Source organism: Sapajus apella, unplaced genomic scaffold (assembly GCF_009761245.1).
Source record: "Sapajus apella isolate SASKATOON/1434 unplaced genomic scaffold, GSC_monkey_1.0 scaffold35, whole genome shotgun sequence".
In the NCBI taxonomy this organism is placed as follows: Eukaryota; Metazoa; Chordata; class Mammalia; order Primates; family Cebidae; genus Sapajus; species Sapajus apella.
Window position 1 is genome coordinate 7,669,936 of NW_022436975.1, and position 72,089 is coordinate 7,742,024.

The 72,089-nt window shown below is 40.9% G+C and overlaps 2 long non-coding RNA genes across 2 annotated transcripts in view; one reads left to right on the forward strand and one right to left on the reverse strand.

Moving 5' to 3' along the window:
* LOC116563476 overlaps positions 1 to 5,918 on the forward strand; it is a 14,339-nt gene extending 8,421 nt beyond the window's left edge. The window contains exon 2 of the long non-coding RNA XR_004274415.1: positions 723 to 5,918. This is a non-coding gene — a long non-coding RNA (uncharacterized LOC116563476). The remainder of the gene's footprint in view (positions 1 to 722) is intronic.
* A 16,172-nt stretch (positions 5,919 to 22,090) lies between these two features.
* On the reverse strand, positions 22,091 to 34,893 carry LOC116563381. The gene is made up of 3 exons (XR_004274376.1): positions 34,808 to 34,893; positions 33,657 to 33,659; positions 22,091 to 22,101 (listed from the first exon to the last, which is right to left on the reverse strand). It is a non-coding gene; the product is annotated as an uncharacterized LOC116563381 (long non-coding RNA).
* Positions 34,894 to 72,089: the final 37,196 nt, after the last annotated feature.

A 72,089-nucleotide genomic window follows, 5' to 3' on the forward strand; every position in this document is an offset into this window, starting at 1 on the left:
TCATTTAAGTATTACAAATGTTACCAGATAGAGATGTGGTTAAGCTAATTTAATTTACGCATTCTAGTGGCATTCTAGTATAGAGCTGCATCAGATCAACACTTTTAATTATTTCAGATTAATTCATTTATCAACAAGTTCTAAAACACTACTACATGTGTTGAAAATATAGTTTGGGTTTCTATGACTGTAATCAAAATTTCTATTTTGATCACACGCCAGTAAAACGCATCTTAACACCAGCATTGCAAGCTATTGTGATTCTGGAAAATGAGCACTTTGTGTGTTGAGCACTGCTGTATTCACTTAGCAATTAACCTTTGACCTGTCGTTTTCTGCTGACCCCCTGGTGATGTTTTTCACTCTATTCAAATTGGGAGCAATAACGCACCTTCACATAACCAAAAGAGGCCTGTCAGCTAGTGAAAGAATTGTCATTTTCTATCATTCTTTTAAAAAATTAAAATATTCAACCTCCCTTATTAACCTTTCCACTGCATTGTACATAAAAGAGGAAATGGATTTCTGAAGTATGTTTTGAAAGCCTGGGGCGAAACATTTTCTGCGGTCTGAATCAGAGGTTTGGGACTCTGTGGAAAGACGTAAATCCCTCCTGCTGCAGGAGGAGGGAAGGCGGCAGTGAGCTGTCACTCAGAAATACAGTCTCCGCTGTCACAAAGCTGCATGTTGCTGATGGTATCGATTCCCTTCTTTTTCTACAGAAACATCTTGGAGCTTGTCAAGCTTTACTGGAGGTGATTTGCAGTTAACTAATTCAACAGACCTTTAATCTTGCAAATTCTTGACTTGTAATATTGTAACCAAGCTCCTGCAAGGGAACATTAATCAGTGAGTGGAAAAGGAGCACTTCCATTCAGCCTCAGCCGTAGTTCCACCACGTGCCCAGGCCTGAAGAAAGACCTCTGTGAAGCGGAGCCTAGTGAATTCCTGCTACCTGCTTCTCTTGCTAATGCTATGAATATTCATCTGCTTCCTTTGTTTTTTCCAGTAAGCGCTGTTTTGAAAAAAAAAAGAAAAAAAAATTCCTGGGGCTTGCATAGCTCAGAGAATGGGATACTCCGCCTTGGAGACTTGCTTTAAATGGATTCAAACCCACATGTTTGGAAATGAAAATAATGTCACTGTTACCTGTGGAATAACTGATCTGAGTACAGTTGCTGCTTTTATTTCATTTCTTGAGACTACCATTTTCAGCATTGTAATAACCAATTTATAAAAATTGAGTTTTTATTTAATTTCAGGGGTAAAATCTGCATGGGTGTAGCTACTGAATAATTTGATTCCTGCCTTCCTAGGTGGTGACATCAGCAGTTCCAAACCGAGATCCTTTTCTGTGTGGAATCGGCTATCCTGTTGCTTCTCAGCCCTGCAAAACCTTGGTTACGAGCTCAAAGATCACAAATCCGTTGTTCTTAATGACTAAATTTTCACTTAGAGGGAAACAGGTGGTCTCTTAATTTAAGACAGGGTTCTTTCTCCCTTGTTTCTGGTTTTTTTTTTTTTCCTTCAAAGCACGATTTGAGTTGCAAATTAAGAATGAAGCTAGCAGGTCATAATTTCAGAGTATGTGAGAGAATGAGGCCTCCAGATGTTCTTGTAAAGTTTTCTGTCTAATCTTTTGGTATAACAATTTCAGGAGTTAGCCCTAGATGAAAGAGTAGAAGTCATCAGATTTTTCAACAAGCAGTCTAGAGGAAGATTGAGAAGAGGCAAGGATTTTCTTGGGTTTCGTAGATGTTTCTCCTCCCTAGGCTCTCCCCTTGGCGGTCATCACCACGATGTCTAATAGCAAGCACTACTGAATGATCTTCCCAGTTATCCGCACTAGTATCACAGCAAGTCTGTTTTTAGAACTAGTTCTTGGCACAAGCGCCGAAATAAAATTGGGGGGAAAAGCGGTCTACCACCATGTGACTTATTTTCAATTTCCAGGCAGTGAAAAGTAACAAGTTAAAGAAAATGTTCATTTTCTGAACCCCAGAGTCCAGGTAGGTACAAAGATACTGTAATATACAATGAGGCGGCCAATCGTGGGGATGTAGGAGCTATAGACAGCCCTCTTGAGCAAGGTTTATGGGTAAGAGTTACTCTACCGTGATTGGGTGTCGGGTCAGAGGGTTTCTGTTAAAGTAGAGGACCAAGTATAGTGATGAAGAGAAAACCTGCCAGTGGTTCATCCAGAGTATTTGCCTTTTCACAGAGCAGAGAAGTTCAAGATTGTCACTGCCAGTCCATGACTGTAACAACAGACATATCCCCTTTGGAAAGGCCAGGGCCTGACCCAAGTGGGAAGATGGAGATGTCGGTGGTGTCATGTCTAAGACTGACGCTCTCATTAAGGGAACTCATTCCCTCCCGATAGTTCTCCTTGACCATTGGCCCCTCTGGGCTCTGCAGGAGAGCTTCTGATGGGTTTTAAGATAAGGTTTTTTAAGGTATTGTTAAGTCACTCTTGTTTGTAGAGCATGAACCATTTAACCATCCCTCCTTTTAAGAGCAACGAGATTCAGGGTTACCATGGCCTTACTCATGTTCCCACTGTAAATATATCATGATGTCACAAGAGCCTCTGTGTCCAAATGTACTAAACTGGGTTTACAAGCATTCAAATCTTTCACTCATATTGTTAATCTCAATTGTGCCAGTCACCTAGTCTATCTGTTCCCAAACTGGAAAAGAATAATTTTTATGAAAATAATTTTCAGAATAATGGGAGTGGAAAGAAATAGTTAAGCAATTTTTCAACACAGACAAAACCACTGGACCATTGATACCCCTCAAGCTCTGATTTTTCATCCTAAGTTTCTTTTCTTTTGGGGGCTTTCAACACCTGAATTTTCCAGATGATTGCTGAACCATCTTCACTAAACCAAAGTAGACGAGTTGTTGATTAAAAAAAACAAAGACTGTCTGCATGACTGTAAATATTGTGATGAAAAGTGGCGAAGTAGGTCACTCACGTGGTAAACTTGGTCTTCATGATATCAAACATATGGATATTTGGAAAAGTCAAGATGTTTGAAGCATACAGTTTTCTCTCTGGGTGTCTGGTGTCATTCTAGATAGACAGACTGCTCAGGTGTTGTAAGTAATGGAATTGAACTTTCTCGCGCAGTAAGCAATTGCTGGTCATATTCTGCTGCTAAAAGTCTCTTTGTTGTGCAAAGAGAAATAATGCAGAGCAAATGTTATTTAATTTTTATTTGCTTTCGGCAAACACATAAATGGAAGAGGTCAGGCGGGCTGTCCTGGGCGTTCTGGGCCTGGCTGAGGCGCGCCTCTTTCACTCTGCCCCTGCCAGGGAAGAAACTTTCTATTCGGTCTTTGCCATCTTTTATAAATTTTATCATTGCTCTTCTGCTGTTCCTACCATCTTAGTTATTCACAAAGTCTACTTGATAAAATGGCTCGAAGGAAATAGAAGTTTGTTAAGTTTTTGTTCTTCAAATAGAAGTTTTAATTTTAAGCATTCCTTATGATATATTTTAAGCCTAAAAACAGTTCAAATTGCTTGACAAAATTATTTCATGGTGAATTTTATGGTGTTAATAGAAGTAAAAGCTATTTTTCCTAAACAAAATACCGTACATAGTTTTTTGGGTTTTGTTTGTTGATGTCATGCCAATTTTCAAGCACCAACTGGTTACCACAAATATGGGAATATTTAGTGATTTCTTTGTAGTCATCATTAAAATTCCTGGGGAAAAAGAAAAAATTTACATCAAAGGAAAATTCACCTCCCAGAAGTTTGAAACGTTCATCCTGACTCTTCCATTCCCAATTATTTGTGGACATTTCTTCATTGTGACAGTAAGAAGTCGATCTTGTTTCTCCTGATTTGACACTGGGTTGGTGAGCATTGTCTCAAATTTTGTGCTAACCTCGTTTACGATCCTGAAGCTTAGCGGAAAAACAGGTAAACTATTCAGACCCATTTTCTTTAAGAGCACTTTTGCTGCAGAACTTGATACAAATGACTGACCATGCGTAGGCACACAGAGAATGGAAAGGTATTCAGCTATGCAAAGATAGTGAAGGGATTTCCAGAGAAAGCCTAACGTTTTGAAGATTTGTAGGTAGGGTTTTGATTGTGTCAATTCTACACTCAGTGCCAAGTTAGAATGACTTTATGGGGAAGGCAATAAAATTCCTCGTTGGGGCCTTTCTTCCCTCACAGGCAGAATGTTTTCATGAAAGCAAATGGATCCTCCACTATGTGTAGCAAAAAATTCATCCCCCCCATGCCCCACAGCATCATCACTGTCAGTCCCATCGCAGATGTGTGTACCAGCCCAATTCAGTTCTGCTTTTCTTTTTACCTGAGATCTTTACTTCACCAAATCCCATTTGAAATCTTTTTACCTTCATGTTACCCACAGGATGCTTAGTTGAATCAGCAACAATGAGGTGACAATCAACTGGCCTCCACAAAAGTATGAGTCATTTTATTCCTGATCTTTGGTAGTGTGATAATCAATGGAATTTACGGTGTCGTAGAAAACCAAAAATCCCTGTGTTGAATATAGTGACTGTCTTAAATATACTTAAATATCTTATTCTACAAAACGATATCCTTTTACACTATGGGATGGATTCCTTTCTGGATGCAGGGATGGGAGGGCTCTGGGTCAGTGATTGGAACAAAGGAACTGGGAATCTCTGCATGCCTGATCTCCAATCCCTGGTCCATCTCTCCAGCCTTGAAAACTCACCCTCAGCCTCATTTTTCCCGTATGCAAAAGAGAGATATTTATTTACCTACCTCATAGGGGTGTTGTAGAGATTAGCAAGTGCTTGTAGGTTAGAAAGCGCTGTCATTCCTGAGAACTGGCATTAACAGAGGAGAGCTGTGCACAGTGCGGGGTAACTGGAGTCTGAGGAACACAATAGCAATAACTCACCAAGCAGAGAATACAATGGTTCTTCACCACTATGTAAAAGTAACGCTTTTCCTTCAAAGGTCTATGTACTAGACCTTTAATCATTAATCTTCAATGATTAACTTTTTAATGAGACAACTCCCTTTTGTCCAGACATTGAGAGGCTTCATGTAAATTGACCATTTTCCTCTTAACCAAACTGAATTTTACTAAATGTTTATTAAAATGCATCCAGAAAACTTGTCTCCTTCTGATGCCTGGGGGATTTGCATGCCTGATCCCAAGCTGTTTTTTTCAGAATGCGTGCATAATGCCCCAGTTCTGTACTCATGATCACCAGGTGGCGTTCTGATATCCACTACCGGGGGAAGATTTTTAACAGCTATCAGTGAGATTAGAGTTGGAGTCATTTCCATTGAGTTTCCTCTTCACCCCCAAGATGACACAGCTTTACAACCCAATAAAAGAACGTAAAGCCTTATTTCCACCTGGAACTCCTGAATTGATTCATTTTCATGTTATAACCACATTTCAAATATTTTGGAGAAGCTTTTACACAGGGCCTCAGATATATATTGATATAAACGTGCTTACTTGTGCTTAGATGGAAATTCTACTGAAGCATAAAGGAGACAGTGAAAAAACGTCAGAGAATATTCCTGCATAACTTCCCCAAAAGTGACAAGTTTTCTTGTACTTAAAAGTTTAATCCTGATAAGAACTAATGCTGAATAACATGATTTTGGTTTATAAATATTTGTAATTTTTGAGACATAGAGGCAATATTGCGATATAGGAATACACCCATAAAACTAGACTAGCAAAGCAGATGTTTTATGATGTGGCTTATGAGGCAAAGTTGTACATCAATATTATCATTGTGCCCTTACTTAATGATTAGAGTCCATTGTGGAAAAAAATTGCATAGTCTTAGAAATGTAAAATGGGTTTCGGAAAGTTTACCTTGAGAAGTAGATTTGAAATCATCTTGTGCTTATAGCTGAAGATTCACACTCAGCATAATCTCTTCTGGATTCTAAAATATAATTGGCAGTGATATTTCAAATCCTTCACATTTTTAGATGGTTAATTAAACGTATCTAATGCATGGTATTAAACTTTCTGAAGCATGAATTTAACCTAGGCAATTATCTGATTTATTTTTTTTAAAGTTTGTGCTGCCATACCAGATTGAAGTATTGTTTTTATAAACTAATAACATGAGAATAGTGAGTCAAAAAATAATTGGGATTGTCCTTTTGCCCCCTCCCAGTTCCTAGTCTCAGAAATCTCCCAACCGGAAGTACAGCAGAATATCCTTCTTGCTATGAAGGGAAATACTGTGTTTTTATTTGTTTTGCACAAGAAAACTGGTGTTGCCTATTTGGACTAGACACAGGGGCCTGGAGGAAGGGAGTGGCAGCTTTGCAGGTGGGGTGACCAGGATGGGAGGAGGAGAGTTGGGTGAATATATGGGAAGATTTTACCGCAGAGACAAAACAGAATTGCAGCGTGTTAAAGCCGGACAATGCTTTGAAATGATAGAGGCTAGACTCTTCACCAGACAGATGAAAAGACAAGTGGAGACAACATGCAACTGAGATATAAGCTACATATCTCATCACTGGGGGAAAGGAGACTTCAGCCTCTTTTCAAGGCTTTCTAGACCACACGGAACTCCCCAGAGCCCTCCTTGAAAATAAGAAACTCTTTTAGAAAAACCAAAAGTTTTCAGCAAAGATTCATGTGGTTATGCTGCTGAGGACCAGTCATTCTGTAAACATCACATATGTGATGCTTTCTAAATGTATTAATTGTTGTCAACATTCATAGCTACTTCCCATTAACATTTTAGTCCATGAACTAGTGATAGAAACAATGGAAATTTTCTTTTGATCAAAAGAAGTGTCTCCCAATTAATTTATGTCTGTTAGTACTCCTGACATATTATTGTCATCACAAGATTTCTTTTATATCTAGATGCTATCAGATAAGAAAAGAATGAATCCTTTGGTCGATTTCTTATTGAAGATTCCATCTAAAGCCTTTCTTTAGTAATGAGGGCAGAAAGAGACCATAGCCATTCTTGGATGAGAACCTTGCCTCTACTAAATAGTTTCTGCTTTTCCTCTCAGTGGCCAGACAGCTCAATAGCCTAGGGACAGATTCGATGAAGGATATGCAAATTATGTTTTTCCCATTCTCAGAACAAGACAGCAACCAATGAGCCAGAGGTTCCTTTCCTCTTTAAAACCAAATAGTACACTGAATTTAGGGCTATGACAAAAATGTTGTTAAAGCAAGAGCAAAATCATCCTTCCTGTGGATTCTTTTCTAGGTGGTTACTAAATTCTTTTTGCAGTTTGGATGAGTTTCTAGTAATGATAATTAATGCCATTTTACATGATAGCTTCAATGCAGATATGGTGTGAGCATGAGTTACAAATGAGATGATGAGGGTTACAAACTTCATCTGTACTGACATTCTACCAAGCTGACTGGAAACAAATACCACCACCACCAACATTCTGATTTAATTAATAACACCTAGTAGAAAAATAGAAGCATCTTGCTTAGCATGAAACCATTGCACAATATAAACGTGCTCCCAAATGGCAAGGATTTTTCCTACCAACATTTGTTCTTCATTCTCCAGTTATTTTAAGTAAGTTTCACATCTAACTACCTCAACTACTGTTGTTTTATTTAGAAACATGAAACCATGCACTTTGTAATCAACAGGTTCTTTCATTTAAAATTTCAAAAGGATACTTGGTGCAAAGCAATTTTCTGAAATTTGTACATGATATACGCCACCCAACCTCAGGAGGTTGTCCTTAATTTTGTTTGTTTGTTTCTAAGGTTGGTTTTGGGTAAAATCCTCATTTCCACTCAACACCAAGATAAGCTGCTCTGAATTTGCTTAATTTGCCTTAAACATTTTGTGCTCCTTTCCCTGTTCAATTTTTGTTTTGTTTTGTTTTCTTTTAAATCTATCTCTGAAAAAAATGGAACAGGTGGCAGGTGAACAGCAAATGGAAGAGAATGGACCAATAATTTCTCAGTCCCCTGTTGTCAACTATCTGCATGACATTCTGATTGTGCAAAAATGCCATTCTTGTGCTTCCCTCTCCATTACAGAAATAGGGTCCACGAGACCCCACGTGTGTGCGTAGGGAACGGTGTAGACATTTCCCCAGTATGAGCACAGTGCCTGGACCCAAATGCTCATCTTGGCAGTTCTTGTGCTTTTACTTTGTAAACATTGTACAAATGTATTTGGAGTTTTATTTGAAATGGAGACTTAAACTAGTTATTAAATTTATTTCCTTCCTGTAAATATATATATTCAAATTCCATGTATCCAAACATCCCTTTAGCGTTCAGATTGTAAATGTGTCTTTATTCGCGGGAGGCCACTGTCAGCAGCAGTGACCCCCAGTGCCCTAGTTTGAAGCACAGTGCGTGGAGTATTTGATGTACTACAGTACCATAGTTATTTTGGTCTGTTAAGTAAGTTGCAATTTGTGATGAAATGAAGTGGAAAGTAGTACTTCATAATGAACCATTTTCCTTGGTTACATGATTTTTCTTGTAAAACTTAAAGAAAAAAAGGAAAACTTGAAATTTTATATATTTGGATTTTGTAGGTTTTTTTTTTTTATTTTATTGCAACACAAGGTACCAAAATCATTAAATAAAGTACACTGTGGTCATTTTAACAGCAGTCTGTGTTCCTGATTCTGTCTAAGTCTAGGAAGAGGGCAGGACACCATGGGTGTCAGATGGGAAGGGAACGGAGGAGGCCATGTACACAGGCGCATTCCCAAGGCAACACGATGTAAGTCTGAAATAAGCAAAGCTGAGTTCTGTCAAATTTTAAATACATTAAAAATTAAGTTACATCTCTTTTTAGTATATGTTTTATTTACTTATTTTATTTCTGAGAAGTCCTAAAGGGTATTCCTCTGGAACTACTATAAAAGTAAAGAGATTTTCAGATCACAAAGAGGCTTAAAATCCAAATAAATTGTTCAATCATTAATAAACAGAAAAATTGTAATGGACAAAAATACTTTTTTTTGAGACAGGGCCTTGCTCTGTCACCCAGTCTGGAGTACAGTGGCACCACCAAAACTCACTAAAGACACAACTACTGGGCTCAAGTGATTCTCCCACTTCAGCCTCCCAAGCAGCTGGAACTACAGGTGCACGCCACCACAACTAGCTAGCTTTTTATTTTTGTGGGGACAGGGACTTGCTATGTTGCCAGGGCTGATCTCAAACTCCTGGCCTCAAGAGATCCTCCCACCCTGTCCTTCAAATGTGCTGGGATTACAGGTGTGCGCCACTGTGCCTGGCCCAAAGGTACTTTTTAAAAGAGTGTGTGTCTAAATGTTTGTTTTTTCTAAAAAGCAGTGCTATATTTTATGTAATTGTTTTCATAAAATATCCTATTTCCATTTTAAAGAATTTTTCTATTTTCTGTACCGTTGGTAAGAGTTCTACTGGTTTACAAAAGCCTTCTTTTATAAAATGACGAGTAGTAACTGTACCGTAACAGCTGACTCTATATGTAGACGTCTCTACATATAGATAACGACTATTAATAAAAACAAATAAGGAAATAATCAGAAGAAACAAAGAAATGAAAAAAAAAAAAAGGTCAAACATTCACTGGCACTTTTTTAAAGTCAATTATTAGGGCCTGATTTTTATAATGGTAACACATGTTAAATGCACAAACACTAGAAACTCACCATTGGAACATACTGCTTTCTAGTCTTTTTTACAAGCATTTCTATTTTTTACTCTTAATTTAGTTAACATTAAAAAAAATCACAACTATGTGCCATGCAGGTATTAGTATTAAAAATATGACTAAAACACATTTTCTTCTTAAAGTAGAAAGCATATTTGGTGATGCAAAGGTGGAGACGTGCACAGGCTTTGATGAGCGCATCTGACAGAGTCTGCAAAGGGTTGGGGTGGAAGAGGGAGCCACACTGAGAAGGGAGCCTGGGTCCCGAACCAGTGGATGGAGCAGAGTCCCTGCCCCGCCCTCGCTGAATTAAAACAGACATGAGCAAAATATAACCTTCTACTAGGTAGACTCACTGACATTTGGGGTTGTTTGTTATAGAAGTTAGGCTTTTACAACTTTTACAGGAACATTCCATGGACCAGAGAACTATAAGGAACTCAAGTTGGAATATGATTAGCTCAATTCTCTCTACCTGAAGTCCAAAAACAAAATGGCTATGCATTTTCCATGTTCTCTACAATAAGTAGATATTGTTATTATAATCTGAAAATAAACAAAATTCATATTTAAGGGGAATTTTTAAAAAAGAAAAGCACACTAAAATCCTGAATTTGAAAACTTAATTTAGTACAGAATGTAATTTGCCCCTAATTAATCTAGAAACATGATACAATTCCAAACAAATCTACAAAGGTATTTTATAAAGCTTTGCAAAATGATTACAAACTTTATATAGGGCCAGGCACAGTAGACCATGCCTGTAATTCCAGCACTTCGAAAGGCCAAGGAGGGAGAATCTCTTGAGGACAGAAGTTCAAAACCAGCCTGGGCATCATAACGAGACCCTGTCACTACAAAATTTAAAAAAAAAAATTTTTTTTTTAATTAGCTGGGCATGGTGGCACACCCTCTAGTCCCAGGTACTCAGAAGGCTGAGGTGAGAGGCTCACTGAGGCTCAGAAGGTCAAGGCTACAGTGATCTGTTATAGTGTCACTGCATTCCAGCCTAGCCAACAAAGAGAGAGACCATTTGCCTTCCCAACTATTATAAGTAAGAGTGACCACAAGAGTGTGCTACCAGCACAGGAATGTATAAATCAATAAGCCCCTTCCCCACAAAAGAAGTCCAGAAATAGAGTCTACACATATTAATAAGTGAATTTAGTATATAATTTAAAATCATTGAGAAAATAATGGCCTCTTCAACAGAGGGTCTTGGGATAACAGACTCACCACTACCAACATCTCCTTACCCAAAAACAAGATCCTATGGGCCAGGTGCTGTGGGTCACGCCTATAGTCTAAGCTAGTCAGGAGAAGACTCGGGCAGAAGGACCCCCTAAGCACAGGAGTTAAAGGCCAGCCTCAGCAACAGAGTGAGACCCAATCTCTAAAAACAAACAAAAAGAAACAAGATCCTATGGATTAAAGATATAATTGTAAAAAAAAATACAACTACAAAGACAGTATATTAATATCACCTCAAGGTGAGAAATATTTTCTAAGTTTTATTTCACATTTAAGACAGAGAAAAATTATAATCAAGAAGAAACACAAAGTTCCAAAAAGCAACTGATGAAAATATTGAACCTCACTAGATTGAAAAAAATCTCCTAAAATGTAAATACAAAGCTGCTCATAACAGGGAAACCTGGAAATAACTAAAAAACAAACAATATGCAATTAAATAGAATACGTCTTTGCAATGAAACACCCTGTAACAATTAATCACCTTACTATTAACAAATACTATGGTGACTTTATCACATTAAATCAAAATATTAATTATTAATACTTCATTTTGAAAGTAAAGAACAAAGAAATAAGCATTTTGGTAAACCATAAACATAAAAACAGTAATATAATAATTAAGATCCCAAGCAAAATAGGCAACGAATATGGAAAGTGAAGAGAATTGGCTCTAGTGAATGCGCACCTACCTGAGAATATTCTTTTCTGATGCACCAGTCAACCAGTGAGTAAGAAATTGGCAGGTGTGGTAGGTGTGAATTGAATTTATCTGACAGGTTTTTGAAAAACGGGTAACCACCTAAGGGAAGAAGTGAAAATTCCTCTCACAGATTTGTACCTAGAAATCACATTTATAAAGCACAATTGGGTCTGGAGAGACTTGAGGAAATGGCTGAGTTTTTCAGACAATCAAAGTGAGTATTCAAAAGGGGAGAAGATGGGAAATGACCACCTTGAATCAATGTGCAGAAAACCGGGACTGCTGAAGCAGTCTTGCAAAGAAAACACTTGTGATTATGCAGGAGTGTCAAAGGCATACGAGCACTGACTGCGTGGAACAGGATCTCAGTTGAATTAACAGGGAATCCAAAGCCATCAATTACCTAAGCAGCTTAATTGAATCGGGGCTGTCTTTAAAATCCTTCTACGCATTTCCCCCGCTGTGTTCTCCACATATAACCAAACCCAAATGCCTTGTCCCACTCTGACCATTCACATAATAACTGCTTTTGCTGTATTTCTACCTCATAGACAAAATAACAGCCATAAACTTGGGCCCTCTTCCTAAAAATCAAAATCCATCTGTAGGTACAACCATTTTTGCCATATTTAATGTATTTTAGATTAAATCCCTAGATATTTGGGAATTTCATCAATAATACATCATGTGTCAGTGGGAATCCAAAATAATTTCCTGAGGAAAACTTTTACCCTGCAAGTCAGAGTAAAGAGGGAGAGACATTACATTCAGACACAAGTTTTTGAATCCATAAAAAGATATCAACCTTAACTCAAGTGCAATGAGTGGCTGAAGAATATGAATCTCACTAAAACACGTGGATGGATATTCTGAGCTGTGCTCCAAATTTTGTCATAGACTATAACCTTATATTTTCTATCACACAGTTACTATCTCAAGTTGTCATAATTCACATTAAGGATTCTCTACGTGGCATGTGGTCCACGTGTCTCTGTAACAGAAATCGCAAATGTCATACCTGCAGGAGCCAGGCAGGTAACGTAATTGAGGAAAGACGGGCAAACTGGAGAGCACGGTCAGGTCGACGCTGTGGCACTAGATCTTCTCACTGTTCAAGAGAAGCAAAAAATAAAAATGGACTTCTAAGTATAAAAACTCCTAATGTTTCATGTTTTCCAGTAATTCAAATAATTACTTTTTTAAAAAAAATTTACATATTAAAAACAATGTCTACTGAACAGATATGGATCTATGGACAATGCTTACTATCTTTCTAGGTCTAGATTTTATTTTTTATTTTTGTTAAAACCAGATAGCTTGACAACCTGGATCCCATCATCTTCCCCAAAACAATTGCTTTGGGTGCTATGCCACTGGCTTATATTAAAAGACTTTTTACAAACATGAGGTCCTGTGTGTTAAATTTGTCCTGTGGATAAATTTGTTAAATTTGTCCTTATTCGCTGTAGTCACGTACTGCCCTCTGTGAAAACCCACAGAAGAAACGTCTTTCAGGTGTCAGTACCAAGGGTAGTCATAACCCTCCAAAGCATTTCTATCTCATGAATACAGTGAATCGAGTATTTCCTCTTTGCATTAACTCATGAAAATCTCAGAGTGGCTGACCTCTAGAAAAATGTAAACGCACATGTGTGTGTGTGTGCGTGTGTGCATGCTCCTGCACCCATGTGTCCCACAGACTTGGGTTTTTTTAAGCCTTATATTTTTGTTCCCCACTGCCAACTCCACTCTCAAAATTGCTTGTTTTATGGTATGCCAGTATCTTTGAAATTTGCCTCAAACTGGTTTGACAACTTTATGTATCAGTAACAGATAAAATAGCTAAATATTAAAAACACTGTTTATTTTAAAAATTGGAAGCATACAAATAAGCAAATTTAAAAAACTAAATAAATTAATAGTGTTCATCATCAACTCTGAACCATCTCCCTAACTCCACACAGATAACTTTAGTTGCTTACCAGACTTCAGTACCCAAACATGCCATAGGCGCCTGAAATTCAACATTAAGAAATTGACACAAGAGCAGAAAATCAAACACCGCATGTTCTCACTCATAGGCGGGTATTGAACAATGAAAACACGTGGACACAGGGAGGGGAGCACTACACACTGGGGTCTGTTTGGGGGAAATAGGGGAGGGACAGCGGGGGGTGGGGAGTTGGGGAGAGATAGCAAGGGGAGAAATGCCAGATATAGGTGAAGGGGAGGAAGGCAGCAAATCACACCGCCATGTGTGTACCTATGCAACAATCTTGCATGTTCTTCACATGTACCCCCAAACCTAAAATGCAATAAAATAAATAAATAAATAAAAAGAAATTCAACACAAAGAAATACACCCACTATCATTCCATTTCTCTTTACTCATTACACATCACGGTAAACGGCACATCCAGCTGATGATCCCAGTGCTGTCTTCAACTACTCCCACCCCTTCCTCTCCAATAGCCCATCTGCCACAAAGTCCTGTGGATTATGGCATCGAAACGCCTTAAGTCTTATCCCAGCTTCTCTACTTCACACCTTTATCATTTCTCACCTGAAACCACTAGATTGGCTCTCATTTCTCACTCGGAAAGTACTAACTTGACTTTTTTTGGGTTCTCTGTCCCAACTATTTCCCTCAAGCCTCAGCTCCTGAACAGTTTTTATTTGTTTTGAGAAAGGTTCTTGTTCTGTCACCCAAGCTAGAGACAGTGGTACAATCACAGCCCATTGTAACTTCCTAGGTTCCAGCAATCCTCCCACCTTGGTCTCCCAAAGTGCTGGGATTACAGGTGTGAGCCACTGCACCTGGCGCCTGGGCACTTTTTAAATATTTTGCAGAGATCTTTTAAAAACATGTAACTGAAATGCCTGGGCCTCACCTGTGATGGCCAGTATTGAGTGTCAACTTGATTGGATTGAAGGATGCAAAGTATTGTTCCTGGGTGTGTCTGAGAGGCTGTTGCCAAAGGAGATGAACATTTGAGTCCGTGATGTGACTGGGGCTTTCTCCCAGCTTTGTCATCCCAGGCTGTATTGTTTCTGTGTATGGTGCATCCCAGTCCTGTTTTCAGGTCCACATAGAAATACTGTGAGCTGCCTAAAATCCTTTTAAACTAGTTAGAGTGAGTAAAATTAAGAACCCTGACTAGTGTATGATATTTACCAGCAAGAGACAGCAAACATACTAATTATGAAACATTTGAATAATTTCTATTCATAAATGAACACATCAAGGACAGCTCACTTTCTCAATGATATTCAAGACTATTTTACAGATTCAAGACAGTGCAATAAGAAAAGAAAAAGAAATGAGATGTATTATATTATAAATCCATTAATATATTTGAAACTATCATTATTGCCGTATGACAAATTTCACCTAGACAATATTAAGAAAGCCAACTGGGCCAGGCGCAGTGGCTCACGCCTGTAATCCCAGAAATTTGGGCAGCCAAGGCAGGCAGATCACCTGAGGTGGGGAGTCTGAGACTAGCCTGACCAACATGGAGAAACCCTGTCTCTACTAAAAATACAAAATTAGCCAGGTGTGGTGGTGTATGCCTGTAATCCCAGCTACTCAGGAGGCTGAGGCAGGAGAATCACTTGAACCCAGGAGGCAGAGGTTGTGGTGAGCCGAGATTGTGCCATTGTACTCCAGCTTGGACAACAAGAGCGAAACTCCATCTCAAAAAAAAAAAGTCAACTGAAAAGCTGTTAGAATTAGTGTCTGGGTGCAGTAGTGGCTCACACTCTGGGAGGCCAAGGTGGGTAGAGAGTTTGAGCTCAGGAGTTCAAGCCCAGCCTGAGCAACATGACAAAACCCCATCTCTACAAAAAAATACAGATGTTAGCTGGGCATGGTGGCACATGCCTGTGGTCCCGACTATTCAGGAGGCTGAGGCGGAAGGAATGCTTCAGCCTGGGAGGCGGAGGTTGCAGTGAGCCAAGACTGCTTCACTGCACTCCAGTCTGGGTGACAAAGTGAGACTCCACCTGAAAAAAAGAAAAAGAAAAAGCTATTAAAATTAGTAAGAGACTTTAGTAAGGTGACAGGTACAAGACGAACACTTTGCCCCTGTGCATCAGGAGAAAAATACTTTTAAACATGACAGAAATTTTAAAATTCTTATTCAAGTAACAATAAAAACATTTATTATATAGTAATAAACAAGAAAGCAAAAGCTTTTCAAAAAGAACGTTTTTAAAACAACTTGAATAAATGTAATTACATGTGAATTTTTAAAGTATTATATCTCTCCAGACTAACCTATTCATTTAATTCAATCACAGTAAAAACCTAAATCTGCTTTGTGGGCAGCTGCTGTTTGGTTTGGCTTTGTTTTGTTTGAAACAGTCTTGCTTTGTTGCCCAGGCTGGAGTTCAGTGGTGTAATCTCTGCTCACTGCAACCTCTGCCTCCCGAGTTAAGTGATTTTCCTGCCTCGGCCTCCCGAGTAGCTGGGATTACAGGTGCCCACCACCATGCCAGGCTAATTTTTGTATTTTTAGTAGAAATAGGGTTTCATCATGTTGGCCAGGCTGGTCTCAAGCTCCTGACCTCAGGCGATCCACCAGCTCGGCCTCCAAAATTGTTGGGATTACATCTACCATGCCCAGCCTCTTTTTTTTTTTTTAATGACCAGAAATTCTTTGTTATTTCTCTCATCAAGAGGCAGCAGCCCATGTTCTCTATATTTGGATCTCAGAAGTAATGCTGCATGACTTGCAGGCTAAGTCAGAAAAATCCAGTCATGTTCCTACCAGTTCTGGGGGACGTCCACTCTGGGGGAGGGCAGATGCCATTACAGAAGTCTGACTATCCTGAGGGGGCAGCATCTGGCTCGATGGTTGACAGTTCCAGCTAAACTCCCAGCCAGAATCAACTGCTAGCCATATCAATGAAGAACAGTTCATATCCACTCCACTCAAACCTTTGGAGAACTACATTCCCACCGACATTCAAGTGCAAATGCATTAGAAACCCCAGATGTGGACTCCCAGCAAAGCCCTTATAAATTCTCTATCCACAAAAACGTGCACAATCCAAAACAGCTGATTATTATTTTATATCATTAAATTTCAGGGTGTTTTATTATGCAGCAAAGGTAACCAGAAGAACAATTTGTTACAAACCAGTGGTAACTGACAGTTTGATATAAATTCATATAGAAGAAGAGAAACACAAGAATAGCTGTAAAACGTTTAGGAAGAAAAATAAAAATAAAGCACAAGTTGTCCTAAAATCATTTCAATACAACTTAAATAGTGTGTTATTAAGACAAAATCACAAAACAAATGGACAGGTGGCAAAATGGAGTTTAAAACCATATTTATGTATGGATGGAAACTTAGGAAAAGGTGAACATGGATTTCAAATTAGAAAAGTGAGGATTTGACTAATGCATTTGCCAGTAACTGATCAATTTAGGGAAAAAATAAAATTGTATCCCTACCTCATATGTTACTTAAAGATAATTTCCAGGTAGAGTATTAAATGTCAAAGAAGATACTAGATCAAAGACCTAAATATAAGATTTAAAATTATGAAATTATTAAATGAATCCACAAGGGTAAATCTTTATGACCTTGGATTTGGTAATGGAGTCTTAGCTATAACTCCAAAAGAATGAGCAACGAAAGAAAAAATAAGCTACACACCATAAAAATTTGTGTGTTAAAGGACATTAAAAAAAGTGAAGGGAAAATCTCCAGGACAAGATAAAATATTTACAAACCATATATTTGATAAGGTTCTAATATCCAGAATATATAAATAAATCATATAACTCAACAACAAAAAGACAAACAACCCAATTTTTAAATGGGCAAAGAATTTAACATTTCTCCAAAGAAGATATACATATGGCTAGTAAGCACATGAAAATATGCTCCGTAGTATTAGCCATTAGGGAAATGTGAATCGAAACTACAATAAGACACTCCTGGGATGGAAATCTAAATTTTAAAAGTGGAAAATAATCAGTGTTGGTGAGAATGTGGAGCGACTGGAATTTTTATTTCCATTGCAGGAGTGGGACTATGATTCAGATGCCAAGGAAAACAATGAGGCAGTTCCTCAAAAAGTTTTCAGTCGGTGAAAACAGGACATATTTCAATGTATTTGTGTCTTAATTTCTCTCAGCAAGGTTTTGTAGTTTTCAATGTACAAACCTTTAATTCCTTGGTTAAGTTTATTTCTGAGTATTTTATTCTATTGATGCTATTTTAAATGTAATTGTTTTCATAATTTCCTTTGCATGTTGTTCATCGTTAGTGTATAGATAAGCAATTGTGTGTGTGTATTGATTGTGTATGATGCACTTTTGCTGAATTTATGTATTAGTTCCAATAGGTTTTGTGGAATCTTTAGGGTTTTCTACATATGAGACCACATTATCTGTGAACAAAGATAATTTTACTTTTTCCTTTTCAATTTGAATGCATTTTTATTTCTTTTTCTTGCCTACATCTATGGCCAGTACTTCTAGTATGTTATGGAACTGGGTCAATTATTTATTTATTTATTGAGACAGAGTCTTGCTCTGTCGCCCAGGCTGGAGTGCAGTGGTGTGATCTTGGCTCACTGCAACCTCTGCCTCCCAGGTTCAGGTGATTCTCCTGCCTCAGCCTTCCGAGTAGCTGGGATCACAGATGTATATCACCACACCTGGCTAATTTTTGCATTTTTAGTAGAGATGGGGTTTCACCATGTTGGGCAGGCTGGTCTTGAACTCCTGACCTCAGGTGATTCTGCCTCAGCCTCCCAAAGCGCTGGAATTACAGGTGTGACCCACCGTGCCCATCCTCAATTATATTTTGTATTCTACCCCACAATATATCTATGTTGGTTTGTTTGTCTAATAGGCTTTATTTTTTAGGGCAGTTTTCAGTTTACAGCAAAATTCATAGGAAGGTACAGAGATTTTCCATATTCCACCTGCCCCCACACATGCACGGCCTCCTCCATTGTTGATATTATTACCATAATGATGCATTTGTTACAATTGATAAATCTACATTGACACATCATTACCACCCAATGTCCACAGTTTACATTAGGGTTCACATAGGTGTATGTGTACCATGGTGATTTGCTGCACCTATCAACCTGTCATCTAGGTTTTAAACCCCACATGCATTAGCTATTTTTCCTGATGCTCTCTCTCCCTTCCTCTCCCCATCGACAGGCCCTGGTGTGTGTTGCTCCCCTCCCTATGTCCATGTGTTCTCATTGTTCAACTCCCACTTATGAGTAAGAACGTGGTGTTTGATTTTCTGTTCCTGTGTTAGTTTACTGAAGATGATGGCTTCCAACTTCATCCATGTCCCTGCAAAGGGCAGGATCTTATTCCTTTTTATGGATGCATAGTATTCCATGGTGTATATGTACCACATTTTCTTTATCCAATCTATAATTACAGGTATTGATCGACTTACCACCTATGCAACTTAGGACCATTCAACTTTACGACCACAACCGCGGGCCACGACTACTCCGCGTCTGGCAGCACAAACGTTGCCCAGCTGGGCGTACAACAGTGCGGACCAGCTTCCGGCAGCACTACCATCTCCGCGTGCACCATTTCAACTGTACATATAGCCTACTCAACTTACGACCAAATAGTGTTACAACCGGTCCGCAGTCCCGACCGTGGTCGTAAGTCGAGCACTAGCTGTAATGGGCATTTGGGTTGGTTCCATGTCTTTGCTATTGTAAACAGTGCTGCAGTAAACATACATGTGCATGTATCTTTAGAGTAGAATAATTTATATTTCTTTGGTTATATATCCAGTAATCATATTGCTGGGTCAAATGGTATTTCTGGTTTTAGATCCTTAAGGAATCAGCACACTGTCTTCCACATTGGTTGAACTAATTTACATTCCCAACAACAGTGTAAAAGCATTCCTATTTCTCCACAGCCTTGCCAGTATCTGTGGTTTTGGGACTTTTTTTTTTTTTTGAGATGGAGTCAAGTTCTGTTGCCCAGCCTGGAGTGCAGTGGTGCAATCTCCATTCACTGCAACCTCTGCTTCCTGGGTTCAAGCAATTCTCCTGCCTCAGCCTCCCAAGTAGCTGGGACTATAGGCACATACCACCAAACCCAGCTAATTTTTGTATTTTTAGTAGAGATGGGGTTTCACCATGTTGGCCAAGATGGTCTTGATCTCTTGACCTTGTAATCTGCCCTCCTCAGCCTCCCAAAGTGATGGGATTACAGGCATGAGGTTTCTGGACTTTTTAGTAATCACTATTCTGACTGGCATAAGATGGTACAGATAGTGCTTGACTTACGACCACGATTGGTTCCGACAGACCGGTCGTAACATGATTTGGTCGTAAGTTGAGTAGGCTATATGCACGCGGAGATGGTACAGGTATTGATCGACTTACTACCGATGCAACTCACGACCATTCAACTTTACGACCACAATCGCGAGCCACGACTGCTCCGCGTCTGGCAGCGCAAACGTTGCCCAGCTGGGTGGACGACAGTGCGGACCAGCTTCCGGCAGCACTACCATCTCTGCGTGCACCATTTCAACTGTTATACCAGACTTGGTACAGCAATTTGTGTTTTGGGTCTTGGATATTTTTCATCAAACCCCTCCCAAGATGTCTACCAAGAGGAAATTGTTTTTGTCTACACCTCAGCCTGCCAAGAAGGAAAGAAAGGCCATAGATCTCGCCACGAAAATGAAGGTAATTAAGCCGTACGAAGGAGGAAAGAAAGTGAATGTGATCACACATGATACGAAGTTATCACACTCGACTGTGTCGATGATTTTGAAAGATAACGAAAGAATTCGTGAAGCTGTGAAAGGTTCTGCACCCATGCCATCAACAGTTATAACAAAGCAACGAAGCGGGCCCATCCACGAACTGGAGAAATTGCTATATATTTGGATGGAAGATCAAATTCAAAAACGGCCAATAAAATGTTTCGTACATGTTTATATATATTGGTATGTTTTGCAATTGGGAAAATGTTTCCTATGGTATTTTTTACGCCTGTATTTTGTATTTTTGTATGCACCTGTATTTTATAATTTTGTGTGTTTTGCAAATATTAAACCAGTTGTACTGGTAATGCAGTGTTTTACTTAAACCTGACAAATGTAAAAATAAGAAACAAAATGGTGTAGAGATGATACAAATGGCATAAAATGAACAAAGAAAATTATGACATTTAACAATAATGAAAGAAAATTATGATAAAATATGACTTAAAGATTTTTATAACATCATTTCACAGTACCGTACATATAGCCTACTCAACGTACGACCAAATCGTGTTACGACCGGTCTGTTGGAACCAATCATGGTCGTAAGTCAAGCACTAGCTGTAGTGCTGCCGGAAGCTGGTCCACACTGTCACACGCGCAGCTGGGCAACGTTTGCGCTGCCAGACGCGGAGCAGTCATGGCTAGTGATTGTGGTCGTAAAGTCGAATGGTCGTAAGTTGCATAGGTCGTAAGTAGATCAATACCTGTATCTCATTGTGGTTTTGATTTGCATTTCTCTAATGATTAGTGATGTTGAGCTTTTTTCATGTTTGTTGGCTGCATAAATGTCTTTTTCTGAGAAGTGTCTTTTCATATCCTTTGCCCACTTTTTGATGGTGTTTTTTTTTTTTTCTTATAAATTTGTTTAAGTTCTTTGTAGATTCTGGATATTTGACCTTTGTCAGTTGGATAGATTGCAAAAATTTCCTCCCATTATGTAAATTGCCTGTTCACTCTGATGATAGTTTCTTTGTGTGAAGAAGCTCTTTAGTTTAACCCATTTGTCAATTTTAGCTTTTGTTGCAATTGCTTTTGGTGTTTTTGTCATGACATCTTTGCCCATGCCTATGTCCTGAATGGTATTGCTTAGGGTTTTCTTCTAAGGTTTCTATGGTTTGGGGGTTTACATTTAAGTCTTTAATGCATCTTGAATTAATTTTTGTATAAGGTGTAAAGAAGAGGTCCAGTTTCAGTTTTCTGCATATGGCTAGCCAGTTTTCCCAGTACCATTTATTAAATAGGGTATCATTTTTCCATTGCTTGTTTTTGTTAGGTTTGCCATAGATCAGATGGTTGTAGATGTGTGGTGTTATTTCTGAGGCCTCTGTTCTGTTACATTGGTCTATATATCTGTTTTGGTAACAGTAACATGCTGTTTTAGTTACTGTAACCTTGTAGTATAGTTTGGATTCAGGTAGCGTGATGCCTCCAGCTTTGTTCTTTTTGCTTAGGATTGTCTTGACTACACTTACTGTTTTTTGGTTCCATAAAAAATTTAAAGTAGTTTTTTCTAATTCTGTGAAGAATGTCAATGGTAGTTTGATGGGAATAGCATTAAATCTATAAATTATAATTGGGCAATATGGCCATTTTCACAATATTGATTGTTCCTATCTATGAGGATGAATTTTTTTTTTATTTGTTTGTGTCCTCTCTTATTTCCTTGAGCAGTGGTTTGTAGTTCTCCTTGAAGAGGTCCTTCACATCCCTTGTCAGCTGTATTCCTAGGTATTTTATTCTCTTTGTATCAATTGTAAATGGAAGTTCACTCATGATTTGGCTCTCTGCTTGTCTATTGTTGATGCATAGAAATGCTTATAATTTTTGCACATTGATTTTGTATTCTGAGACTTTTGTATTCTGAAGTTGCTTATCAGCTTAAGGGGTTTAGGGGCTAACATGATGAGGTTTTCTCCATATAGAAGCATGTCAGCCAGGCGCAGTGGCTCACACCTGTAATTCCAGCACTTTGGGAGGCTGAGACGGGGAGATCATGAGGTCAAGAGATGGAGATCATCCTGGCCAACATGGCGAAACCTTGTCTCCACTAAAAATACAAAAATTAGGTGGGAGTGGTGGCACACACCTGTAGTCCCAGCTACTTGAAAGATTGAGGCAAGAGAATTGCATGAGCTTGGGAGGTAGAGGTTGCAGTGAGCCGAGATTGCACCACCGCACTCCAGCATGGGTGACAGAGCAAGACTCCATATCAAAAAAAAAAAAGCATGCCATCTGCAAAGAGACAATTTGACTTCCTCTCTTCCTATTTGAAAACCTTTATTTCTTTCTCTTGCCTGATTGCCCTGGCCAGAACTTCCAGTACTATGTTGAATTGGAGTGGTGAGAGAGGGCATCCTTGTCTTGTGCCAGTTTTCAAGGGGAATTCTTCAAGTTTTTGCCCATTCAATATGACATTGGCTTTGGGTTTGTCATAAATAGCTCTGATTATTTTGAGATATCAGTACCAAGTTTATTGAGAATTTTTAACATGAAGCATTATTGAATTTTATTGAAAGTCTTTTCTGCACCTATTGAGATTCCTCTGTAAACTGGTTATTCTAATTAGCAGCTCCTATAACCTTTTGTCAAGGTTCCTAGCTTCTTTGCATTGGGTTCAAACACGTTCCTTTATCTCAGTGGAGTTTGTTATTGTCCACCTTCTGAAGCCTATATCTGTCAACCCGTTCATCTCATCCTCTGCCCAGTTATGTGTCCTTGCTGTTGAGGTGTTACGATCATTTGGAGGAGAAGAGGCACTCTGGCCTTTGGTGTTTTCAGTGTTTTTTTCATTGCTTCTTTCTCATCTTCATGAATTTGTCTAGTTTCACTCTCTGAGGTTGCTGACCCCTAGTTGAGGTTTTCGTGGGAGGTTTTTTGTTGATACTGTTGTTGTTGCTTCCTGTTTGCTTGTTTTTCTTTCAACGGTCAGGTCCCTCTTCTGCAGGGCTGCTGTTGTTTGCTGGGGGTTCCCTTCAGGCCCTATTCCTGTGGTTCACTCCCACGCCCGGAGATGTCACTCGAGGAGACTGGCGAACAGCAAAGATGGGTGCCTGTTCTTTGCGCTGGGATCTCTGACCTCAAGGGGCATCAACTTGATGCCAGTAGAAATGCTCCTGTATATAGTCTGACAACTCTTGTTGGAGGGTCTCACCCAGTTGGGTGGGACAGGAGGCAGGACCCACTTAATGAAGCACTTTGTCCCTTGGTGGAGGGGATGTGCTGCACTAGGGGGAAACCCACTTGTCTGGGCTGATGGATTCCTCAGACTAGCAGGAGGAAAGACTAAGTCTGCCGGTCCACGAAGACTACAGCCACCCCTCCCACTAGGGGCTCAGGCCCAGGGAGATCAGAGTTCTGTCCCTGAGACCCTCACTGGAGTTGTTGGAGTTTCTGCAGGAAGTCTCCACCCAGTGAGGTGGGAGGGGTCAGGGTCAGGCCTGAAGAGGCACTATGGCTGCAGTCTGCCACAGCCAGGGTGTTGGGTTGTGGGGAATCATTGAGATCAAGCTGTCCAGCCTCCCTGGCTTCAGGAGGGGGAAAAGCGGTGCCTGGAGCTATAGAGATGGCACCGCCCTTCTCCCACCCTGGGAGCTTAGCATGTTGGGCAACTAGCAGTCCCAGTGTTGCCTGTCACGCCTCCCTCAAGGAGCTCAGATGGCTTAGACAGCAAACAGCTGCAGCTGTGGCGATGGCCCCCCTTTCCCCCAGGAGCTCAGCTCAGGCAGATTCCAGCTGAGTGGCTGCTGAGAATTTGCGCCTGCCCTGTGGCTGGGACCCTTGGCGTCAGTGACATGGACTCACTCTTCCAATCCGTGGGTTGCAGAGTTCCTTGGAAAAAACAGTTTCCCAGGCTGGGTAGCACGCTCACTGAGCGACTCCCCTGGCTGAGGGTGGGGGCTCCCGTGTGCCACGTGGCTCTCAGGTGGGCTGCCACCACACTGCTCTTCCTTCTTCTCCACGGGTCATGTTAGCCACCTAGTCAGTCCTGGTGACAGAACCTGGATACGTCAGTTGCTGGTGCAGGATTTGCACACTGTTTTGCTTCTTTTTGATGGGAGACTGATCGGGGCTATTCCTAGTAGGCCATCTTGGCCCCGCCCCTTCTGATTTCATTTTTTAAGTACAAATAGGTCTACCCAGATTGTGTCTTTCAAGGAATTGATTCATTTTATCTAAGTTCTCAAATTTGTGGGCATAGAGTTGTACAAAATATTCCTTTATTGTCCTTTTAATATCCATGGAATTTGTAGTGATGTCTCTTTTTTTTTATTTCTGATGTTAATAATTTGTGTCTTCTCTCTTTTTCTTTTTTTTTTTTTTTTCTTTATAGCTAGTCTGGCCAGAGGTTTATTAATCTTTTCAAAGAAAGAACTTTTGATTTTGTCGATTTTTTTCTACTGATTTTCTGTTTCTAATTTTATTGAGTTCTGCTCTATTTTTTGTCATTTCTGTCCTACTTAGGAGTAATTTGTTCTTCTTTTAGGAAATTATTGATTTTACATTTTTCTTCCTTTCTAATCTATGCATCCGATGCTATAAATTTCTCTCTAAGCACTGCTTTCATTGCATCCCACAAATTTCAACAAATTGCTTTCATTTTCAGTTAGTTCAAAATATTTTTAAATTTCTCTTGAGATTTATTTGATTCATGTTATTTAGAAGTGTGTTGCTTAAACTCCAAGAATTTTGGAATTTTCCAGGCTTTTTTTCTGTTTCAATTCCTAGTTTTATTAAGTATATGAGAGCAGACATCATATGATTTCTTTTCTATTAAATTTGGTAAGGTGGGTTTTATGATGCAAAAATGTGGTCTATTTTGGTGAATGTTCCATGTGAGCTCAAGAATAATGTCTATTGTACTGCTGTTGAATGAAGTTCTCTATAGATGTCAATTATATTCAGTTGATTGATGGTGTTGTTGAATTCAACTACATAATTACTGATTTTCTGCCTGCTGGATTTGTCCATTACTGATAGAACGTTGTTGAAGTCTCTGATTATGACAGTGGATTCATCAGTTTCTCCTCAGAATTCTATTTGTTTCGGCATCATGTTTTTATGCTCTGTTTTTAGGCACACACATATTAAAAATTTTTATGCCTTCTTGGAGAACTGATCCCTTCATCATTATGTAATGCCTCACTCTCTCTCTGATAATTTTCCTTGTTCTGAAGACCTATTTTTAATCTGTAAGTGTCATTATATTTAAAATAGGCTTCTTGTAGAAAACATATGCTCAGATCCTGTGTTTTGATCCATTGTCATAAACTCATTTCATTGGTGAATTTATATAATTGACATTCAAACTGATTATTGATATAGTTGGATTAATATCTATCATATTTGTTACTGTTTTATATTTATTGTCTTTGTTATTTATTTCTATTTTTTTCCCCTATTCTTTTTCTACCTTTCTAATTTTTTTTTTTGAGACAAAGTCTCAATCTGTCACCCAGCCTGGAATGCAGTGATGTAATCCTGGCTTACTGCAACCTCTGCCTTCCAGGTTCAAGCAATTCTCCTGCCTCAGCCTCCTGAGTATTGGGGATTACAGGTGCCCGCAACCACACCCAGCCAATTTTTGTATTTTTAGTAGAGACAGAGTTTCACCATGTTGGCCAGGCTGGTCTTGAACTCCTAACCTCAGGTAATCAGCCCATCTAAGCCTCCCAAAGTGCTAGAATTACAGGCATGAGCCACTGTGCCCAGCCTGCAGTTTTTATTAAGCATTTTTAAAATAATTTCATTCTGTCGTCTTTCTTAGCATGCTAGTTATACTTTTCTATAAAAATTTATTTAGCAGTTGTTCTAGAATTTGCGATATACATTTATAATTTAAAAATGCAATATATGTTTACAACTTTCGAGTAGCATTGTACCACTTTTCATATAGTGCAAGTGCCTTATAATAAGAAAATAATTCTAAGTCCCCTCTCCCATCCCTTGGATCATAACTGTCATTCATTTTGCTTATATTTAAATATATATGCATATTTATTTATATATGTATGTATATAATATATGATCAAATACAATGTACAATGTGCCATTATTTTAAATTAACTGTTATTTGCTAAGTCAATTGAGAATAAAAAAACAAAAGTTTGCACTTTATCTATTATTCCTTCTCAGAAGATCTTTCGTTATGCAGAACCCAGTTTCTGACCTGTATCATTTTCCTTCTCTGTAAAGAACTTCTTTTAACATTTCTTAAAAGGCAGATCTACTGGCAACAAATTCTTTCCATTTTTGTTTGTCTGGAAAAATCTTTGTATTTCTTTCATTTTTGAAGGGTGATTTCTCAGGTTACAGAATTCTAGGTTGGTGGGTTTTCTCTCTCAATGCTTTAAATATGTCACTTCACTTCCTTATCACGAGCATGATTTCTGAAGAGAAGTCACAGTCAGTTCTTATCTTTGCTCCTCCATAGGCGTAAGGTGTTTTCTCCCTTCTGATTTCTTTTAGAATTTTTTCTGAATCTTTGATTTTCTGTAATTTGAATATGATACGCTTGTTGACTTTTTTTTTTGCGTTTATACTATGTAATTTTCACTGAGCTTCTTAAATCTGTGGTCTGGTGTCGACATTAATTTTGGGAAGTTCTCAGTCATTGTTACGAATACTTCCGTTCCTGGCTGTATTTCTTCTTCTTCTAGTATTTTCATTATATGTATTTGTACCTTTTGTAGTTATCTCACAGTCCTTAAACATTTTTTCCCCTTTTTTTTTCCTCTTTGCTTTTCAGTTAGGGCACTTTCTGTAGAGAGACGCTCCCGCTCACGGATTCCTTCCTCAACCACATTCAGGCTGCTCATAAGCCCATAGAAGCATTCTTCATTTCTGTTATGTTTTCCGATCTCCAGCATTTTGTTTTAGTTTTTTCTTAGAATATCCATCTCTCTGCTTACATTGCCCATCTGTTCTTGCATGCTTTCTACTTTATTCATTAATGTCCTTAGCATATTAATCATAGTTCTAGACTCCTGATCTAATCATTCCAATACCCCTGTCACATCTGAGTAATGTTCTCATGCTTACTATACCTTCAACCTGTTTTTGCCTTTTCATATGCCTTGTAATTTTTTTCTTTTTTTTTTTCTAAATATCCAGACTTCAAGAAGACGGAGTTTTGTTCTTAATAACCAGACATGTTGTACTTAGAAAACGGAACTGCTATAAATCAGCCTTTAGTAATGTGTAGGTAAGGTGGGAGGAGGGGCACAACATCCTATGTGACAAATGGTGCTGGGATAATCAGCAAGCCATTTGTAGAAGAATGAAACTGGATCCTCATCTGTCACCTTATACAAAATAGTATACAAAAATCAACTCAAAATGGATCAAAGACTTAAATCTATGACCTGCAACCATAAAGATTCTAGAAGATAATATCAGAAAAACCCTTCTAGACATTGGCTTAGGGAAAGACTTCATGACCAAGAACCCAAAAGCAAATGCAGCAAAAATAAATAGATGAAATTTAATTAAACTAAAAAGGTTCTGCATAGCAAAATAAATAATAAACAGAATTTTATTACTATTTATTTATTAGATACTAAGTATCTACCCAGAATAAAAGAAGTCATTATGCAAAAAAGATACTTGCACACACATTTATAGCAGCATAATCTGCAACTGCAAAAACATGGAACCATTATTCTGTTTATTATTTCGTTTGCAATGCAGAAGCTTTATAGTTTCTTCATAGACAACCCAGAAAGTGGGAGAAAATCTTCACAATCTATACATCCAGCAAAGAACTAACATCCAGAATTTCCAAAGAACTCAAACAAATCAACAAGAAAAAAACAAACAATCCCATCAAAAAGTGTGCTAAGGACATGAATACAGCTAGTGCTCGACTTACGACCATGATTGGGACCGACAGACCGGTCGTAACACGATTTGGTCGTTAAGTTGAGTAGCCTATATGTACAGTTGAAATGGTGCATGCGGAGATGTTAGTGCTGCCGGAAGCTGGTCCACGCTGTCGTACGCCCAGCTGGGCAACGTTTGTGCTGCCAGACACAGAGCACTTGTGGCTAGCAATCGTGGTCGTAAAGTCGAATGGTCATAAGTTGCATAGATTGTAAGTCAATCAATACCTGTAGACAATTCTCAAAAGATGATACACAAGCATATGGAAAAATGCTTGTATTGGCCAACAAACATATGGAAAAACGCTCAACATCACTAATGATCAAGGAAATGCAAATCAAAACTACAATGCGATACCACCTTACTCCTGCAAGAATGCTCATAATCAAAAAATCAAAAAATTGTACATGTTGGTATGGATGCAGTGAAAAGGGAACACTTTTACATTATTAGTAGAAATGTATACTAATAAAACCCCTATGGAAAACAGTGTGGAGATTCCTTAAAGAACTAAAATTAGATCTCCCATTTTATCCAGCAATCCCTCTACTATCTACCCAGAGTAAAAGAAGTCATTGTGCAAAAAAGATTCATGCACACACATTTATAACAGTACAATCTGTAATTGCAAAAATACAGAACCAGCTCAAATATCCATCAATAAATGAATAAAGAAAATGTGGTGTGTATATATAAATAAATATATATATACACATGCACCATGGAATACTACTCAGCCATAAAAAGGAATGAAACGATGGCATTCACAGCAACCTGGATGGAATTGGAGACTATTATTCTAACTGAAGTAACTCAGGAATAGAAAATCAAACATCATATGTTGTCACTTACATGTGGGAGCTAAGCTATGAAGACACAAAGGCATAAGAATGATACATTAGACTTTAGGGACTCAGAGGAGAGGGTGGTGGGTGGCGAGGGATAAAAGACTACACATTGGATACAGTGTACACTGCTCAGGTGATGGGTGCATCAAAACCTCAGAAATCACCACTAGGGAACTTATTCATGTAACCAAACACCACCTGTTTCCCCAAAACCTACTGAAATAAAAAAAATTTTTAAGTAATTAAAAAATAAGTAAATCAGTCGTGGCAATTTATATGTTTCTCTGAACCCATGAAAAATAATTACTGCATAATAAAAAAAAGTTAAAATTAAAATCAGAGAAATATTTGGATAAAAATTTAATAATTACATGGCTTGAAATATATCAGGTTGGGTAACTCATTGGTGGAAAAAGGGAACTTAATACTGATAATTCTTAATTCTTATTTCAAAGTTATAATAAAATATAAACATAATAATTAACATTTATATAGGGGGAAAAAGAGACTACCTTGGTATCTGTCAGCTAATGGCCATTTGACACCTCAGCTCAAAGTATTAAATGCTTTTTTGCAAAGGAGAAGCAGAAATAATGAGCCATTATACATGCGTATAAAAGAAAGTGAAAAACATCCCCTCCTGAACACAAAAAAGGAAAACTGCCTGCATCTCCCTCACAGTTGGGACGCAGCTTTAAAATAATTTTCCAGGAAAGTGGTTTATGCTATTCAGGCTACCATTACATTGTTGCTATTTGCACCAACACAGAAGGATTCCAGCTACACATCACCTGACATACCACAATAAGACTACTCAGCCCTCAGAGCCCACATCCCCTTCTATCAGACACCCGTCAGAAAACGTTAATAAATTAGTAACAGACTGAGCTCTTACCACAATTTAAGACCCATTCCTTTTTTCAAAAATAAGAAGAAAGAAGCAAGGATGAGCACTTCCCTTGCTCTCAGAGCTCCTGCTGTGGACTTACTAGACAGTTTTACATTTTAATAGGATTTACAGATTCATAGATCTTTCTCCCCTAGTCAGCATCAGCCCCTAGGACTGGTTCTTGGCACATACAACATATTTGTTGAATGAACAAATGGAAAAATAACTGGAAAGATTAGAACTGATTTGCATATCTGATCATCCCCCATATATAATTTTAAAGGAACTACAAATGTAACAAGTTTACAGTTTTTAGGGAGAGTTTGACTGACAGGAGTTCCCTTACCCTGGTTTGCAAGGACCTTTGCATTTGTTAGGTCATGACAGGTAGCTTCCAGGAATTAATTTTATAAATTAATTTAGAGATAAAAGAGCTGTAAGAAAGAATCATACTAAGTAAATGTAGAAGAATCAAATTAGGGTAGAAAAATGAAATCATTTCACAGGGACTTCCTCTAACTAGGTTGGTTTTACCACCTCCTCCAATTCTCTCTGCGAACAGAGAGAGGAACTCACAACTCGGCTGTGTACTCACATTACCTCACACTGACATGATGGTCCAGGGGTGGACACAGGGCCAAAGCCAGGGCAGCAGACTGTATCCCAGCCTCATTCAAGCTGGCAGTTTCTCCTTGGCCATGGCTGTGAGACTGTTCAGTGAGATGCTCTGGCAGCTATGCTCTAAGAACATAGTCCACTTTCATAAAGAAGCAGAGAAATGAACTAGAGAGCTTTGCATCAATGTTGCCCCTCCACTTCTAGTAAATTGCAAAAATACCATGAATGAGCCCTTGATCAGCTACATAATCTGCAAGGCCCAGTGCACAATGAAATTGAGGCGGGGAGGCGTCTCTTGTCCAAAAGCAGGAAAAACATGTCCTTAAATACTAGTAAAACATAACATGTTTTCCTTTCTTCCCCGGTGTTCCGACTCTCCAAGTGTTTGCTGGTCCTTTTGTTGTTAACTAGCTCATGCAGGCCCTGAGGATACTGACCGGCCAGCCCGGAAAATCACACTCCTGGGGCGGAAACTCGGAGCACCTGAGGCTCTCCATGACAGGGATCTGAGCCAGGAGTTTCCCCTTCCCGCTGGGGACAGGGGACCCCAGAGGCTTGCACTTCCTCTCCAGGCCCCCAGAGATGCCTAAATGAGAGATGGGAGATACCTTCCCTCCCTACCAACTCACACCATGAGAACACATCTCTATTGTAGTTCCCAAGGTCATGTGAACCTACCCTGACCCTCCTTGTACCTCACCCAGGCCAGCCTGCAGCTGAGGGCCACAGACGGTGGCTAGGGCTGGAAAGAGGGGTGCCAGATCAAATAGGGCCACCGCTAAATTTGAATTTCAGATAAAAACAACATAATTTTTTAGTATATCCCATGCAATATTTGGGACATGTATTGGAAAACTACCGTTCATCTGAAATTCAAATATAATCGGGATCCTATCTTGTTTTTTGCTTTTATTTGTTTTTGCTAGATCTGGCTGCCCTAGACCTGGGCACCAGAGGCTGGGGAAGTAGCTGGTGGAGAACCCACGCAGCCGGGGTAAGGAGGCCTGTGAGCAGAAGTCACCAGCCTCTGGTCCATGCTGTTGCCATCAGACTTCACTTACAAATTCAGAGGTCAAATTATTAAGAATGTCAAAATGGTGAGCACAGAGCATTAAACCCCAAACGCAGGGCTTCTCAGACCTGCGCTCCCCACCCCCGCATAGCCCATCCCCTCCTGCAGCTGCCTGAGTCACACCGCATGACACCTCCCCAGTGAGCCATCAGAACTCCTTTCCTACATAGGCCAAGCTGTTCTGAGTCAACTTCTGCTACTTGTTCACAAGAGGATTCTGATTAATACACCAAGATTCATATTTGTAAACTGAAAGGCTAAAGTTATGCATTTACAGAGGCAATGGAACTGGTGAGAGCTATGGTTTCATGAAAAATTTTTATTCTCTGCCCTAGGGAAAATATTTCTTCCTGAGCCACCCGGATTTCTACTGTACACAGAAATATTGAAAACTTCCTACTCACCCTTATTTCTTTTCCAGTCTCCATGCAGAATATCACCCTCTTGTCTTGACAATAATAAATGTCATCAATAATTAGACCAAGTTTATTAAATTATATTTGTATTACCTCCTTGAGAATTTTTTCATGTGATTTAAAGGGTTTCTTCCAAGTCTCATCAGTAACAAATTATCTCTGATGGCGGTTTTCCTATTTTCATTTCTCTGTCAGATCCTAGGGGTACACCCTATTTGTGGTATACATCATTCTTGCACAAAATTTAGATTCTGCAACAATGTCATCTACAGGAATTTGCAGGTGGAAAGGCTGCCTCTCCCATAGTTCATCCCTTCAGGGATAACTGATTATGAAGGAGAATACTGGACTGAACTCATTTATCAACGTAAACAACATAGGATGCTAAGTGGAAAATTCTGCCATAAAAGAAGGGGGATTTTCCCCAATTCATTGTCCAAGGGAATAGAATTATTGACTTCTTAATAATCACCCTTTGATTGCTTATCTCCATTCTTAAGATGGATTTCTAGACCGCTGAAATCAATATACCCCCTCAAGTGTATACAGGAGCTCAGTATCACCGACCTTGAGGCTTACTGGTCACACAGCGCTCATGACAGATGAGGGGAATTAGGCGGTGGGGAAGAAGAGAAGCGCTCTTCATTTCCTTCATTTAATTCCTTGGGAACTACGGATTGATACTGAAACAGTAAGAAAATAACCAGTAACGTCAGATTAAGTATATTAATAAACTACCCCCAATATATTTGATAGCTCTATTTTTAAGACTAGCAAAATGTGTGAGTAACAAGAAAACAACAGATATTCTCATTTGAAAGTTCAATAGTGTATCAAATATAACAACTATACCAAATGTACGTGCAAAATCATGACATGAATTAATGATACCATCAATCATAGAAAGATACTGAAATGACCATGGCTATGCCACTGAAAACAATTGGATGACTTATTACTTTGGAGAAGAAAATTAGTTGTGTTTTCTGATACGCTATTTCTGGATCGTCGTTTAGGTTTTTTATTAGAGGACATTTATACCATCCACCTCACCATCCTTCTCAATGATCATTGGTCTATATTATTCATCTATTCTTCAACCTATTGAATATTCAATATATTCATCTATTCTTCTGGCTAGACCGTTTCAGCAACTAACATTTTCCCTTGATTTTCCGTTGCACTCCACTTAAGAGGGATGGTTAACAAGTTGCTGGACAAATCCATCTTTACTTTAAAAGGAGAAAAAAACCTGTATCTTAGCTCAGACTGCTGTAATAAAATATCATAGATGGAGAAGTTTAAACCAGGGGTCCCCAACCATGGTGTCCTGTATCGGTTCATGGCCTGTTAGGAACTGGGCCACACAGCAGGAGGTGGGCAACAGGCAAGTAGGCATTACCACCTGAGCTCTGCCTCCTATCAGACCCACAGCAGCATTAGATTCTCATAACTTCGTAGCCCAGTGTGTGGATCTCGGTTGTGAACTCATAAGAATCTAATGGCTGATGATCTGTCACTGTCTCCCATCACCTCCAGATGGGCCAATCTAGTTACGGAAAAATGAGCTCAAGGCTCCCACTGATTCTACATTATGGTGAGTAGTATCGTTATTTCACTATATGTTACAGTGTAATAATAACAGAAATAAAGCACATGATAGACCTAATGTGCTTGAATCATCCTGAAGCCAGTCCCCCAGCCCCCCATTCCCCCAGTCCCCCAGCCCCCCAGCCCCCCAGCCCCCCAGCCCCCATAGTCCATGGAAAAATTGTCTTCCACAGAAACAGTTGCTGGTGTCAAAAAGGGTGAGGACCGCTGGTTTAAGCAACAGACATTAACTTCTCATGGCTCCGGAGGCTGGGAAGTCCAAAGTTCAAGATCAAGGGCCAGCCAGTTTGGTCTTTGATGAGAACCCTCTTCCTTGTTTGCTTACAGCCACCTTCAAATTCTGTCCTTAAATGGGGGAGAGAAAAAAGCTATTAGGTTGGTGCAAAAGTAATTGCTGTTTCAAATCTTGAATTTTATTTATTTTTATTTATTTATTTATTTGAGACAGAGTCTCATTCTATCACCCAGGCTGGAGTGCAGTGGTATGATCTTAACTCACTGCAACCTCTATCTCCTGGGTTCAAGCAATTCTCCTGCCTCAGCCTCCTGAGTAGCTGGAACTACACGTGCCTGCCATCACGCCCGGCTAATTTTTATATTTTAAGTGGAGGTGGGGTTTCACCATGTTGGCCAGGCTGGTCTGGAACTCCTGACCTCAAGTGATCCTCACACCTTAGCCTCCCAAAGTGCTGGGATTATAGGCATGAGCCACCATACCCAGCCTGGACCCTGAATTTTAAATCATTATAGCTAGGCTCAAATATATACATTTCTGCCAATGAGAAATAAGTTTGTTTATTCCTATAGCATAAAAATCATGCTTCATGATTCAACAAACTCTTGGGAAGCATTTTCTGCATCCTCTTGGTTGTGGAGCCATTTTTCCTGCAAAATGTTGTCAAGATGTTAGTCAGTTCGCAAGAAATCAGGTGAATATGACAGGTGAGGCAAAACTTACTTTTGAAGCATCGGTTGTGCAGCCTGTGGTCGGGCGTGGTCTTGGAGAAGAATTGGGCCCTTTCTGTTGACCAATGCCGGCTGCAGGTGTCGCAGTTTTAACGCATCTCATCCATTTGCTGAGCATACTTTTTAGATGTAATGGTTTTGCCAGGATTCAGAAAGCTGCAGTGGATCAGACTGGCAGCACGCCACCAGACAGTGCAAGTTGTTTTGGTGCAAGTTTGGGTTTTGGGATGTGCTTTGGAGCTTTCTCTTGGCCCAACCACTGAACTGGTCATCCTGCGGCTGTCATATAAAATCCACTTTTCATCATATATCGCAGTCTGATCGAGAAATGATTCGTTGTTGCATAGAGTAAGAGAAGACAACACCTGAAAATTACAATTTTTTAAAAACATTTTCACTCAGTTCATGAGGCACCCACTTACTGAGCTTTGTCACCTTTCCAGCTTGCTTTGAATGCCGAACCAGCATAGAATGGGTGACGTTGCATTCTTCGGCAACATCTGTAGTTGTAAGAGTATCAGCTTCAGCGATTGCTCCCTATTGGTCGTTGTCAGGTTCCAATGGGGGGCCACTATGCTCCTCATCTTCAAGACTCTCATCCCCTCTGCAAAACTGCTTGAACCATCACTGCCCTGTATGTTCATTAGCAGTTCCTGGGCCAGATGTGTTGCTGAGGTTGCAAGTTGTCTCCATTGCTTTACGACCCATTTTGAACTCCAATAAGAAAATCGCTCAGATTTGCTTGACTAACATCATTTCTGTAGTCTAAAATAAACATAAAATAAATAGCAAGTAATGAGTCATTAGCAAAAAATTTAATAATGAAGCGATAAATGCACATTAAAATGATGTATAACATAACCACGGTTATTAAAGAATGCATTCCAATATCAAATAGCAAATTTCAACAATGCAATTATGTTTGTACCAACCTAATGGCTTTCTTCCTCTTATAAGAACGTGACCTTACCTAAACTTGATTGCCTCCTAAAGGTCCCACCTTCTAATACCAGCAAATTAGGAGTTAGGGCTTCAACATATAAATTTTGAGAGATTACAAACCCTCAGTCCATAACAACCTACAAGATGCTGGAATTCGACAATAGTTAAAATGTGCAGGCACAATGCATGAGAACTAAATCATCGATTAATTTAAAAACTCATTTAAAAGTTGTTCAATCTGGGCCAGGCACAGTGGCTCATGCCTATAATCCCAGCACTTTGGGAGCCTGAGGCAGACAGATCATAAGGTCAGGAGTTCAAGAACAGCCTGGCCAACATGGCGAAACCCCATCTCTACTAAAAATACAAAAATTAACTGGGCATGATGGGAGGCACCTGTAATCCCAGCAACTTGGGACTCTGAGGTAGATTTGTTTGAACCCAGGAGGTGGAGGTTGCAGTGAGCTGAGATCGCACCATTACATTTCAGCCTGGGCAACAGGGCAAGACTCCATCTAAAAAAAAAAAAAGAAGAATTTGATTGATTTATAGAAGTGATTGAGATGAATGCATTATATTGGAAAATGTTAAGGATTATTCAGCATGGGGGAGATTGCCTAATAGGTAAACAATGATTAAAAAAAAACAAAAGATGTAGGTTCTAGGCACATCATTAAATCCTTCCAAAATTGTTTAAAATACTTTTGGATAGTTATTCTTTCATTTTGAGTTTCAGTGATTTTAGAAAATAATCCTATATAGTTACAGTGGTTGTTTAATTAGGGACCATTCTAATTTGAAAAAATTAGTGAAAAATGTATCATATTACAAGGAACCTATGCAAATTCAAAGGTCTAAATGGAAGGAAGAAACTGTTCAAACTAAGTAATAGTTAAAAGTTCTTAAAGCGATATGAGCAGCAATACATTGGATAACACAAGACACAGGATTTCTCTGACTATAGAATTTTTGAAACACCTGGATAAAACCCAGGTAGAAATGATTTCTCCAGAATTATCTAGTGAATTTCAGTCAATCTAATGCCTGTCTTCTTTGTTTTAGATCCTGAATATCCCATGTGCTTATCATGGTTAAGCCAATACTTCCAAATTATCAGCGTCAAAGGAAGATTGGGCACAGGATCCTTCTATTTTATTCTTTAGGGAAAAAAAGGAACGTCTAAAAATAACTATTATGTTGTTTCTATATCCAAAAGGCAGTTTTTCCTTTCTCTAAGTGGTTCTTGGGTTTCTTCCAAATTTTGCCTGTATTTTCCAACCATGTATAAGAAAGGCTCAGAATGCTTATGTAACTAGGTATTCTAATCATCCGAAGTCAGTAAATACGAGCTTTGAATATACACTCTTCTCATTTCGTGTATAATAGAGAACTCTGTTCTTGGCCTGAATATTTCACTGAGAGTCTAAAAATAAGTTCTTTTTAGATCCTTTTCTTTCTTATGATTGAAACTGGTATTTCCAAACGCTTCATGCTCTGTCTCCAGACATTAATCTGACATTATCTCTTCTTAAGAGTTTAACATAGGCTTGGTCTTATTGTTCTAAGTATTCTTAACATCAGGCAGTATGTGACCAACTGGGGTGGGAGACAGGGGGAGGAAGGGAAGACTCAGGTGAGGAAGAAGGCAGTCCTATTTGCCGTATTTAATTTAATCTTCATTAAAACCTTTAAAAAAAACTATTATGATAACTGTTTTGGAGATGGTGAAACAGACCCATAGGGGCTCAGTGACTTGGCCAACACTAGGCAAATAAGAAACAGCAGAGCCGCCCACCATTCGCATTCAGGGTTGCCTTATTCTGAAGCCTGTGTTCAGACTGTTCAATCCCGCTTTTTCTCAAGCACCTATTGCTGGTCAAAAATATGGAGAGCTGATTTCATCAACCAATCTATATGACACTAACTTGTAAGGCAGGGGGGGCGGGGACCGTAATACTTGACAAAGAGGGAAATCTCTCTTTCTAATGGGGGGCCTACAGCTAGTGCTCGACTTACAACCACGTTGCCCAGCTGGGCAGAGGACAGTGCGGACCAGCTTCCGGCAGCACTACCATCTCAGCGTGCACCATTTCAACTGTTATCTCAGACTCAGTACAGCAATTTGTGTTTTGTGTCTTGGATATTTTTCATCAAACCCCTCCCAATAAACTTCTTATACATTTCAAAGCAATGGACCCAAACATGGAACAATTTGCAAGGATGGAACGGATGGCACACGATGTGTTTCGTCCGTATCGTGAAATTTATGAAGAAAAAAAGAAACATAGAATTCAGACAAAGCGCACCATGTTTATGAAAAAACCAACTCTGGTAACCCCAACTGCTGCCTCAGATGACAACATCAACGACCCGCAGCCAAGCACCAGCGGCCAATCAAATGTTTCGTACATGTTTATATACAGTATTTTGATATGTTTTGCAATTGGGAAAGTGTTTCCTATAGTATTTTTTACACCTGTATTTTGTATTTTTGTATGCACCTGTATTTTGTAATTTTGTATGTTTTGCAAATATTAAACCAGTTGTACTGGTAATGCAGTGTTTTACTCAAACCTGACAAATGTAAAAATAAGAAACAAAATGGTGTAGAGATGATACAAATGGCATAAAATGAACAAAGAAAATTATGATCTATAACAATAATGAAAGAAAATTATGATAAAATATGACTTAAAGATTTTAATAACATCATTTCGCAGTACTGTACATATAGCGTACTCAACTTGACCAAATGGTGTTACGAGCAGTCTGTCGGAACCAATTGTGATCGTAAGTCGAGCACTAGCTGTAGAGCGACCAAAAACTGCTTGATGAAAGGATAGCTCTGGAATCAGGACAGCGCAATGGAACGTGGCCTGCCCTCAGGCTCAATGCTTCTACAACCTGATCTGAGACCACTCACTTAATGCCGAAAACACACGGCCCCAAACTTCATCCTGAACTCTCTGTACTAGGTGCGTCCAACCCAGGGTTGCTAGTCTAAGAAAATTGCTTGTGGGGTAGCTCTCCAAATTTTTGACCAGTGATAGATGCTTGGGAAAAAGCAAGATTGAGCAGTTTGAACACAGGCTTTAGAATAAGGCGACCCTGGATGCGAATGGGTGTTCTGCTGCTTCTTATCTGTCTAGTATTGGCCAAGTCACTGAGCCCCTATGGGTTTGACATGTTTGTGTCACCTAATAGTCTGTCTGGAGTCCCATTCTGCTGGGTGAGGAGCACCCTCTCCTATACTTCTCCAGGCACAATGCTTTTTGGTAGTGATTTGGCGTGGAACAAGACCATCATGGTTCCCACCCTCATGGCACTAACAGTTGAATGGAACAGAGACCATTTGAAAAAAATTTCATGCGATGACTGCCAGGAAAGAATAATCACCAAATACTGTAAAAATTCATGACGGAAGAATTTAACCTGAAGTAAGCTGGTTTGAATGGAAGAGCTAAGTGAGTCTGTAATGAATGGTTATTTTAGTTTCCCCATGAGCCCTGCTCTCAGCATCCATGGTCTTGTACAGTCGGCCGTCCATTCACTTGACTATGGGCTTGGCTCTGTGACCACTTTGGCCAACGGGACACCAGTGTGATAGAAGCAGAGGCATTCGTGCACGCTGGAGCTTGCGCTCTGGGGACAGCCCTGGCTTCTTAGAACTCCAGGGAAGAGGGATAGGACCTCTCAATCTCCAGTCATGACTAGTTGTAAACATACCACCAACTCTGGCAAGTGGCGGCCAAGCCAAATGTATTTGATCTAGAAAAAATAAAAAATACTCATTTCCTTTTATTCCGATGTTATGGAACAAAATTATATTTGCCACATGTATAATCAACTTCTACTTAAAATAAACATCTAATTCCATAAACCAACTTGATTGAATCTGTGTTCTTTGCAACCAAAATACTTCAAACAAAGCATTCTCTTTTTTCAAAATGTCAAACTGCCCCTTCTGATCCTGTGATCACACTGACAGTTCTACCGAGAGGTTTATGAGTTCAGGAACAAAGCTTCTAGTTAGCACTAAACAACTTTCCAACAGCAGGTGGAGCATTCACCTCAAAGATAAAAGAAGCGTACAGGAAGGAAGGATGCCGACAGGGCGTATAGAAATGCTGTTTTCTACTCTTATCCAGCACGTTCCATTTCTAGTGCTATTCTAGTTATTAAAGGAAAAATTAAACTCACTTATTCCTGTGATTCTATATTCCTAAGCTTTGCTCCATGAGCTTAGTCTAAGGAAAAATGACAGAGAACATCAACTGTAAGTGAGACGCGTAGAGCAGCCTGGTACACACTGAGATGAGCCACAGATGGTGACCATGCTCCGTGTGGTTTCAGTAAGAAAAACAGAAGCCAGACAGAGCATGGTCACCATCTACGGCTGCTGTAACAAATTACCACACACTTGGCTTCAAACTGCATAAACTTATTCTTTTACAGTTCTGGAGGTCAGAAACCTAAAATAAATCTTAAGGAACTAAAATCAAGGTGAGGGCAGGACTGGTTCCTTCTGGGGAGTCCAGAGCAGAATCTGTTCTGACTCTTCCAGCTTTGGGAAGCCATCTGCACTCCTTGGCTCTGCTCACAGCCTTCTTTGCATCCTCCCGACCACTTACCTCCATCAGTGAGTATCTCTGCTACCTACTCTGATCTCCTGCTTCCCTCCTGTAAAGACCTTTGTGATTACGTTGGGCCCATCTGAAGAATCTAGGGCCATCGCCCCACCTCAGAATCCTTAACTATGTCTGCAAAGTCCTTTTTGCCATATAAGGTAGCATATTCCCAGGTTCTGGGGATTAAAACATGGACATCCTTAGGGCCCATTATTCAGCCTACTTGGGTTTCCAATACCCAATCTAGTATAGACACAACTGAATAAAATTAAATAATTTTAGCCAGCGTCATGAGTGTAGGGAAGTAAAGCTAGCCCAACAATTTCACATCATGGATAAGGACCCTGTCCTACCTGTGTTCTGTGATGAAAATTCTGTGCAAATGTATTGCACTTTTATAGCCAAGCACGGCTATTGGAACAATTTTAGAGACTTTCGTCTTAGCCCCAAATGAAGAAATATATGACAGGTACAAAACAGATTCTCATAGAACCAAGGCTTAGGAGAATGAGTAGCTGGTTGACAATGACTCAAGATGATTAAAATATTTCAAATGAGTCCCCAAGTCCCTCGAATATGTCCACTGCCTATAAGATACACCAGTACCTGTCAAACTAGACACCTCAGCAGCTTCTAGAAACAAAATAGTTGATAAGCACTAAAACTAAAGAGGATTTGTGTCCAGTTAACCACAGTGATCTTTGTCATACATGACTTCTCTAAATAAGTAAAAACATCACCCTAGATACTTTTCATTTATTTTCGTTATAATGAATATTTACTCAGCTGCCGTATCCTGTTGGAAAAATTATGACTTCTGAGAATTCAGGAAAACTAGACTCTCTTTAGGGTCTGTACAAGTCCCCATGCTCAGACAGGTGCCATGGGGAATCTGAAGATGAATAGGGGTTGTCCAGGGGCTCACGGTCTTGTGGAAGAGACAAATGCAAAACAAAAAAATCCAAGCACATCTAAGGCAGGGTTCCTGTGATCTCAATATGACAAAGATATTCACAAATGCAACAAGAAGGCTGGAAGAAAATTAATGACTGGGGAATCTGGGATATACTATTAGAAGAGCTATATTTTGTGCAAGGCCTTGGGGCTAAGAAATATCTTTACAGGAGGAGTCTAATTTTGACAGATGGAAAAGATATGGCTTTTAGAGGTTCACTAACATGATAAACTATAAAAAATCAGTTTCTTTTTAGTGGCATGGCTATTTTTAAGGTGTAACCAATGTTTCTTATTTAGAAACCAGGATAATGACTTTCTTTCCAAAAGATCCTGCTTGCTTAAAAAGCCAAGACACGGGTAAGCAATAGGCTTTGGTTGATTGAAAATAGCAGTTTCTTTTCTTTTCTTCCCCCTTCAGGACCTTTTGTTCAAATCAAATTCATTCGAATGCCAAAAGCCTCCTTCTGCTGCCTGCCCGCACACACCTCTCCTCACTGCAACTCCCAACGGAGCTCCCCGAAGCAGTTTGAAAACTCTGAATATAAATAAAAACGTACTGCACAGCTCGATGCTCAGACACAAACACTAACATCGCCTTGCTTGTGGATGGAAACATTCCCCAGAGCTCACACCCGGAGTGCGTTTCTGAAAACAGCATGTGTCACAGAAGGTAGCAAATGTGGCGTCACTGTTTCAGCAAAAAGGAGCTCTTCCTGGAATGTGCATCTTATAGTCTAATGAGTTATTTGCTCTCGGGACTGAATTTTGAAATAATCATGGGTAGCATGGCCTCCTTCCATCCCAAGTTGATCGGTTAGGGTTGGCCGGCATCAATCGCTTGGAGCCCAGGTCAGAGAGCAAAGCAGTGCTTTCCCTTTCAGAGTGTCCTATCAGAATCAAGCGGCCCTAGCTGCTTCTGACAGAGGAATTGTTGGAAGTTCAGTGGATGTGGGAAAGAAAGGCAGCCAATGGCAGCCATTGTAGAGAAGCAGGTACTAAACATCTCTGTCAGAGCACACTAATGGAATTAGAGGCAATTTCAAGAAGATTAAGCACATGTCTTGCCTACAAAGATACCTTGGAAAAATAAATGCCTGAGCTGCCTTCTTGGGCCTTTATGAGAGTGAGCAGAATCCTAAGCAAATGCCATTCAATCTATTTCAGCTGTCCAGAGCTCTGTGACATGAGGCCTTTGTACCACTGTCAAAAAAAAACATGTCAAAAACAGTGAGGCTGCAAGGAATAGTTTGTGCTTACTTTTTCTCCTCTAAAAATACCTGAGTTCATATCCACGGAGAATTTCCTGTACATGGAGAGCTCTTTTGCTATGACTTTCATCAAGTGAGTTTCTCCCAGGTCTTCCCCCAGTCTCACGGCACACGTGGCCTTTCTTCGCCCCATGTTCCCTGCATCCTCCTCTCACTCCTGCCTCCAGAGAAGACACAGTTCTCCTTTATTCTACCTCCTCTGTTTCATTCCCTTTTGCCACCTCCAGAGCCTTTGGCATCAAATTACTCTTTTGTGCCTCTCTGATCCTTCCCTCTTTCTATATAAGACCTTTTGGTCTTTCTTATTCCATTAAAGATCCCCTCACGTCATTGCTTTCTCCACTGCGGCCACCCCACCCAACAGCCATCTGCCTTTCCCTCTCCGTCCCTTCTTTCTCCTCACCAATGACCTCCCTAGTCCTCAAATCCAGTTGTCTCTCAGTGCACACCCTCCTTGAGCTCTGAATGAGTCAGTTCAGCTGATATCTACCTCTTCTCTCTTGGATTGGAGATGTATTATTCTCCTGGTTCTTATTTTTACCCCCGAGAGCCTGGTCTCTGTGTACCACTTCTCACTCTCCTCCTAAACCCTGAGTGTAGATATTTCCAAGATTTCTCTCCTCAGATATTTCTTCTTAAAAAATAATCTATTACTAAGCAAAAGAAAAGAAATCATTACATTAAAAAGACGCCTGCACTCATATGTTTATTGCAACACTATTCACAATAACAAAATCATGGAACCAGCCCAGGTGTCCATCAGTGGTTGACTGGATAAAGAAAATGTGGTACATATACCTTGTGGAATACTACACAGCCTTAAGAAATGGAATCATATGTGGAGGCCATTATCTCAAGTGGACCAACTCAGAAACAGAAAACCAATTACCACATGTTCTCACTTATGAGTGGGAGCTAAACAGTGGGCACACATGGATGTAAAGATGGAAATAGTAGCCCAGGCACAGTGGCTCACACCTGTAATCCCAGCACTTTGGGAGTCAGAGGCAGGCCAAGAGTTCGAGACCATTCTGGTAAACATGGTGAAACCCTGGCTTTACTAAAAATACAAAAATTAGCTGAGTGTGTTGGTGTGTGCCTGTAATCCCAGCTACTTGGGAGGCTGAGACATGAGAATCGCTTGAACCCTGGAAGTGGAAGTTGCAGTGAGCCGAGATTGCTCCACTGCACTCCAGTCTGGCGATAGAGCTAGGCTCCATCTCAAAAGAAAAAGAAAAAACGAAATAATAGACACTGGGGACTCTAAAAGTGGGGAAGCGGGGAGAAGGATGAGTGTCCAAAAAATTACCTGTTGAGTATAATGTTTCAAATACAAATACTACCAAACACAAATAGTATTTGGGTAATGGGTACACAATATACTGATGTAACAAACATGCATATGTATCTCCTGAATGTAGAAGATTAAATTTTAAAAATAAATTATGATGGGGCTATCTCCAAGACAGACCCAAGGAATGATTGGTTTTGGTTGGACAAGGTGCTCAGAGCTTGCCACAAGAGCTGGGTATAAGGGCAGGAAAGAGGACTGGCATCCCTGTTCAGTGCTCCACTTTACCACTCAGACTTGCCCTGGTCCTTCCCCATTTCTTCAGTGCTTTGTTTCAAAATATTTTTTTCAGTATAATTTATTATTTTCAAAAGAAATCTTGGACTGAGTAACCTAGCCTGCTGTTACTGGAAACAAAATTTCACTTAGAGCACTTACCAATTCAAAATTAGTTTTATGTAAATTTACAAGAAAAAACACCAAAAAACCCTATTATAAAAAGTGGGCAAAGGACATGAACAGACACTTCTCAAAAGAAGACACTCATGCAGCCAACAAACATATGAAGAAAAGCTCATCATCACTGATCATTAGAGAAATGCAAATCAAAACTACAGTGAGATACCATCTTACGCCAGTCAGAATGACAATTATTAAAAAGTCCAGAAACAATAGATGCTGGCAAGGTTGTGGAGAAAAAGGAATGCTTTTACACTGTTGATGGGAGTATAAATTAGTTCAACCATTGTAGAAGACAGTACGGTGATTCCTCAAAGACCTAGAGGCAGAACTACCATTTGACCCAGCAATCTCATTACTGGGTATATACCCAAAGGAAGAGAAATCATTCTATTTTAAAGATGCATGCAGGTGTATGCTAACTGCAGCACTATTCACAATAGCAAAGACATGGAATCATCTCATATGTTCATCCATGATAGACTGGATAAAGAAAATATAGTATATATATGCCGTGGAATACTACGCAGCTGCAAAAAGGAATGAGATCATGTCCTTTGCAGAGACATAGATGGAGCCAGAAGCCATTATCCTCAACCAACTATCACAGGACAGAAAACCAAACCCACCTGGTTCTCACTTATAAATGGGATCCGAATGATGAGAACACATGGACACATGGCAGGGAACAAGACAAGCTGAGGCCTGTCAGTGGGGAGTGGGATGGAGGGACAGCATCAGAAAGAATAGCTAAGTGATGTTGGGCTTAATGCCTAGGTGATGGGTTGATTTGTGCAGCAAACAACCGTGGCACGTGTTTACCTACGTAACAAATCTGCACATCCTGCACGTGTACTCCAGAACTTAAAATAGAAGTTGAAAAAATTAGTTTTATAATTATTGATTTATAGGCCATAGTTTTCATTAATTGGAAGACAGGAGTCATATTCTCTTTAACTTGGCACTTTCCATGGTATCTGAAATAAAATACAGCTAGTGCTTGACTTACGACCACGATTGGTTCCGACAGACCGGTCGTAACACCATTTGGTCGTAAGTTGAGTAGGCTATATGTACAGTACTGTGAAACGATGTTATAAAAATCTTTAAGTCATATTTTATCATAATTTTCTTTCATTATTGTTATAGATCATAATTCTCTTTGTTCATTTTATGCCATTTGTATCATCTCTACACCATTTTGTTTCTTATTTTTACATTCGTCAGGTTTAAGTAAAACACTGCATTACCAGTACAACTGGCTTAATATTTGCAAAACATACAAAATTACAAAATACAGGTGCATACAAAAATACAAAATACAGGTGTAAAAAATACCATAGGAGACATTTTCCCAATTGCAAAACATATCAAAATACTGTATATAAACATGTACGAAACATTTGATTGGCCACTGGTGCTTGGCTGCGGATCGTTGACGTCGTCATCTGAGGCAGCAGTTGGGGTTACCGGAGTTGGTTTTTTCATAAACATGGTGAGCTTTGTCTGAATTGTATGTTTCTTTTTTTCTTCGTAAATTTCACGATACGGACGAAACACATAGTGCACCATCCGTTCAATCCTTGCAAATAGTTCGATGTTTGGGTCCATTGCTTCGAAATGTATAAGAAGCTTATTGGGATGGGTTTGATGAAAAATATCCAAGACACAAAACACAAATTGCTATACCGAGTCTGGGATAACAGTTGAAATGGTGCACGCTGAGATGGTAGTGCTGCCGGAAGCTGGTCTGCACTGTCGTACGCCCAGCTGGGCAACGTTTGCACTGCCAGACGCGGAGCAGTTGTGGCTAGCGATTGTGGTCGTAAAGTCAAATGGTCGTAAGTTGCATAGGTCATAAGTCGATCAATATCTGTATTGCACATGCCAGGTGCTCAGTGAATAACAGTCTAAGAATAAACTACTGTGACTTTCACTCTAGTTTGGAACTACAGCTGTAGTCCAGGTGACCTGAAGACATGTTTAGATTCACCAAAACAGCAGCAAATTCATCCATAACCAAAAGCATATCATCGTTTGGACTTTGACTGAACTAGCCACACTCTGCATAAGATAAAGAAATTTAGCATTTAGATTTTAAAAAGTGACTGACTGAAATTGCACAGCAATTATAGGGGAAAACCTCATAAACTCTGGAAGAATAAGGACCACTTTCCACCCACCTGCTTTCAAGACATGACCTTTGCATGGAGAGTGCTCCCCTAGGCAGGGTCTCCGCCTCTGTGGCTGAGACCTTATCAGATCGCCAGGGTTTCCACAATAAAAGCCACAAACTGAGTGGTTTAAACCACAAAAATAGACTGTCTTCCAGTTCTGGAGGCCGGAAGATGGAGATCAGGGTGTCATTAGGGCTGTTCCTGTGGAGGGCAGGGAGGGAGATCTGTTCCCCACCTCTCTCCTGGCTTCTGGTGGTCTCTGACACTCTTTAGTGTTTCTTGGCTTGTAGAAGCATCACCTTGATTCCTGCCCTCATCTTCACAGGCCGTCCCGCCTGTGTGTGTATGCGTCTGTCTCTGAATTTCCTCTGCTTATAAGGACACAAGTAGTATTAGAATCAGGGCCCACCCTCCTCTAATATGGCCTCATCTTAACCAATTACATTGGCAACAACGCTATTTCCAAATAAAGTCACATTCTGAGGTACTGGGGGATAGGACTTCAGCACATGCCTTGTGTGAGGAGAGAATACAATTCAACCCATAAAGACACCTGCAATGTCTACAGAAGACTTTTTAAAATCCGTCTCAAGTCTGGCACTTGAAACTTTTTTTATTTTTCCCAACTACATGATTCACATGTGCATGCGCTTAAAACCAATCATGGCTGGGCTCAGAGAGAGAGTTGTAGTGTTTTGTATGGGAGTCCCAGTCTACTGAGCCCATACTGAGATAACACATGGTCCTCAGACCTGCAGGCCCTCCACACTCTTGGCTCACCAGAATAATTTTCTGAGGACCATTCCCACTGTTTCACTCCTTCAGCGACACTAGGAACCATATTTCCTCTCCTTACACCCAAAAAACAAAAATTAGGACCCAATTCAGTTGCATCATATCGAAAACTGACACACTGCTATACAGAACAGCACATTTTTGTAAACTGGACGGCTCAGTGCACAAAGAAAGGCATGTTGCACTGTTCTCTGCAGTCACTGGCTACAGGATGCCAGGTCCAAAGGCAAGAGGAAGCCACAATCCAGGCAACAATGATTTCTCTCCTTGCCTCAATAACTAACTGGAAAGGAGGTACATTCTGCAGAAGACTGACCACTGTGTCCAGGCAAACAGCAAGCACATTGGAAACTTGGTTTTTGCTATGAGATTATTTTGGTTTGAACTGTGTGATTCAGTTATCTCCAAGTCTGAGCATTGCTGGATGAGACGACCACTGGCATCCAGACCTACACATGCCACAAGAAAAGACAGATGGGGAACTGACACACAGTGAAGCCTCAGAACCAAGCTCCAAACCCTTCCGAGGGTGGCGTCTCCAAGGCTTCCCTGTTGGATGCACTATGACAGCGAAAGGCCTGTCACAGCCTGGCCCCCATCCACCTGACTCTCTGCTTCTGCCCCCATCTTCTCCTCTGCAGAACTCATCCCGTCCCTGACCAGGACCTGCACTTTGATACGCTTTTGCCCCAGCTCTTCACTCCCTGGAAGGCCTTCCACTCTTCTCCCAGCACCTCCACTGCTCTGTCTGCCTAACGTTCCAGACTTATCCTAAGGACACTCTTTCAAACTCCTCCTAGGTAGATACTTCCCCAACCCTCCCACGCAAACATTCTGTTTTTCCTTTGAAGTCCAAGTAATTTGTCAATATGGATCATGGCACTTAATTGCTCACAGCTTGATCTCATTAGATAGACTGTGAACACTCAGTAATATTTGAACAGAACTGGACAACCAGACACGATGAATCCATTCTTAACAACGACCTTACTTTGCACAGACTGCAGAGGAAAATTCCAAGGGCTGGATCCAGTCTCTGCAACCCTAAATGAATTTGCAACCCAGCTATAAGGCCAGGGCATCACGTCACTGAGCTCACTAGCATGCTACGACATCTGCTGTGCAGCACTTGCACCTTTTTGCAAAATGTCCTATCTTGTTTTGTGCAGAGAACCAGTCTGCCTGTGATTATTTTATCACTGAAGGCACTATTTTAATAACATACTAAACGTCTCTTTTTTTGCAGACATTTCTACATAGGCAGGTACTTGTTCGCTCCTCAAATCCTTTTCAGAAAGAAGCGTGCTGACATTTCTCACTCATCAGCTGCAATTGTTTTTAAGTATTCACTCACTATATTTACAAGTTTGCAGCTGCAGTAAAACCTGCATGCTTTGGGATTTTTCAGATTGCTTCCCATACTTAACCATTGCACAAGATGTAAAAGTGGCACCTGGTTTTAGAATTGTAAATATCTTAGTGAATGTGATTGTAGGAACAAGGAAAAAATATATTTAGGCTTAGTGGAAGTACCTAGATGATATCATTACCTTAGATAAAACCGTTCTTAATACAGAGATGATCATTTCTCTGAGGTCTAAGAAATCTTACAAGTTCTCTGTGCCAGGGAACGTTCTTCTGTTCTCCCCCCAAGGAGCACCTTCCTGGAGAGACAGATGCGGACAGAGGGCTGGCGTGGGAGGCTGCAGACTGGGGTGTTAGCACCAGCTGATAGCAGCAGCGGCATGGTATAGAGACCACACTGAGTCTGGGTCTAAAATGCCTTATAAACAGATCAGGAGTTTCACTTGACAGCCATAAAGTTATGTGACAGGGTCTATTAGAAGCTGCCTAAATGGGCCAGGTGCGCTGGCTCATGCCTGTAATCCCAGCACTTTGGGAGGCCAAGGCGGGCGGATCACGAGGTCAAGAGATCGAGACCATCCTGGCCAACATGGTGAAACCCCATCTCCACTAAAAAAAAAAAAAAAAAATTAGCTGGGCGTGGTGGTGCGCGCCTGTAGTCCCAGCTACTCAGGAGGCTGAGACAGGAGCATTGCTTGAACCCGGGAGGTGGAGGTTGCAGTGAGCCAAGTTTGTGCCACTGCACTCCAGCCTAGTGCCTGGCGACAGAGCAAGATTCTGTCTCAAAAAAAAAAAAAGAAGAAGAAGAAGAAGGTGCCTAAATGGGCCGGGCATAGTGGCTCGTGCCTGTAATACTAGCCTTTGGGAGGCTGAGGTGGGCGGATCATGAGGTCAAGAGATCGAGACCATCCTGGCCAACATGGTGAAACCCTGTCTCTACTGAAAGTACAAAAATTAGCCGAACATGGTGGCGTGTACCTGTAGTCCCAGCTCCTCAGGAGGCTGAGGCAGGAGAATTGTTTGAACCTGGGAGGCAGTGGTTGAAGTGAGCCAAGATCGAGCCACTGCACTCCAGTCTGGTGACAAAGTGATACTCCATCTCAAAAAAAATGAAAAAGTTGCCTAAATGTTGTTTGGAAAACTGGAAGTAATACTTGAAAGCAATAAGAGAGAGAAAGACCATGACTGATTTTTCTAAACCTTAGTCATTCTGAACCTTCGTCACGAAAATTGAAATGCGTACAGCTAGTGCTCGACTTACGACCACGATTGGTTCCGACAGACCGGTCATAACACGATTGGGTCGTAAGTTGAGTAGGCTATATGCACGCGGAGATGGTAGTGCTGCCGGAACCTGGTCCGCACTGTCGTACGCCCAGCTGGGCAACGTTTGCGCTGCCAGACGCGGAGCAGTCGTGGCTAGCGATTGTGGTCGTAAAGTCGAATGGTCGTAAGTTGCACAGGTCGTAAGTCAATCAATACCTGTATTACATTTAGTGTCTACCCTTTATATGAGAAACTGTGTTATTTAATGAAGACATGAAACATCAGTCTTACTGTCACTGACAGCTTTTCTATAGCACAGGTTTACATTTTATGTTATGATATTGTAGTAAATCACTGAAGTTGGGAAGTGAAAAGCTTGAAACGTTAATATAGTTATAATTGCTTTTTTTTCATTTATTTACTAGGAGACAACATGACAGGAAAAGGTTTTGCTTTGATTTTGATATTATAAAAACTTTTGCTATTGCTGTGTAAATTTGTGGGCATTTTTTTTTTTTTCTTTTTTGAGACGGAGTTTCGCTCTCGTTACCCAGGCTGGAGTGCAATGGCGTGATCTCGGCTCACCGCAACCTCCGCCTCCTGGGTTCAGGCAATTCTCCTGCCTCAGCCTCCTGAGTAGCTGGGATTACAGGCACGTGCCACCATGCCCAGCTAATTTTTTGTATTTTTAGTAGAGACGGGGTTTCACCGTGTTGACCAGGATGGTCTTGATCTCTTGACCTCATGATCCACCCGCCTCGGCCTCCCGAAGTGCTGGGATTACAGGCTTGAGCCACCGCGCCCGGCCACTCGGCATTTTTAAATCTTGCTTCAGTGACAAATATTCAGTAGAGATGGAACTTTAGACCTCTCTTTAACTGAGGAAAAGGCCCTTTTTGACTCTGTTTAGCAGTGCCACTGACATTGTCTTTCGGGGCTCATTCAGCTGACGGGGACCAAGGACATTCTTTAATAATGAGGCCTGCACAGGTAATTTTTCCTGTGAACTCTAAGGGAGTGAGGACAGTTATTTTTGTCCCCAGATACGTTAAAGCTGCAGTTAGAAAGGAAATGGCAACTCACTGCTGAATGAGATGATGGAATGGCCAGTGATAATGAGGAATCCCCCCCTCCCTGTACATGGCTTTATTCCTTAGCAGCATTCAGCTCTCCTGTTGTGTTCCTAAATTTTGTTGGCAAATATTTTTCAGGTTGTAGGACCAATATAAAGATATTTTCATCTTTTATAAAAGTAGATTACAGGAGACTTCCGTAAAATAAGAGAGTATTTAAGTTTCTTCGTGAAAATCCTGCGATTAAAATTACTTATTAATATGCTCTTGATCTCAAATTTAATTAGCTCTGAATGAGCTAAGTTTAGGGATTCCAAATGAAAACTTGAATCTCCTTTCATATCTCCTGTACATTTCCACAGCTCTTTATGAATGTTTCAGGTGCATGGCTGTGCCACACGCATCTCAGGTGACACAGTTGTGTTATACACACCACAGGTGGTACATGGCTGTGTTTATACACACCTCAGGTGCACAACTGTGCTTACACACCTCAGGTGACACAGAGTGTGATACACACCTCAAGCGACATAGCTGTGTTTATACACACACAGTGCTATACACACCTCAGGTGACACAGCTGTGTCATATACATCACAGGTGGTGCATGGCTATGTTTATACAGGTGACACAACTGTTTTATATACACGCCTCAGGTGTCTGGCTATGTTCATACACATCTCAGGTGACATAATTGTGTTATACACACCTCAGGTGACATGGCTGTGTTTACACACAACTCAGGTGACACAACTATTTTATATGCACCTCAAGTGGCATGGCTATGTCATATACACCTCAGGTGACGTGACTGTACCTCAGGTGACATGGCTGTGTTGTACACACCTCAGGTGACATGGCTGTATCTCAGGTGACAGGGCTGTACCTCAGATGACATGACTGTTTTATGTATACCTCAGGTGATATAACAGTACCTTACATGACATGGCTATGTTATACACACACCTCGGGTGACACGGCTGTACCTCAGGTGACATGGCTGTGTTATACACACTTCGGGTGACATGGCTGTACCTTAGGTGACATGGCTGTGTTATACACACCTCAGGTGACATGGCTGTACCTCAGGTGACATGGCTGTGTTATACACACCTCAGGTGACATGCCTGTACCTAAGGTGACATGGCTGTGTTATACACTGCTTAGATGACATGAACCCTTGACCTTGCTGACACACAGCAAAGCAGAAGCAGAGGAACTGGCAAAAGTCAGGACAAATGAAAAATAAAACCCATCCTTCATAAAAAATGCTATTTATGTATCACAAGTCATTCAGCAGACGATGCTTTACATTACAGTAGAGTCATTACCGGACATTTTCTCAGCAGGACTCTGAGCACTGAGCACTCTTGGCAGGTTTCTGAGGCCAGATTGCCTGAGTTCAAATCCTGGCCCTACCACTTATTCTCTGAGCAAATGTGGGCTAGTTCATTATCATTTCTGTGTCTTCTTTCATCATCAGTTAATGTGGATATAAGTAATCCCCACCTCACAGGATGTTATGGACTTGAGAGGACACAAGTCCTCCCTCCCAGTACCTCAGAATGTGACTGCGATTGGAGACAGGGCCTTTACAGAGGCGATGAGGATAAAATGAGGCCATTAAGATGGGCCCTGATCCAATACAACAGGTGTCCGTAGAAGAAGCAGAGATTAGGATGCATTGAGGGACACCAGGGGTGTGCACACACACACACACAAGGCCATATGAGGACACAGGAGGAAGGCAGCCAAGGAGAGAGACCTCCGGAGAAACCAATCCTGCCGGTTTGATGGTCTAGGACTTCCAGCCTCCAGAACTGTGAGAAATACATTTCTGCTGTTTAAGCCACCCAATCTGTGATATTTTTCTATGATACAGGGTTATCCTGAGGTTAATAGGGTTCATGAGTTTCACCATTACCACATTTGTAGGATTTGTTTCCTTGTCCATGTCTTAAATTTGTCATGAACATCGGGTAAAAGTCTAATTATAATTATATTATTCTACTCTATCAATAGCGAGCCATTTGCCATCTCGGCTAGCCATTTGTTTTTTTTTTTTTTTTTGAGACCAAGTCTTGCTCTGTCACCCAGGCTGGAGTGCAGTGGCATGATCTTGGCTCACTGCAACCTCCACCTCCTGGGTTCAAGCGATTTTCATGCCTCAGCCTCCTGAGTAGCTAGGACTATAGGCGCCCACCACCATGCCCAGCTAATTTTTGTATTTTTAGTAGAGACAGGATTTCACCATGTTGGCTAGACTGGTCTCGAACTCCCGGCCTCAGGTGATCTGCCTGCCTCAACCTCCCAAAGTGCTGGGATTACAGGTGTGAGCCACTGTACCAGCCTGATTTGCTATCTTTGAGTCTCAGTTTCTATATCCATAAAATGGGGAGACTGCCTTTTGTGACCTCTAAGAAAATCATGTTGATCTTAAAATCAGTGATTTAAAAATGGAATCCTGATTGATGGAAGAACCTACTGTAGGGAGCATAGCTTGGAACTAGCAGCAAGCAGTGAGGCCTGAGCTGGGAAGAGGAGCAGGGGGAGGATGGTCCTGGGGGCTCACCAGCACCCTTTGGTGGCACTAGTCCAGCCCGGGGCGAGGTGAGGAGGAGAAGATGTAGCAGCTCATTTGCTGCTGAGTCCAAGGAAGGACAAAAACCAAAATCAAAAATATATAAAATGTGGGGGTGGGTGGAGTGCATAAGACTTCATTAGACAATCCCTGAAAGACATCAAATATCACAAAGGAACCCTAGCCAAAGGGAAAAAAAGAAGATTGGAAATTCTTTCAGGAGCCATAGTCCAACATTTTAGGAAAAAAAGGACATAGAATAGACAGAGGCAAAAGAACGTAGAGAACAGATGGCAAAACTAGAGCATCTTATAAATAGCCACGTGCAACACAGACTGTTAACAGCCAATATACTTAACTCGGGCCACAGATCTTGACTTCTTCCTGGAATAAGATATGTATTTTTGGAAAATGGGACATAAAAAATTGACTCATGTGAAAGAAAGCAGTATGCATTTGTTTTACACTTTAGCACATTTTAAACTGCCTTTCACATAAATAGAAAACAACACAGATCTATATCATCCAAGTAATAAGCATGACATGGCTGAGATTAAATTTTTTATTCAGATTTAACCTTTGGAAGCTAAACATGGGCTCTGAGCTATATCCTCAGTTATTCTTTATCAGTTTTAATTTAGAGGGTATCTGTCTCCTCTTAGCTGTCTGAAAGTATTATACAAATTTTTGGTATAAAGCAAGTATGCATTTGGGATACATAATGCGTAACGCTTGCCCCCATAGCCAGCTGTCAGAGGGATTCACTTGCAAACTCTACTCCATCTCTGTGGAGAAAAATACAAAGTTATCTCCAGAACAAACGGTCATTGGTTGGGGAAACTATGACTCCAGGGACATCTCATTTTTCTCCCTTCACTACCCAAAGTGCTGTCGCTGCTAAAAGGAAATGAAGCCAAGCTCCAGCTCTCTCCAGATGGGAGAGGATGTTTTATCAGTGGAAACAATGACAAGCCTAGGGAAGGTTGGAGCAATTCTTGTGAAATATATGAGCTACCACTACTAATTTGGGTAAAGAAGAAAGGTGTTCTGAAGTCCTGTTGTTATGCTTCAACTCCTGCTAACTTACCAGGTAGACTTTAAATGAAGGAGAACCAACAGAATTTTCAGATCTGGTATATGTCTTTTAATGTGGACTTTCTCTGAAAAGTTTAAGAGGGAAGGACTAGGAAGAACTGAAGTCTCCTGCACCTTTATTTCAAAACAAAATCTCTCTGCTAATGTTTTAGAAGGAGTGACGTGTAATGTAGTGGTAAGAAATTCAACTGGGCCGGGTGTGTTGGCTGACGCCTGTAATCCCAGCACTTTGTGAGGCCGAGGCTGGTGGATCATGAGGTCAGGAGTTCGAGACCAGCCTGACCAACATGGTGAAACCCTGTCTCTACTAAAAATACAAAAAATTAGCTGGGTGTGGTGGCACATGCCTGTAATCCCAGCTACTAGGGAGGCTGAGGCAGGAGAATCAGTTGAACCGGGAGGTGGATGTTGCTGTGAGCCAAGATTGGGCCATTGCACTCCAGTCTGGGCAACAAGAGCAAAACTCCATTTCAAAAAAAGAAGAAGAGGAAGAGGAAGAAGAAAAGAAGAAGAAGAAAAAAAAGAAGAAGGAGGAGGAGGAGGAGGAGGAGGAAGAAGAAGAGGAAGAGGAAGAAGAAAGAAGAAAGAAGAAGGAAGAAAGAAGAAGAAAGATTCAACTGATAGACAGAGACCAATCCTTTTCTTGACTTTGCCAAGAACTAATTCTATGATCTTAGTCAGGTCACCTAAATTCCAACAAATTTGATTTCGTCTTCTATGAAGTGACAAGTTAATCTTTAAAATTTCTTCCAACTCTAACCATCTTGATTCTGGGCAATTGGATGTTAGTCCTTAGCTATACATCCCTCCTTCCATTTTAGTTCACATTGCTATAACAAAAATATCATAGACTGGGGATCTAAAATAATAAACATTTATTTCTTGCAGTTCTGGTGGCTGGGAAATCCAAGATCAAGGCACTCACAAATTTGGTGTCTGGCGAGGGCCCACTTCCTGGTTCACAGATGGTAATCTCCTTGTGTCCTCACATGATGGAAGGTGCAAGAGAGCTCTTGGGGTCTCTTTTAAAAGGACACTAATTCCATTCATGTAGGCTCCACTCCTAAGACCTAATCACCTCCCAAAGACCCCATCTCCTTATACCATCTCACTGGTGGTTAGGGTCACAACATATGAATTTGGGAGAACACACACCTTCATTCCATAACACCTTCCAAGCTTCTCCCTTCTTGGTTAACTGCCTGAGCTCAGCACCAGAGAGTGCAAAATACAGCCACTTTTCTACCCATGAGTAGATTACTGCTTAAAAACAGTCCAGAAGCCCAAAGTGAACTTATCCATATATTCAATATGTACACATCTATGTCATCTGCGTAAAGTTAAGTTTCAGGAAAGAACTGTGGAATAAATGTGCAAAAACAGTCAGGAAAATTCTTCTAAAAACCAAGAACAAATAGAGTAATCTAGTCCATCCAAGGAGTTAAATATGGTACAGAGCTATAATAATTAATAAGCCATACTGATGTATAAATAGGAAAACTGGAACAGAAGAGAGAGTCTAGAAATAAATCCACATACAGATGAGCATTTAGTATAGAAAAAAAGCAGCTTTGCATATCAGTGCAGACAAGAAGGACATATCCGTAAACAAGTAGCTATTGGGAAAAAATAAATTGGATCTCTAACTCCCTCTTGACACCCAAAGTAATTCCAGATGCCTGAAAGAGCTCAATATTTTTTAAAAAGAAAAACAAAACAAAAACCTTTGTAAGAGGATTAGAGGAGCAATTGGGAGAGTGTTTCAATGTGAGGAAGACTCAAAATCCAGAAGCCATATGAAAAGGGAAGAAGAAATTTGACTACATAAAACATTTTTTACAAGTCTGCGTGAAAAAATCTCATAAAGTCAAAGAATGGAAGATATTTCTAAGACTGCTACCCTCGAGTAAGCAAAATGACCTTGTGTTGTGGTAGCGTTGCAGCTCATGGAGCTGAATTAAATTAGGCCGGGGGCTCTGCTGCTTCTGAGCAAGTGTCTGCCCCTCAAGTTCCCCATCTCTACCATGGGCATGACAAATACCTCCTTCGTCGGAGGTGTTTGTCGGGATTTCATGCAGCAATACCTGACACAGAATGTTCGCAACCATGCAGAGTGACCACTAGGAGTTCATTTCTTACAGGTGGTCTTTGCTCTGCCTCTCAATTTCAAGACAGCGCAAGAGAGACGCTTTGAAATTACTGAAAAACAGAAGTCACGTCCAGTGGGGAAATCAAGAAAGGCTCCTGAGCACGAAGCGTAGGACCAACAATCAGAGAATGAAACCACACAGCACAGGCAAGCACAAGCCCCATGGAGGGCACGTCACACCTCCAAACAGGTGCCACGCGGGAGACACAGCTGGTGAGCACTCAAGACAGCACCCCGATCCAGCCATGTGACATACCATCAGCACGCCTCTATTTGTAAAGGGAAATTCTTTGCCCCTGTAGTCTATATTTGTTTTGGAATTGTGCAAATTGGTAGACTCATCATAGAAAGATCAGTGCCAACCAGATGTTAGGTATGTGATTAGTCAGTTCTCTGTAATCCCAGGATATTAGACCTGGAATAATAAAGAAAAATGACTACCTTTTATTTAGCATCTATTCCCTGCCAGGCACTATACCAGGAATACCTATCCATATGCAGCCAAATATTCATGAAGCACGTCTCATAGGCTCATTGCAGTCATAGGAGCTGGAGAGAATCGTTCCTGACACACTGCCCCTGACTGTAGCTCTCAGAGCTCAGCAGGGTGTATGGACCAGCAGTAAAATGTGGTGAATGCTAAGGGGACACAGAGAGCACACAGCCATGCCTGGGGCTCAGCCAACACTTTCAAAGGGCAGTGCCTTAATGCTGGGGGCTGAAGGAGGAAGAGGACAATGGAGGAAATAAGATGACCTCAACAGGAGGATTACATAGCTGAAAGGGCGTGCCCTCAATTTATTTAACATAGTTACTGCCCCAACATTCATTTTTAGGCCCGACATAAGTTGTCTAAAACCTGGTTGCACTCTGCCACTTTTGTCTACTTTCCTTTGTTTTCCGTCTTTCCCTTCCTTTCCTTTCCCTTCCTTTCTCTCTCTTCCTTCCTTCCTTCCTTTCTCTCTCTCTTTTTCTTTTTTTTTTTTTTTTTGAGAGAGACGGAGGTTCGTTTTACCCAGGCTGGAGTGCAATGGCGCGATCTCGGCTCACCGCAACCTCCGCCTCCTGGGTTCAGGCAATTCTCCTGCCTCAGCCTCCTGAGTAGCTGGGATTACAGGCACGCGCCACCATGCCCAGCTAATTTTTGGAGTTTTAGTAGAGACGGGGTTTCACCATGTTGACCAGGATGGTCTCGATCTCTTGACCTCGTGATCCACCCGCCTCGGCCTCCCAAAGTGCTGGGATTACAGGCGTGAGCCACCGCGCCCGGCCTCTTTTTCTTTCTTCCTTTCTTTCTTTCTTCTTTCTTTCTTTCTTCTTTCTTTCTTCTTTCTTTCTTTCTTTTTTTTCTCTATTTTCTTTTTGACAATATGAGAGTGCATACAGCTGACCTCCCACTTTTGGCCTAGTTAAAACCTCTCCTCCCCATGTGATTGTTTGTGACATGGCCCTCTTGTTCCTCGTCCCACTGACCCAAAACACAACATATCCCACAGCTACTGACCATAAAAAACCTAATGGTCAATGCCAGGGTCATGTAAATAAGTTTCTCTCATGTGCATGTTTTTTTTGTTTTTTGTTTTTTTCTGTTTTTTTTTTTTGAGACAGGGTCTCATTCTGTCACCAGGCGCCAGGCTGGAGTGCAGCCTCCGCCTCCCAGGTTCAAGCAATTCTCCTGCCTCAGCCTCCTGAGTAGCTGGGACTACAGGCACGCACCACCATGCCCAGCTAATTTTTGTATTTTTAGCAGAGATGGGGTTTCACCATGTTGGCCAGGGTGGTCTCGATCTCTTGACCTTGTGATCCACCCACCTCGGCCTCCCAAAGTGCTGGGATTACAGGCGTGAGCCACCCCGCCTGGCCGTCTTTTTTTTTTTTTTTTTAAGTAGCCAATCCACATCCCTCTTGGGGCAGCCTAAGAAATAACTCCCATGAACCTTAACGCAGACTCAATGCATAGTCCACAGGTTCCCCTCTCCCTCTCCCTCTTTCTCCATCACTGGTTGAGCTCCCTGCCACCTCCATTTTCTTCATCTGCCGCTGATCAGCACCCCTGACCTTGCTGGGACCCGTGAGTAATCAATTTCTTCTGTTTCATGAATTTTTGATTCACTTCCTCATTCACTTCCTCGCCTGACACACATGACCAAACTTTACTTTCCTCCTGGCCACTCTCCAGAAAGCAACCTCGAAACAGAAAAAAAAACCTAACAACAGGAATCACAACAAGAAGCACAGTAGGTCAAGGAAATCAAAGTCCCTTAGTCTGGCAAGAGCCACGAGTTCAGGGTTGGTGGGGAGAAATGAGACCTCAAAGGTCAGGAAGAGGCTCCATCTCGAGGTCACTGAAAAGCTACCGAAATGCTGGGACCAGGAAGGGGGCATGTTTAAAGCTGGGTTTTGAAAAGACCTCTTTGGCCCTTGCAAAAGTGGAAAACGAAATGGATGAGCAGAAGCAGTCCTGGAGAGTGAGAGAAGTGGGTGTCTGGGAGACAGCAGGTACAGGGATTGTGAGGAGGAGGGAGGAGTCACAGTTAAGGCCAGGGCCTGCGTCCTCAGTGCCGCCCTGGTCCTGGTGGAGGCGCCCCACTTAAGAACTACCAGCTTTGGAATCTGACAGAAGAGGCTCAGATCCCATCTTCACCAACCTCCAAGTAACCTCAGGCAGGCTCTTGTTTTTTTGTTTTTTGGTTTTTTGTTGTACATGTGGATGCCTCATCTTACCTCTCTCGTAAAACCGTGTTCTGGGACCGCACAATAGTTCTGGTTCCCAGGCCTCTCGATGCTACAGTGGGAACACAGTGGGGACACAGAGGTGGGCTCAGCTGGGGGTCCCGTGACTTCCTCATTTCTTCACTCTTTAAACTTCTATTTCCTGATCTGTAAATGTGGCCAATAACGGCCTCACAAGACGGTGCTAAGCACTAAACACAAAGCTCCAAAAGCCATTCTGGGAACATAATGAGTACTCATTAAACATTAGCTAGTCTCACTTAAAAGAAGAAAAAAAAGTTATCTACTGACACCTGTAATCCCAGCATTTTTGGAAGCTGAGGCAGGTGCATGACTTGAGGCCAGGAATTCAAGACCAGCCTAGACACTATAGCAAGACCCCCACATCTACAAAAATATAAAAATAATAAAACTAAAATTAGCCAGGTGTTGTGACTCGCCCAGTAGCTAGTAGTCTTAGCTACTGAGGAGGCTGAGGCTGGAGGATCACCTGAGTCCAGGAGCTCAAGGCTCCCGTGCACTATGACCTCACCACTGCAGTACAGCCTGAACAACAGAGCACGACCCTATCTATTAAAAAAAATAAGAATCAAACATAAAAATAGAATAATCTCCAACTTTAACAGCTTTATATTTCAGAAGAACAGGGGCACTGAGCTTTTATTTTGCATTTTAAAAACGGAAATAACTTGATGCTGATATTAATTTTCTACTGAATGAAATAAAGGAATTTTTCCCTCCACATTAACTGGAATTTTCCACTTCACACAAAGTGTAATGAATTTAGCCTTCACTCTCCAGCCTGCGGTGAGGCTGGGAACTCTGGCTTCAAAGGAACAAATCAAGTCCTCACCACAGCTGTCTGTGACTAACAGCTCTTTCTTGGTCTCTGCTGATACCATCTTTCACGTGAGGGTTGTGAACTAACATGGTCACAAATGCAAGGCCACACAGCCCTAGCACTCCATGGGGGCTTTGTACATCCTTCCTGAAAAAGCAGGCAAATCTCAATGTCTAGCTTTAAACAGCAAGACACAAAGAAGTGAAGTGATTGAGACAAAATCAAGGAGCTCTTCCGTGACAAGGCGAGGACGAAAATTCATGATCCAATCTTTGGTTTCCTGTTTGGCCCTGTCTTTAACTAACTCCCCAATTCTTTACTCTAAAACCCATAGTCCGAAGCAAATGGAAACAGGACAATGCATTTCCTTTGGCATCAATTGCTTTTTTGTCTTCAAGCACCATTTAGTTCTGTTTCCATAGCTCCAGGACATTGACATTTTGATCTGAATTAGATCTTAACTCTCTGTCTCTTTTCTAAAACAAATGCAAAGTAACCATTTCATTACTCCAGTCTTTATCATCTGAAATAAGCCCTTGAAGACCACTGCAGGGAAGACATGCTATCTTTGATCCATATTGTGTTCAGTGATTTGAAGACTCTTCATTGAGGCAGTTTTGGGAGTGTTCATTTTTTATTTCTTTGACCTCTAACTCGTTCTCCCCTGCTTCTGATATTTCTTATATCTGTCTCAAGCTTCCTCCTTTGCAGGTCTTTTGTGTTTTGTAGGCATCCCACCAGATCGTTCATTTCTCTTCTTGCCCAGATGGCTTTGTGCAGCTTCTTTATACCATTGTTACAAACACTAGAATTTTTATTTCTATAGTTGTATTTTCTCTAACTTTTTAATTTTTTTTGATAGATGTGGCTTTGCTTTGTCACTCTGAAATGATGAATGGACCAGGATGAGATGATATTTTTCTAACAAAACAACTTACTTTTTTCTGGGATTTGTTTGCAAATCCATGAACAACGTCCATAAAGCAATAAAAGAGAAATTAAATTAAGTACTTTCACTATTTGGGCTTTTTTTTTTCATTCTTTACATTTATTATTCTCATTTCCAATCAGCTAAAAAATTAAGTATTTACCTGTTGCTGAAATAAAATCATTCATGATTACACTAGATTCTTTTGCATTTAATTATTTTGTTTTAGATTCTTAGAATCTCTCTAGGAATAAACGGGAAGTGAGGTCCAAACCTCTGCTGCAACTGGATGACACAGAAGCTTCTTGTCCCCACCTGCCACCTGGGTACCCTAACAGAATCAAATGCCATGAGCACTGGGTGGCCAGATTTTATGAAGTTCTGCCGGGAACCAATACCCTCTCTGGGGACCATCCTGGGGGAGTGGATTTATCAAGAAGGATCCCTAATTTTCTGAGATAAAGAAAACAGGAGCACTAGCAAGCTTGGTTTGGGGCAAAGGTAAATTGTTTGGCGCATGTTGACATTGGGAGCGTGTGGGACACACAAGCATGGAAAGTTGGGTGGGAGGGGATGGAGCTCAGGACGAAGTTGTGGGTGGGACATATGGACATACCATCAACCATGACACAGAGGATAACTGAAACCACGGAGAGATACCCCGAGGCAGAGCAGACCTATGACATCACTCTAAGGACCACCAATATTGCTTTAAGGAATGAATATGGAAACAAGAAAACCCAATGAAAATCTAAAAGGAAGAATCTGAGAAGTAGACATAAAATCAGAAGAAGATGGTATCACAAAGAAAAGCAGAAGGAAGTGAGTCAAGAAAGTAGGCACTGAGGATGAAAAATGCAACAGAGAAAAAATAAGAACTGAAAAGTATCAGTTGGCATTTTTATTGAAACATAATTCACATAGCATAAAATTTCCTTTTTTTGACAAACGGTCTCACTCTGTCACCCAGGTTGGAATGCAGTGGCACTGTCTCAGCTGACTGCAACCTCCGCCTCTCAGAATCAAGCAATTCTCCTGCTTCAGCCCCCCGAGTAGCTAGGATTACAGGCACCCGCCACCACATTTGGCTAATTTTTGATTTTTTCAGTAGAGATGGGGTTTCACCACGTTGGCCAGGCTGGTCTCGAACTCCTGACCTCAACTGATCTGCCTCCTCTGCCTCCCTAGTGCTAGGATTACAGGCATGAACTGCCATGCCCAACAAAATTCACTGTTTCAAAATTTACCATTCAGTGACTTTTGCTATATTCACAAGGTTGTGCAACCATCACCACAGTCCGATTCCTGAACACTTTCATCACTCCAGAAGAAAACCCATACCCATCAGCAGCCACTTCCCATCCCCTCCCCCACCCCACCACCCCACCTCACTGCAAGCCACTGGCAACCACTAATTTATTTTCTGTCTCTATGGATTTGCCTGTGTGGGATATTTTATATAAATGTAGTCATACACTATGTGGCCTTGTGCGTCTGGCTTCATTCACTTAGTATATTTTCGGGACGCATCCATGTTGCAGTGTGTATCAGTACGTCATGTTTTTTTATGGTTGAACAATATGCTATTGCGCAACAACTGATCTTTACAGTTGTAACAGCGTATTTGCTCTGCTATTCTCAACAAGGTGTGAAAGCCCTCCTGAGGGTAAAAAAGAAAAGTAGGGAAGTTTATTCCTCTTCCCTGAGTTCTGTTTCAGCTACCTGCCACACAAAGCTCTGCTCTCCACTGTCCATGCAGAAGGGAGATCAACAAAGCAGTTATCACTCGTGGCATGGATCCTCAACGAGCAGACATACATCCCATAAGAGAATTCAGAGAGTTCGGAGAGCACATATCCTATCTACCCCTTCACGGTTTCTTTTTTATATTGTTCAGATATTATTCTGTCAATGATTTTTTAGGTTCTTTTCAGTTTGAATTTACTATGAATAAAACTGCTATGAAAATTCAAATATGTGTCGTTTTGTGGGCATTTAATTTCCCTGGTAAATGAGTGAAAGACTTGAACAGATAAATAAATGAAGACTACAAATGTTCAATAAGCAAACACTTTTTTTTTGTTTTCTGGAAACTTAATAAATAACTTTAAACCTTTATTATAGAACTTTAAAGCTATATGTTGGTCCAGGTGCAGTGGTTCATGCCTGTAATCCCAGCACCTTGGGAGGCTGAGGTGGGACGATCTCTTGAGGACAGGAGTTGAATACCAGCCTGGGCAACAAAGCAAAACCCTGTCTCTACCAAGGAAAAAAAAAAAAAAAAAAAAAAAAAACTTAAAAAAAAAAAAATAGCTGGGCATGCCTGTAGTCCTCGATGCTCAGGAGGTTTGAGCTGCAGTAAGCTCTAACCGTGACACTGCACTCCAGCCTGGTGACAGGGCAGACCCTAGCTCTAAAAATATAAATAAATAAATAAATCTACATATTTTCTTCTAATTACTGCTTTTCTAACTTGTGTTTGTAGTATCATTTAATGAAAAATATTCTCTAATTTCCCTTGTGATTTCTTCTTCACCCACAAGTTATTTAGAAGGTCATTGTTTAATTTCCCACTTATCTGCAGGATTTTCTTGATATCTTATTGCTGTTAGCTTCTAATTTAATTCTGTTGTCAAAACACATACTCTGCAAGACGTTTTAAAACTTGTTTTGTACTCTAACATATGATATCATGGTGAACATTTCATGTGCACTTAAAAAATATGTATTTTGCTATTGTTAGTTATAGTATTCTGTAAATGAAAATTGGGTCAGGTTGATTAAAATTGCTTTCAGCCGGGCGCGGTGGCTCACGCCTGTAATCCCAGCACTTTGGGAGGCCGAGGCGGGTGGATCACGAGGTCAAGAGATCAAGACCATCCTGGTCAACATGGTGAAACCCCGTCTCTACTAAAAATACAAAAAATTAGCTGGGCATGGTGGCGCGTGCCTGTAATCCCAGCTACTCAGGAGGCTGAGGCAGGAGAATTGCCTGAACCCAGGAGGCGGAGGTTGCGGTGAGCCGAGATTGCACCATTGCACTCCAGCCTGGGTAACAAGAGCGAAACTCCGTCTCAAAAAGAAAAAAAAAAATTGCTTTCAGATGTTTTAATTTCTTACTAATTGTTTTCTACTTCTTCTGGAAAGTAATGTTAAACTCTCCAACTATGATTGCTGATGTGCCTATTCCTTTATTTATGCAAACTTTCTTCATATATTTTGAAACTGTGTTATGGAGTACACACACCTTTAGGATTTTTGTGATTTCCTATTCAATTTATCCTTTTATCATTTCAAACAGCTCTCGTTATCTTTAGTAACACTCCTTGTCTTAACTTCTACCTTGTCTGATGTGAAAATAGCCACGACAATTTTAAGTTTACTGTTTGCATGTTATATCTTTTCTCATCCTTTTCCTTTTAATCTGTCTATTTCTTTATATTTAAAGTTTATCTCTTATGGAGAGCATATAATTAGGTCTTTGTTATAGGTTAGGTTCTCCAAAAGCAGATGCCGAGCTGGAGTTTGTTGTGTAGAGTACTTATTGGAATCAGCAACTTTGGAAAGTGGGAAACAGAGGGAAAGTCTGACTCCACTGCCATGCTGATGCAGGCTCAGCCTGCCCCGTGCTGAGGAGGAGGAGGTAGCCTAGAAGCTTCCTTTTCTAGGTAAAGTGGGGAAGCAGTGTGTATTCTTTAGTGTGTTCTGATAGCCATTGTCACTACACACTTCCTTAAGTCTTTACATCTCCTCCTGCTGCATTTTAAAGCATTTTCATAGTAAGTAGTTTGACCTAATAAAACATTTCTATAGCAAAAAAAAAAAAAAAAAAATGTTCCAGAGAGCTCTGGAACATCAACCACCTGTCATGGTTGTGGCTGGGTCTTTATGCTTCTGCCTCAAATAAATCATTGGATGTAGGACATGCTTTGAGTGAGGTGGTTCTCTGCAGCTGAGGCAAACCCTGAAGGAGCTAACAAAGGAAGACCCAAGTCTTCTAACAGCCAGAGCAAGCCGTCCCTCCTTGAAGTGGGTTGGGCAGAGCATCTCCATGTCTACCGTAATCTTGACTATCATCCCGTCTATCTTCAAGTAGAGCATTCGGTCCATTTGCATTTAATGTCACGATTGATATGGTTGGGTTTGAATCTAACGTCTTTTTATTTGTTTTCTATTGCTTCATACAACTTTGTTGTTTCTGTTCCTGTTCTGCTTTCATTTAGGTTAATCAAATACTTTTTAGTATTCCATTTTATTTCCTGTATGAGCTTTTTAGCTGCGCCTCTTATTATTATTTTTTAAGTAGATGCATCTTCAGTTCATCACGGACCACTGGGGACCTCTATTTCCAGCCCCAACAGAGTAACATAAACTGGATTTATCTTCCCACCTGAAACACTAGAAATTGAACAAAAGACATGAAACTATAGTTTCAGATATTGGACACCAAGCAGTGCTGCCTGACAAGACTTGCCTAATACATGGTGTCCTCGTTTTATAGGTGTTTATGGTGGGAAGGCAAGTCCCTTGACTATTAAATTTTGATAATAACTAATATTGACATAGTACTTTCAAATCATTTTTGTTACTTAATATTTATTGATTGAGCTGAGCAATTTGACTTGCATCATTTAAGCTGAGTCTTACATGAAAAACAGAAGTTCTTCAGGCTTATAAGGAGAGTATGAACATCCCTAACACTGTAAAAACACCTACTGTGTTACAGGCATCTGACTTGCGATATCTGCATCTAATTCCTCACAAGGATCCTATGAGGGCTGTATTGCTCTCTACCTTTAATACATGAGGAAAATGGGATGCAGAAAAGCCGGGCAGTTTACCCAGTGTTACCCAGTCACTGGGAGGTGAGAGCTGGTTGTCAGACCCTAGAGCCAACATTCTCCTCCTGCGACATGCTTCCTCTTAAGCTTTCTCCTCCCAACAAGCCTTTGAGGCAAGTTTCTGAGGTTCAGGATGGCACTGTTACCTGATACGGTATCCAAAGAGTAGGTGTTTGATCCAGGTCCTTTTGTCTTCAGAAATGGATGACATCAAAAATAACCAGTATCTGGCCAGGTGCAATGGCTCATGCCTGTAATCCCACCACTCTGGGAGGCTGAAGCAGCTGGATCACTGAGGTCAGGAGTTCGAGGCCAGCCTGGCCAACATGGTGAAACCCCGTCTCTACTAAAAATACAAAAATCAGCCAGGAAAATCGCTTGAACCTGGGAGACAGAGGTTGCAGTGAGCCAAGGTCACACCACTGCACTCCAGCCTGGGTAAGAAGAGAGAAGCTCTATCTTCAGAAAATAATAATAATAATAATAATAATAATCAGTATCAAATGAAGCCCACTTCTACTACATGCTCTACTCAAAATAATTATTTCGTTATGTCAGTTTATGAAAACATGTCCACATCTATGACTTGAGTGAAATTCCAGAAAATCTTTGCAGCTATTGCCACTGATATATTATTGAAGGCAAAATACATCCCAAGGACATTTTCTTAACATATTGTTAGTATTATAGATGGATAAAGTTAATGCAGCTGATATCATTTCAATTTTTTTCTTTCATTATTTGTAATCATCCTGATGGTTGAGTAATAAAGAGTGTAGTCTAGACAGCAGCTGCAAAACATGCACACACACACACACACTCCAGAACATGTGGCTTCATTAAGGAAGTAATCAATACTCATCAGCATTCATTGCCCACTTACCGCTGGGACATATTCTAGGAAGGCGGAATTATCCTGCTCTCTCCATATCCATTTTTTGAGAAACTTCTTACTAAGCACACCAACTGAGGACATGGAAAAGGATAAAATATTACAGTAGAGTGGAAGGTCATGCCCTGTCTACTAATAACATCAGGCTAGAAGATTCCCTAGTGGGGGTAACAAAATGAGGAAAGATGAGAGGCTTATGAATTGAATCTCTTCCAGGATGTGAGTGCAGCTGTCTCTTGGTGATGAACTTGACTTCTCTGTTGCCTGTGATGCTCCAAACAAAGAATGATTACTAGGTGTCACCTGGCATTTAGTTTAAAGCAGACAGTAAACCTTGATTAACCAGAAACATAAACCTATCAGAATTTTTTATAGCGTATGACTCTGGGGGGAAAGTATGGGTCATAAGGAAACTCGATTGTTTTAAGATTTACTCAAAGAATGTGTAGGTCATGCCCTGGAGTCAGGGCAGACTCAGCTGTATTTCCTATGCATCGTCCAAAAGAAATCAGGGCAGGGGTCTGGAAGTTCTGATGTTCTCGAGGCATAACAATATTTTCAACCTCCAAAGAAAGATTCCATTTTGTTTAAAATATTAAACTTGCTGAGTTGCTAAGGCAGAGAGGTTGGAAAAAAAAAACATTTTTGGATAGATATTACAGCAACAAAAAGCATTCAGACTTGCCCATTAAGTAAGAAGATAATTTCATCAGAACACCTCAGTTCCTCTACCTTCTGCCCATTATCTCCCAAAGCAAAGGAAAATCATATGTCTATATGGATGAAAGATTAGCAGTGCTAAGTGAGTAAACCTTGATTAACCAGAAACATAGCTTTTATTTCTGTTGAGAAACTCTCCTCTTTTCTCCTTCTCCTCCTTCTCCTCCTCCTCCTCCTCCTCTTCCTCCTCCTCCTCCTCTTCCTCTTCCTCCTCCTCTTCCTCCTTCTCCTCCTCCTCCTTCTCCTCCTCCTTCTCCTCCTCCTCCTCCTCCTCCTCCTCCTCTTCCTCCTCTTCCTCCTCCTCCTCCTCCTCCTCCTCCTCCAGTCATCACAGTGCATTAGGACCTCTGCTACCACTGCTGGTTTAGTCAACATTTTCAATATTGCTTTGATGGAACTGTATTGATTATATATCATCTATTTATTGATTTATTTACAATAAATGCCTTTTGAGCAGGCACTTTGAAGATAGAGAGCAAAACACACACAGGCTCACAGTGCAAATGAGAATGCAGGTTTACAGTGAGATACTCTCCAATGACCTGGGATGGGCAAGGACAGAGTGCTTGCGGGGCACAGAGGCTGTGCAAATTCAGGGTGCCCTTGGAGTTGGGAATCAGGTACGCTCAGGCAACATTCTATAAAAAGTCAATCGGGGTCAGTATTGGTCACCAGCCTACCCCAGCCCCACTCTTATCACGCAAAGTCACCTTGCCTTTGTGTTCCTCAGTTTCCTACTCTAGGCAGATGGTGACATGGTCCACAGGCATTGTCACCCCTGGTGCTCATTTTACCTCCTTTCAATGGAAATTTCCTCTGGAATAGGAAGAATGTAGGCATGATGATGTCCCTAGGGCAGTGGGGAAACCCTGCGGGCCACAGGCTAATAATACAACAGTAAATGCTGGGGCTGCCTTTTGGTCAATTTCCCTTGATCCTTAAAAGAATCCCGGAACCTAAGGACATTTCAGATGCCTGCTTAGAGGAGACAAAACAGACAAAATAGTAACTCCTCGCATTGGTCTGTAAATAGACTTCACAGGATGTAGAACAGGACATGCCTTAGAAAGTTGTAAGTTTCGTGGGGTTCCCTGATAAAACAGACTCTGCCCCCATGGCGCTATCTTCTAGAAAAGCTCCATATTTTTAGTTGTCATAGATACTAGTTCGTGCAATTTGTTAAAACCCCTGCCTTCTCGGTATTACTTAAGATTGGCTTTGGGGGTACATTCAGGGGCTCTACCAGATGGAATCTTTAGTCAATTTACATACATGAAAGATAAATGGGAAAAATGTATTGGAGAAAAAATGTACTGGAGGCACTGGAGGGAGCTGAAGTTGAGGTGAGGGGGTGAGGGCTGAGGGACAGTGGTTGGCATCATTCCATTCTCAGAGCCTTTGCACTAACAGTTCCCTCTTCCTGCAGTGCCCTTCCCGTGGGTCTCATCAAGGCTGGTACCTTCACATCCTGGGATTCCCCTCGGTACAAACAAGAGGCAGGGAAATACTGGGTAGAAGATGCTGGTTCCCTGGCAAAGCCCCCCCCACACACAAACCTGGAAACTCACAGTCTTAAATGGGAACAGACATTTCTGTTTTCACGCCCAAATGTTGCCTTTGGCCCACCACGCCCTTTATGCCAAACCCATACAAACCCCAAACCCAACGCTCCACAAGGAGGAGACTGGCAGAGCAGCAGAGAAGGAGAGAAGAGAAGGAGCATCTGAATGCCGAGAGGAGTTCAGCTGGGAAAAGTCAGAGAGGAGTTCAGCTGTGGGACGGACAAACTGCAGGGTAAAATCATCTCCCACTCCATCCCCTCGACAGCTCCCCACCCATCCCGCTGAGAGCCACCTCCGTCACTCAATAAAATTCCCGCATTCACCATTCTTCAAGTCCATTTGGCCTGATTCTTCCTGGATGCCATACAAGGACCTGGGTACCAAGAGGGCAGGGTATAAAAGGCTGTCACCCTGGTTCTCCACTGAGCTGGTTAACACTTAGCTGTCCACAGATGGCACCTGCTAAAACAGCATTAATTGTAACACACTCCTAGATGCTCCTGTCGGGTTGGAGCCCAAAAGCACTCACCCTGGCCCCTACACCTGCCTGTCTGCATGCTCCCCCTTCCATAAGAGGTTTGAGCAAGGGGGCCACAACCTGTCACAAGTCCCATGAGGGGATCAAGGAACTCTCCAGTCTCAGTACCTCTTCAAAAGAGCCTTCCCTTACCATCACCATAGGGGTTAGGTTAAAAAAAATAGGCTTCCCTGACCACCAGCACTTCCCCTATACCTAGAAATTATTCCCTTCCCAGCACCCTGTTTCAAACATGTCATTATTGTATAATGATCTTGATTGAGGGGGCTAAGTTGCTTTTGCCCTGTGTCTACCATTAGATTGTAAACTCCATGGGGGCGGGCTTATTATCTGTCCCCTTCACTGCTAAAAGCCAGTATCTTGTAAAGTGTCTGGCACGTGGTAGAGACTGAATCAATACTTGACAAATGAGCATGTATTAGGGTGTTCTCACATTGCTCTAAAGGACTACCTGAAGCTCATGCCTGTAATCATACTTTGGGACGCCCAAGTGTGTGGATTGTTTGAGGCCAGGAGTTTGGGACCAGCCTGGCCAACATGGTAAAATCCCATCTTTTGAAAAAAAATAGTAATTCAAATAATTTTTTTAAAAAGAACTACCTGAGACTGGGCAATTTGTAAAGAAAAGAGGTTTAATTGGCCTATGGTACTGCAGGCTGTAAAGGAAGCATGGCAGGGAGGCCACAGGAAACTTACAATCGTGGCGGAAGGTGAAGGGGAAACAGACATGTCTTACGTGGCTGGCAGGAGGAAGGAGGGGGAGGTGCTACGCGCTTTTTAAACAAGCAGATCTCAGCAAAACTCTATTGCAAGACAGCACCAAGGCAATGGTACTAAACCATTAGATACAGCCCCCATGATCCAACTGCCTCCCACCAGGCCTCTCCTCCAACACTGAGGATTACAATTCAACATGAGATTTGGGCGGGGACACAGATCCAAACTACAACAGAGTGTCAGTTCACGGAAACAGTCCAGGGCCTGGGAGGAGGAGATTCAGGGCCCTGTCCAGCATGGGGAAGTTGGCACAGCAAACTGAGTTCATTTCCCATAAATGGATTTCTAAAGCGAAAGGTAACTCCATCACTCACTGCTCTTTAAGTTCAGAAATAAAGATGACATACATGTTAACCAAGAGGAGGAATGCGAGGCATTGTTCAAACTGGCGTTTTGAAGAGGGAGTGAGGCCCTTTCTTTATAACACGTTTTATCTCCACTGGTTGGCTACTGCTACTGGACCCATACTTTTATTTTTGTAGAACATTGAATGATGATAACCTAAGTCAGCCAAGTATAATATAAATACAAAATTATACTGAATCTAAGGGATGAGACGGTTACTGTGATTTAAGAACCATGATAAAATAAAATGAACGTGGCATTAAAGAACTACAACTGAAGTTATTTTAGAGATAATACCACTGGGACTAATGAAGGTTAAACTTTAATTCTATTAGAAGCACAACTTTGGAAACCCTGAAGCAAATACTTATCTATTAACACACACATTGCTGAAGGGAGTGAAATAGAGTTAAAGGGGCCTTCCTTTAAGATACAAGTGTTGCCTTACACTTGAAAATCAGAGCTCCCAAAAAGCTTCTTTCTGTCAGTCTCCTCTTTGGCGCAAGCACCTGTTTCCTATTTAGATAAATGAGAGGAATGCATGATCAGCCAAATCCTGGCTGTGTCTCTGCGAATCAACATTCTGGACACTCTGCTTTTAAGTTGGCTTTTTTGAATGTTCACTTACATATAAAATGTGGTGTGGCGTGAGGAGGAGGAGGCATTATGATATATTCAGCTGATTTCTCAGCTTGCAAGTGATTAAGTGAACTGAAACGAATTCAGGGCTTCACTTTACATTTTTGGCAAATGAGCAAATATGCAGATTCATACCCAACAGATGTGTCTGCCAGTTACCCCAGTCGCAGTTCTAGAAGCCAAGGGTCATTGAGTTAGTGCTCCAATTAGTGGGGACATCATAACAAGTATATAATTATTCTGGAACCTGTTGAGCTTTCATCTGTTATCATTTTCATTGCATTTAAGCTCAATTCAGATTGAGCCTGCAGTGAACTTGATCATTTAAAATAGAGATCTTGGATTGGCACAACTTTTGCATCTGGCATGTGATTTGAGGTGGTCAGGAAATTGCCTTTGAAATGGTCAAAATTCGTATTCAAATGGTCTCTCTGATTGATTAGAATGCTTTGTTGGCACTGTGATTGTGATTATAATAGTACTTTTCCAATAACATCATAGTAAATTGCTTCCA